Source organism: Alosa alosa, chromosome 7 (genome assembly GCF_017589495.1).
Source record: "Alosa alosa isolate M-15738 ecotype Scorff River chromosome 7, AALO_Geno_1.1, whole genome shotgun sequence".
Classification (NCBI taxonomy): domain Eukaryota; kingdom Metazoa; phylum Chordata; class Actinopteri; order Clupeiformes; family Clupeidae; genus Alosa; species Alosa alosa.
In genome coordinates this window covers 6062721-6119000 of record NC_063195.1, presented here as the reverse complement: position 1 = coordinate 6119000, position 56280 = coordinate 6062721, and the positions used below count along the sequence as shown (strand labels likewise).

At 41.2% G+C, this 56280-nt stretch overlaps 3 protein-coding genes across 5 annotated transcripts; all 3 read left to right on the top strand.

Annotated features, from left to right (window-relative positions):
* Positions 1–1467: 1467 nt before the first annotated feature.
* On the top strand, positions 1468–19358 carry LOC125297341 (zinc finger protein 664-like). 3 transcript variants are annotated; one of them, XM_048247666.1, is made up of 3 exons: positions 1468–1593; positions 1775–2082; positions 8730–10444. In XM_048247666.1, exons 2-3 carry the CDS (start codon positions 1806–1808, stop codon positions 9905–9907), a joined length of 1455 nt encoding a protein of 484 aa, XP_048103623.1. In that variant the 5' UTR covers positions 1468–1593; positions 1775–1805; the 3' UTR covers positions 9908–10444. The 3 variants fall into 3 exon arrangements, with proteins under 3 accessions (XP_048103623.1, XP_048103624.1, XP_048103622.1); XM_048247667.1 differs by lacking the exon at positions 8730–10444 and adding an exon at positions 18664–19358 and having other exon boundaries at positions 1474–2082; XM_048247665.1 differs by having other exon boundaries at positions 1474–2082.
* Positions 19359–22674: 3316 nt separating this feature from the next.
* LOC125297709 (gastrula zinc finger protein XlCGF57.1-like) lies at positions 22675–30685 on the top strand. Its single transcript, XM_048248161.1, has 4 exons — positions 22675–22811; positions 25354–25672; positions 29071–30331; positions 30673–30685. The coding sequence occupies exons 2-4, from the start codon at positions 25390–25392 to the stop codon at positions 30683–30685; spliced, it is 1557 nt and encodes a 518-aa protein (XP_048104118.1). The 5' UTR covers positions 22675–22811; positions 25354–25389.
* A 3105-nt stretch (positions 30686–33790) lies between these two features.
* LOC125297708 (gastrula zinc finger protein XlCGF57.1-like) lies at positions 33791–55936 on the top strand. Its single transcript, XM_048248160.1, has 5 exons — positions 33791–33968; positions 34173–34489; positions 45290–45835; positions 54414–54460; positions 55307–55936. The coding sequence occupies exons 2-5, from the start codon at positions 34276–34278 to the stop codon at positions 55934–55936; spliced, it is 1437 nt and encodes a 478-aa protein (XP_048104117.1). The 5' UTR covers positions 33791–33968; positions 34173–34275.
* Positions 55937–56280: the final 344 nt, after the last annotated feature.

The following is a 56280-nucleotide window of genomic DNA, read 5'->3' as shown; positions in this document are numbered from 1 at the left end:
AAGCTCAACATCCTAGCTGTTCATTCCATAATCATTGAATTGGGAACACTACACATTCAATTTCAAATCAAAATATGACCAAAATTATCAAGTTTGCTCAAAATCCTTAGAATAGCATGGGAACACTGCACATTCAATTTCAAATCAAAACATGAGTAACATTGATGAAGTTGATGAATTAAGCTGTTCAAAAAAAAAAGCAGTGTTTGCATTTTTCTTTACAAACTCAAACATTTACTGTATAAACTGAAAAATGTCACGAGATTTTGCTTTACTTTGAATCACTGCACTAATATTAAGTTGCATTATCATTATTTCTGAGAATTGCTTCACATCTGTGTTGCATGAAGTCGACCAACTGGCACCTGCAAACAGGTATTCCAGCCCAGGACGATTGAACTACATTCCACAATTCCTCGGCATTTCTGGGTTTTGCCTCAGAAACAGCATTTTTGATGTTACCCCACAGGTTTTCTATATTGAGGTCTGGGAATCGGGCTGGCCACTCCATAACGTCAATCTTGTTCGTCTAGAACCAAGACTTTGTTCGCTTACTGGTGTCTTTTGAGTAATTGTCTTGTTGAAACGCTTATCTCAAAGGCATTTCCTCTTCAGCATGAGACAACATGACCTCTTCAAATATTTTGATGGTTTGAAACTAATCCATCATCTCTGGTGTGCGATAAATAGGTCCAACACCACAGTATGAGAAACATCCCAGATAGCAAGAGGCTGGCAGACCACTGTCGGTCCATTGGGGGCATAGCTGGCGGTCCACTGGCATTTTGCTCATCGGTTCTCTGGCGGGTTGCAGACAAATTGCCCAATATTTTTCCACTATTGGTCTAAAATCTTTTTCATTTGTTCAGTTATACTCCATATATCATTGTATTAACTTTTCTTAACATTCATGACAAGTTCAATTTAAAGAGATGTTGGTCCAACGGCGGACCACAAGTGGCACGCCACCGGTGGCATACCACCAGCGGTCCGCTATCTGCCAATCTGATTTTGCTATCTGGCATGAGTTGTGCACCACCATGCTTTACTGTCTTCACAGTGTACCGTGGCTTGGATTCAGTGCATTTGAGTTGTTGGACAAACTGTCTGTACTTTAGCCTATATGTGTAGTTCATGCCATCAATGTTAATGCATTCAGTGGAACTCATAATTTATCTTATTTTCACAATTGGCTTGTGGAAATTCTGATTGACTGGTAACCAGACATCTTGGCTGGTGATCAAAAAAGTTACAAAACATTGTTTGAATCAACCTTGATGTGCATTGCAAGTGACATATAGTTCTAGTAGTCAGTGACTTCAACCAAGTTGACACAAACCTGTACCCGAGTCAAAAGGCTGAATTTCTCAATATGCAATCAAACTCCGTTCCAGGCGGTGGCAGTATGTAGTTGTCTAGTTGATTCGCCAACCACGAGTAATTTAATATACAAACATTTTCCAATGAGTTCTAGTTCTACACGGGAGTTGTTTCGTTTAGCAATGCTAAACTTTCCGGAGATAAACAGTGTTTGACAGCTTTCTAAACATAGCTTACCAAAATACATTGTGCAGAGCAGTAGACTTGCTTGAGGTAGGCCTAGGTTACGTGAATGTGACGATTTATTAATCCTAAATTAACATATTGTTGCTAACATGAATGTATCACTAGACGAGGAGATCCAAGACCCAGTTACTCATCTGAGAGTTAATGTTGCCTTCTTAAAAAACACATTGACAGCCATTCTATTTCTTGTGTTGCTCTGGCTTTGTAGGATATAGTATCGTCTTTGGTTTGTTGGGAACATGGATCTCGGACTGCCGTTGAGCTCCTCTGACGGTAACGTGACTGAAACACACCAATTTGGCCTGAAAGTGGTAGTGAAAGAAGAAGATATAAAAGAGGAGGAATATGGTCATATGATTGCATGTCCAAATGAAGAAGAAAAGCCCTTTGCAGAGCTTCACTGTAAAACTGAAACGGACATTGCAGAGCCGAACGTTACGAACACTGAATCACTACAGACAACAGTGAAGATTGAAGTGAAGAAGGAAGACGATGAGCACGATTATCTGCTGGAAAGTAAGTCCTCTCAGATCCCGCATTTAGAGAAGATCCTACAGTACATTTAGGAAACATCCTACATTGCACTCAGAAAGATCACACCCTTTCACGTTTTCCCACATTTTGTTATATTTCAGGCTCATCTTAATATGGGCTTGATACATTTTCCCCTCATCAATCTACACACAATAGCCTACTCCACACACAAAAAAAACAGGTGTTTGATAGATAGATAGATACTTTATGAAGTGTTTTTGGAGTGTTTTATAAATGTATAGAAAATAAAAGAATGAAAACTCATTTACAAGTATTTAGATGCTTCTACAACTTTATTGTTGTCCATCTGTGCCCTAAATGAATTCATCAGACATTATTAGGAGGCACACATACCAGGGGCGATTCTAAATCTAGAGCTTTGCTGGGGACAAAATGTGCGCGCAATATGAAATAAATGGCTAGCCTACGGGTAGGCTACAAGCTTCAAAATCATTATTGTCACTGTCATACTGTAGGATCAGCACTCTCTCCCTCAATTGTTGTAAGAACCACTATCCAGCAACATCCAAACATATAGGCATAGGCCTATACTCACTATTTGCATTTAATAGGCATTCCTACTAACACAAGGGAAGCTTATTTTTAGTCAAAATTGAGATATACTTTCCTCCCAGGCAAGGGTCCTATAGTCATCCTGGCAATACTGCAGTTTTTTGTAGCTTAAATAGCCTACTAAAGCCTTCATATGACTTTTGGTGATAATTTCCAAATGTAGCTTATAATAATTTACACATAATCAGAGTAGTATAGGCTACTCTGATTCTGTATAGATTATTATAGGCTACATTTGCAAATGCAGCAAACTTATTTAAGTTTGCCATTAAACCATAGATCAAATCACAGCACTGGCTACCAACATAAATGTTAATGTTACCGTTAATGTGGGCATACCTCCCTCGTCCTCCTCATCTCTCCTCACTGTTCCTCTCCCTCTGCCTCTGTTCAGGAAGAATGTTCTGATGTCCATCTCTGAATAGTTTATCAGAAGGCTATGTTTAGTTTTACAGTAGGACAGCTTCACAAACAGTATAGGCTACTTTTACAGGACTCTCTCTACAGTATACGTAAATCATTATTAATTCTCCGCATGTGTGCATGCAGCCTGCGCATGGTGTGAGTGTGTGTGTGAGGGAGAGAGCACAAGCTGGTAAACTGTTGTTAAATTTAGGCTACAATGATGCTAAGCATTGAAAAACAGATGCTAATTATGAGGGCAACATTCTCTAACAGCGATGAACTTGTCATTTTTTTCTGTCAAACAAGTTGTGAATTTGTTGTAACAATTAAAACAGGGGATGACTTACTCTGCGCTCAAAGTGATGTGATGAGCTTCAGCGGTTTCCACTGTACAACGAAACACTCGGAAGAATCATGTGACCGATTTTCATTGGTTGTTGCGTTCAATCTTACCCAGCTACAGAGGTGCTATTTCCTGATTGGCTATTATGGCCCCTTTCTTTTTTTCCTTGTTTGTTTTTTATTGGCTGGTAAGTGACAGGCTCGAGTCATGACTAAAGCAGGCAACGAAATGCGCTCTTGAATGCCGTTTCCAGCGAGAGCAGTGCTAGAATTTTACTGGGGCACTGGAGACTTTTATCAAGGCACGTGCCCCAGTGAATAAGGTCTAGTGACGCCCCTGACACATACAGTATCTATCTAGGTCTCACAGATGATGCTATATGTCAGAGTGAAAACCAGGGCACGAGGTTGAGACAATTGCCTGTCGAAGCTGCGATTGCTCAGCCAATCTGAGTAATCCCGGACAAAGGGTCTTGGTCAGACAGGTTACCAAGGACCCAATGGCCACTATGAATGAGATCCAGAGTTCCTTTGTGGAGATGGGAGCACCCTTACAAAATGACAACCATCAGTGCAGCTCAGTGCCTGGTGTCTTCCACACACACTGTTGGGAATAGTGGCCAAATAATTCAATCTTTGTTTTATCAGACCAGATGATTTTACTTCTCATGGTCTGAGGGTCGTTCAACTGCGTTTTGGCAAACACCCAGCATGGCTTCTGTCTGGCCACTCTACCTTAGAGGCTGATTGGAGGCGTGCTGCACTGATTGTTGTCTTTCTGTAAGGTTCTTCCACAAAGGAACTCTGGATCTCATGGACATACACCATTAACTGTTAGACCTTATATAGACAGATGTGTGTGCCTCTCCTAATAATGTCTAATGAACTCCTGTAGGCACAGGTGGACTCCAATCAAGTAATAGAAGCATCACAGACCACTGAGAGCAGTAGAATGCACCAGAGCTCAACTGCAAGCGTCATAACAACATATTTATAGACCCTTTCAACAATAAAAACAAAAACAATGCTTGAACATTCTATTTGGTTCCCAATCTACTTCCTCTGCATTAAGATAACATATGGAATGTTAAAACGGAAGTCTTGTGGGGCCAACTATGATGCTGATAATGGAACTCTCTTGAAAGGGTCTATAGAGTCCCGAAGTGTGACGTAGCGTTTCCATGACTCCAGAATCACTGGATCTAAACAAACGTTCAAAGTGGCTTAAATAGCATTGAATGTAGACATGTGGCATCATTTCTAGCTAATAAATTGTTTTAAATGTAGGCTATAGTCATTTAAACGTGCTTTACCTGCTAGGCAGCAGCTTACCCACATAACACGGATTCCCTGGCAGGTGTAATATAAAGAAACAACATTCTAGTGGATATTTCACGTCTTCTCAAAGACTGGCGGCTGTTAAGAGTGACGTTTTTTGCTTGAAAAATACAGTCAAAATACGTCCGTGAATTTAAGGATTTTAACCACATGCTGTGAAGTTACATGCAAATCTCTTTTACGGAGGAAACCCATGCTAAAAAAAAAACTCTGTAGTCACAAATTTGATCGTGTTGGTATGAATATATGTTGTAGTATGTGATTCCTACAGTGTAAAAAAATATACTAACATCTTAGAAACATTGGAAAATTATTGAAATAGATTAAGAAAGCTGCCGCTAATGGTGATTTCAATGGTTAGATTGGTTTGTTTAGATCCAGTGAAATTGCTGCCTTGGCAACGCAACGTCATGGCTTCGGTACTCTATTGACAGTTTCAAGAGAGTTCCATAATCAGCATCATAGTTGTTCCCACAAGGCTTCTGTTTTAAAGCAACACCAAAGAACTTTCCCTCTGTCACACGCACGCTATTTGTTTATCCAGCACCAGCTAGGCAAATAACAATGTCTACAGACAAGGTAGAATATGTTGCATGATTTATGAAAGTACGATGTATTGCGACATCAGATGCAAGTCAAATTTGTAGTTTCTTATGTCTCATTCCATCAACTTACTGATGCGCTACCCGATCTGGCAAACTTACATAGTGCGGTTATAGCCGATAGAGGGCCGCAAAGCGACTGCAGAAGTCCTGTTCACCCTGTTACAAGTTGATGAACCACTGAAACGATTTTGGAAACATTATTTTAAGGTACAAAAAACTCTTTGGTGTTGCTTTAGCATTCCGTATGTTGCGTTAGGGCAGCCGTGGCCTACTGGTTAGCTCTTCGGACTTGTAACCGGATGGTTGCCGGTTCGAATCCCGACCAGTAGCCACGGCTGAAGTGCCCTTGAGCAAGGCACCTAACCCCTCACTGCTCCCCGAGTGCCGCTGTTGTTGCAGGCAGCTCACTGCACCGGGATTAGTGTGTGTTTCACCTCACTGTGTGTTCACTGTGTGCAGTGTGTTTCACTAATTCACGGATTGGGATAAATGCAGAGACCAAATGTCCCTCACGGGATCAAAAGAGTACTAGTGGAGCAGAAGTAGCCTAGATTGAGACCAAATGTCCCTCACGGGATCAAAAGAGTACTAGTGGAGCAGAAGTAGCCTAGATTGAGACCAAATGTCCCTCACGGGATCAAAAGAGTACTAGTGGAGCAGGAGTAGCCTAGATTGAGACCAAATGTCCCTCACGGGATCAAAAGAGTACTAGTGGAGCAGAAGTAGATTGAGAACAAAATAGAATGTTCAAGCATTGTTTTTCTTTTTCTTTTTCACCAGAGCTCAACTGCAACAGTCATAACAACATTTCTTTATACTGATGGAAATAGCATATTTCAGTCTTTTATTTTGAATAACACCTGTCCAAACAGTATTGGAGTGGGCTTTTATTTTGAATAACACCTGTCCAAACAGTATTGGAGTGGGCTTTTATTTTGAATAACACCTGTCCAAACAGTATTGGAGTGAGCTTTTATTTTGAATAACACCTGTCCAAATAGTATTGTAGTGGGCTTTTATTTTGAATAACACCTGTCCAAATAGTATTGGAGTGGGCTTTTGTGTGTAGATTGATGAGGGGGACAAAAAACAAATGAATCAAATCTATGGTAATGGGGTACTGTGTAAGTAATCACCATTTAAAAACAAAATCTGCTTTCACAACGTCCACAAAACTTAAACTACACATTCTAGCTCACATTAGAAAAGATTTCTGTTCAAATTCCCTGTCAGTTCACTGATCCTCTCTGTCTTCTGTCATTACTAGTGATTACACCTATTTTTATATATACTTACGCACACGTATGCATTGTATTTGAAGTTAAATATTTGCGTATCATATTTGAATTTCTTGGGGAAACTTGAATTTCCCCTTGGGGATCAATAAAGTATCTATCTATCTATCTATCTACTGTATCTATCTATCTATCTATATATATTTAATTGCTGAATGTAGAACATCTGCCTCTCGCAATCATTCTAAGTGCATATGGTAACTCTTCCAGGTGTATCAGATCAACCACATACACATGCATTTTAATTCTATTTGAAGGTGAATATTTCTGTATTGGGTACTATTTAATTGCTGAATAGAGTACTGAAGTGTGACATTCTGTGTTCATGATGTCAGTGTCACTGGATCTAAACAAACTTTTTGGCTTCATAGCATTGAATGTAGACATGCGGGATTGTTTCAGGCAGCTCACTGCGCCGGGATTAGTGTGTGCTTCACCTCACTGTGTGTTCACTGTGTGCTGAGTGTGTTTCACTAATTCAAGGATTGGGATAATGCAATGTTGGTATGAGTATATGTTGTAGTATACAGTGTGAATATACTAACGTCTTGGAAACATTGTACAATTATTTAAGTAGATTAAGAAATCCACCATTATGATGACTACTATGGATAGATTGATTTGTTTAGATCCAGTGAAATTGCTGCCTTGACAATGCTACGTCATGGTTTGGTAAATACATTGTAAACTGTAAATCCGGTTTCTAGGCCAAGTATACTTACAAGGAATTTGGTCTCTGCATTTATCCCATCTGTGAATTAGTGAACACACAGAGCACACAGTAAACACACAGTGAGGTCAAAGTCAAAGTCTGCTTTATTGTCAATTTCTTTACATGCCCAGACATACAAAGAGATCGAAATTACGTTTCTCACTATCCCACAGTGAAGACAAGACATATTTTACCAATTAAGTCCACAGACAAACATAACATTCAAGTAAACAATAAATGAGTAAATAAGAAGGCACATACAATGAAGAAATAAGAGCAGTCAATATAATAGTGCAAAGTCAGGCCAATAAATGGCTGAGGTAGTTCTGTTTGACCTAAGTAAGCAAGTGGCATAGTGGTGCAAGTTATGTAAGAGCAGCAGAAGTGTTGTGTTTTCAGGACAACAGGACAACAACAACAAGTTGCAAAGTGTGCAAGTGTACAAGTGGAGTAGTGCAAGGCAGTCATTGTGGGTCCAAAGTCCAGGATGTTATGTAGCTGAGGGTGGAGGGGGAGTTCAGCATCCTAACAGCCTGGTGTATGAAGCTGTTGGTGAGTCTGGTGGTGCGGTAGCGCAGGCTTCTGTACCTCTTCCCAGAGGGCAGTAGATCAAACAAATTGTGAGCTGGTGACTTGCATCTCTCACAATTGTGGTCGCCTTCTTGGGGTGAGGTGGGAGGTGTAAATGTCCTTCAGGGAGGGGAGTGAAGCACCAATAATCCTTCCAGCTGTGTTCACTATGCGCTGCAGGGCTTTCCTGTTGTATTCAGTGCAGCTTCTGCCCCACACAGCGATACAGCTGGAGAGGATGCTCTCTCTGGTGCCTCGGTAGAATGTGGAGGTGAAGCACACTCCAGGCTTGTGCAAAATTCCGAATTTTAGAATGGGTCTCCATTCAATTCATGAATTGGAATTTGAATTGAATTGGAATTTAGGAATCATTCTCAATTCAATTCTGAATTGTGCACAAGCCTGGCACACACTAACACAGAGCAGTGAGCTACCTGCAACAACAGCGGCGCTCGGGGAGCAGTGAGGGGTTAGCTGCCTTGCTACAGCGGCGCTCGGGGAGCAGTGAGCTGCCTTGCTACAGCGGCGCTCGGGGAGCAGTGAGGGGTTAGCTGCCTTGCTACAGCGGCGCTCGGGGAGCAGTGAGGGGTTAGCTGCCTTGCTACAGCGGCGCTCGGGGAGCAGTGAGGGGTTAGGTGCCTTGCTCAAGGGCACAAGGGCAGCCGTTCCTACTGATCGGGATTCGAACCGGCAACGGTCACGACTGCCTCTTTGACCATCTGCCTCTCATTCTAATTCTCTATGGTAACTCTTCATTCTAATTCTAAGTCTCTATGGTAACTCTTCCAGATGTATCAGAACACCCACATGTAACACAACAGAAGATCCATGGACTGAATGATGAACTCAACCTACAACTCAAAGGAAGGCTGCACCACTGCACCGTCTGCAGGAAGAGTTTCTCAGCCCTGAGTGAACTTGAGAAACACCAGCAAACACACTCTGTTAGTGTGAATGAACAGCAGAACACTGATGACAAAAGGCGACATGAATGTGCCCAGTGTGGGAAAGCATTCTTAAAAGTTTCAAATCTTAAAACCCATATTTTAATTCACACGGGAACGAAGCCTCATAAATGCATCCAGTGCGGAAAAGCTTTTGCACAAAGTTCAAATCTTAAAACCCACATGCTCTCACATACTGGCACAAATACTCACATCTGTGTTCACTGTGGTAGAGCGTTTAAAACATACTCATATCTTAAAATCCACGTACGAATGCACACTGGAGAGTCGCCTCATAAATGTGTCCAGTGTGGAAAAGGTTTTCCACTGCCTTCTAATCTTAAAACTCATATGTTAACACATACTGGAGAGAAGCCTCATAAATGTGTCCAGTGTGGAAAAGCATTTACAGTATCCACAGGTCTTGAACGGCACATGCTAATACACACTGGAGAGAAGCCTCATGAATGTACCCAGTGTGGAAAAGCTTTTTCACAAATTTGGTGTCTTAAAAGCCACATGCTAACACACACTGGAGAGAAGCCTCATCAATGTACCCAGTGTGGAAAAGCTTTTTCAAAAAGGTCAAATCTTAATACCCACATTAAATTACACACAGGAGAGAAGCCTCATAAATGTATTCAGTGTAGAAAGGCTTTTTCAAAAATTGCAGGTCTTAAAAATCACATGGTTACACACAGTGGAGAAAAGCCTCATAAATGTGTACGGTGTGGAAAAGCTTTTTCACACATTACCAATCTTAAATGCCACATGGCAGTACATACTGGAGAGAGTCCTCATAAATGTGCCCAGTGTGGCAAAGGATATACAACATCCACAGGTCTTAAGCGCCACTTGCTCTTACACACGGGAGAGAAGCCTTACAAATGTGCCCAGTGTGGAAAAGCTTTTTCACAAAATTCAAATCTTAAAAGCCACATACTCTCGCATACTGGAAAGAAGCGTCGTAATAGTCCAGGAGTCAAAGGCCAGAATCTTGGTGAACCTGGTCTTGTCGGTTAAAGATTTTTTTCTTGTTGCCTAGAGGTTACTCAATAAGAATGGGGAGGGTGATATCCCTTGGGCAATTCGCTGTATGCATCTCTGAAGTTGACATAAATAGACCTAGATTTGTCCATAAAAACACCAATTGCATTAACCTGTTGAAAGGATAGCATGAAATGTAAACCCATTATTTTCTTTTTCTTGCAGTAGTATGCCACATTGTGGCAAACGTAAAAGTGTTAAACTTTACCTTTTTTTGAAAGTATATTTTTTTGGCCTTTAATGATAGGACAGTAGAGAATGACAGTAAGAGAGTGGGAGAGAGAGCAGGGGTGGGATCCGGAAAGGGCGGGAATCGAACCCGGGTCACCGGCCTACGGTGCAGGTGCCCCAGCCAGTTGCGCCACAGCTGGGGCCAAACTCTACCTCTGCACTTCAAATCTTCTTTTACGCTCCCCGCGGCACATGCCTGAAGTTGGAAAAATTAAAAGAAAAGTGAAGGAGCCAAAATGGTCAACTATATGTAACGATTACCGGTATAATGGTAAACCGCGATAAAAATCTTGACGATAACAATTACTGTTTTCATTTCAAATATCATAATTATCGCAGTTGATTACCACGGTGTGTTTAATCCTTCCCAGCTTCATCCGAGCCTGCTTTTGACATACAGTAGGCCTGGTACAATGAAAAAAAACTGTTACCCTACTGATTCTGTTGTCTTTTGATGGATTTAACTGCGTTACGGATTAGGTTACACCTGATTTTAAAAGGCGGAACATTTTCACCGCAAAACGTGTACTGTATTATGTAGCCAGTCTGTGTCTTTTTATACCGTGATAATACCAAAAAACGTGATAATTTTGGTCACTATAAGCGTGAGGTTAAATTTTCATACCGTTACATCCCTACGGTCAACTTTATCACTATTCTGCACAGGCAACATAGGGTGTAAACCCAATTGTTTTGTTTGTGGCAATCTTATGTCATTCTGCAGACAACTTAAAAGCATAAACACTTAATTAACTAAGTGCATGTTGAACAGATATGCCTTTAGACCCCTCTTGAAAGACCCAAAACTATCACGGGGCAACTCATTCCACCAAATAACACGGGGCAACTCATTCCACCAATATGGAACCACTGAGGTCTTGAATTTGACCTAGCGTTTCATATGTAGGGTGGGTTGGGTGGTGATCCAATCATTTGAAGTGTAGCCTATGTTGTGTTCAACTGTATGTTGATGGTGTTGTGTGTGACACCTGACAAGGAAGTGGATGATGTGAAAAAGAGAAACACATAAATAGGCAAACAAAAGTAAAAGTCTTTCAACGTGGCGAAAAAGGCAAGTTTTTCATTCATGCAACGGAATATGAAATAACTTAATGCACACTCTTACACCGAAAATGGGCACAAACATATTAGTACATCTCCTCTACTATATCCATTTTATCATGAAAGTTACAAAGCTGGATAGTAAAATATCATGTTATGTATCTGCAAAGGAAATGTAATAAATATTATTTAAATGAAGTTTAAATGCGTCTTCTATTATTTGACCTCTGAAATCCATGGCCAAAACGTTTGTTTGCAACTTTCTGTAGAACAGTAGAAGGTTGTAATGTTTAACAGTTACAAAACATTCTCAGAGTTTCATTTTAACACAGACAATGGAGGAAGAACGGGGTTACCATGGATTTCTTGAAATTTACATTACATTTGGAATTTACATTATTACATTTGGAATTTACATTACATTGCATTTGGAAATTTACATTACATTACATTTTTACATATTACATTTGGAATTTACATTACATTTGAAATTTACATTACATTAGGAATTTACATTACATTACATTTGGAATTTACATTACATTTGGTTAACACTTTTTTTTAACCAAAGCGACTTCCAACAAGGGAAGCAAGGTGCGATAAGGATAAATTAGTGCAGCGTACGGTGTTCATTTTAGGACATCCTCAGACTCAGGTGTCAGACTCAGAAAAACATCGGTCATCTTCAGACAAAACAGCCTCAGCGTCAGAAAAACCTCTGTCATCTTCAGACAAAACTGCATCAGCGTCAGAAAAACCAGACTCAGGTGTCAGATTCAGAAAAACATCTGTCATCTTCAGACAAAACTGCATCAGCGTCAGAAAAACTTCTGTCATCTTCAGACAAAACTGCCTCAGCGTAAGAAAACCCTCTGTCAGAGTCAGACGAAAAAGTCTCAAATGAAAAGTTATTGTGGGGACAGAAGAAAACGACGGATACAGAACGGTGAGTTTAATATTATGCTTAATAGGCCTACGTTATTCTGTCACTGGCAGGGTAGGAATTTCACGGCGGCCACGACGGCCGTGGTAGCCCCTTGCGTTGGCCGTGAAGCCCCTTTGAAAATCATAGGTTTATAGGCCACGGTGGCCTTGGTGCCCCCTTCTTTCAATATTCTGCTTTGTGTCCTACTAATAGCGATTTTTATTTAGCCTGCGGCCTGTCAAAATAATCTTAGCATTCACAGCGCAAATTAATTTAGTCTTTTAAGCAGTGGAGAAAGTGACATCGCAAGAAAGTGCGTCCAAATTCACCCATTCTTCTCAGTTGAACTACTCGCGAAGTAGCCTATTCATCACACAGACATCACAAGTGATGTCACATGAAAGAGCTTTTTCTCAGCTTTTAAACGATGTTAGCCGATAATTGCTGTGTTGAACGGTTCGCGAGAAAAGTAAATAATATAATTCAATTTAATCATACATTCTACTGAAGGTTTTGCGTCCATGATCTCCCTACCCATTCATCTCGGTGGAATACTTTACCAACCCTTCTTTTAACACTTGACAAACCACATATCAGAATAAACAGCAGACCCTACCGAAATAAAGGTGTAAAGCAGTCCCCTGTACAGTTAGCCGTTCCAGAGTAATCCAGTTCTGAATTTGCAGTAAATTTCGACATGCATTGATGTCTCCAAATTTGGGCTTTAAGTTTTACAATGTGTTTAAATTGTTCCACATGATTTCATAACGGGCCAAATACAAAATAAATGTTACAAATATCGCCTAGATATTGGTAAATCAGAGGACAGCTGACTAAGAGTTTGTGAAAGTAGCCTGATCACAAAATGCTAAGCATGCATCTAGGCTATTTGAGTTTCTTAAAGATGAGCTGTGCTTAAATTTAAATTGTTCAATACATGATTTCATAGCAGGCCAAATATAAAATAAATGTTATATATAGCCTAGATATCTGTTTTATTAGATGATCAGATGATTTACAGTTATATGTAATATGTCATGTTTCATGTTTTGTAATGTTTCACACAATGATGCAGGTCTACTGCAGTGAATAGGCTAAATACAACTTTGATCATTTTATAGCCTACTACTGTATAGTTAACTTTGGCCTTGGTGCCCATGTGGCCTTTGTGCCCCCACCAAATATGCCCAACTGAAGGCCAAGTGGCCTTGCCCCCAGAATGGTGAAATTCCAAGCCTGGTCACTGGCATGTTATATTTGGTGCTTGGTTAGATGTAGAAATTATAAGTAAAGGTAGAAAGTTATCCAATGGTATACACATTGTAGGAAATCCATGGATGTAACTTAGCTAACCTCACTTCACTAGTAACATTAGCAGCTGCTGTAAGGCACATACCGGAGTAAGCTTCATTACTACATACAGCAAAATAATTTGTTTTTCAGAGGGATTACGGTACATTCAATGAGCTAGGGAAAAGTGGGTTAAACATTTTTCCACCACAAAAGTCCAGAACGACACCTGGACCATTATTTCTTACTTTTGCTAACCGTTTCCCAGTTGTACACTACCCCAGTAAGAAACCTGCATCATTATCATCACATCATTATTCCCAAACCCCCATAAAGACAAATGTGCTATGTCATGATGTAATACCATATAATACCATTAGGATAATACATGAAATAGCAGGTACCAACAACAAGGCACATTTCTCTAAATAAGTTAAGATAACATCTCATATCAAATGAATTCAACAACGCTGCAGTTATTGTCCCCTGGGGATTACATTTCAAGTACCTGTCTATCTTTATGTCTGTCTATTATTGTTGTGCAATGACAATGACAACTGCTAACGTTTTATAATTGTATTATATGGTATTACATCATGGCATAGCACATTTGTCTTTATTTAATACTTAATACTTTTCTGAGACCTGATTTTCTGAGACCTGACTCCACTTTTTCTGACAGCGTTTTTTCTGAGACCTGACTCCACTTTTTCTGACAGCGTTTTTTCTGAGACCTGACTCCTTAGAGATGTTTTTCTGAGGCAGATTGGTTTGAAGCAGTTTTATCTGAGGATAACAGAGGTTTTTCTTACACTGAGGCAGTTTTGTCTGAAAATGACAGATGTTTTTCTGAGTCTGACACCTGAGTCTGAGGATGTCCTAAAATGAACACCGTAGTACGCAGCGTTAGTTAGTGCTACCAGAGACTTTCTAATGAATTTCCCCTTGGGGATCAATAAAGTATCTATCTATCTATCTATGAAGACACATGAACACATGCACGTCACATGAATTACTTGTTGGTAACAGCATCTGAAATAATTAGTATATTGTGGAAAATGTATTTTAAATGCTATGTTTATATGCTAAAATATACAATGACTGAGGAAGCCTAGAGACAAGTCCATAGCAATCCAGTTCATGTGTTGAATTTGCTGTTACCCAGTGTGCTTTGTTGAATGGTCTCAATGTTTTATTATTTCATGTGAATACTAGAGGATAACTTAGTATCTGAAGTAATGTTATGCAGGAAGTGTGCGTTTAGTTTTCATGCTTATTGTGTTTCCACAACAATGTTAGTGAGTAAATATACCTAAATGGCCACCATGTTGGTGGAGTGTGATGTGTAAGATCAGAAAGCAGAGGTTGATTTCAGAATGTTATCACAGTATGTCTTCATTGTGCAAAGCAGCGCCTTTGGCAGGGGAGGGTGTGTCTATTTTGTAAATTCTGTAGGAGGGTCATTGAAAAAAGAATTGCAGGCAAGGGAGTCTTTTTTTGAGTACTGAAGTACTCAAAATCCCTCCGGTGGCCCCTTAAATAAATAATGAACAGCACCTAAGTTCATCTAACTTGTATACACAATAAATGTACTAGAGTTAATGATGATCCATCAGTATGCTTTGGAGATATGAACCAAACATGCATGCGAGTTATTCGTGTGACCCCTTGTAACCTTGACCTTTGACCTCAAGACCTAAATTGTCTTGCCAGCTCTGACAACTTATAGTGGGTAAGTAGACCAAGTTTGATGAATATCCTTCAATTGGCTTAGGAGATATCATCTAATATCAAGATGTACTATCATATGTTTTTGGCCCAAAAATCATTGTACCATGCTCCATTCAAAGCCATATATTTTTTTCTGCGCTGTAGGCACCACAAAGTCTTAATCTACAGAAAAGTATGATTCAAATGATACCAAATATGCTTATGCTTATGCTTAATTTACTTCCACCTTTGACCCTTTTCTAGGCTAATTCGCTCAGACTAATTAAACTGCTTTGTACAATCAAATTGATTATTCAAAATAGTATGAATATTTGCTTACTTGTGTTGAAAATAGGCTTCTCTAATAACATTAATTAAATCATTTATTTGATAGCTCTGAGAAACAGTGTCATCTAGGCAACCCCTTGCACACAGAGAGACAGATATCTTGTTACGTGTGTTTAATAACCCCAGATTGGTTAAAGGAACTGTATGTAAGAAATGTATTTCAATTAATCATAAAATGGCCCTGATATGTCACTAGGCATTAAGAAATCATGTTCATTTCAAATACTTATATCACTGACAACAGTAGTACAGCCAGGATATTGTCATTTAAAAAGTGAAGTTGCAGCCCTCAACTGATGTTGATGTTGTGTTTTGTCATGTCATGTTGTGTTTTGGCCTGATGCGCCACCCTCCACCTATCTACTAATCACAAAGTCAGTAGTGTTTCGGCATCCGGGTCCACGAGGCAATTCCATAAGCCACAGTTCGATGTAGCGATGTTGGGTCAAAAATGCTCAGTTTTATGAAAATAAACACGGTTTCACGTCTTATTCTACATAACATCAGATCAACTATCTCCATGTGTGGAGCAGCGGACTTGCTTGATGTAGGCTCGTTTAATGTAGCCTACTTGGCGACATTGTTAGACGCAGTAACCGTTGTCGTTACTCGAACTGATGGATTAAAAGTAAACCAAGCCATAAGCAATACGTAACAGGCAGCTAATGTTGTTTTCCCTATTTTATTTAAAACGAAAAAATATCTATAATGGCAACCAAACAAAATGAATGGGATCATTTTTGGTCCGTTGGGAACATGGATCTCAGACTTTTGTTTACTGGCTGTAACATTACTGACACGCGGCAGCTTGACCAACTGGGTGTGATGGTGAAAGAAGAAGATATAAAAGAGGAGGAATATGGTCATATGATTTCATGTCCAGATGAAGATGAAAAGCCCTTTGCAGAACTTCACTGTAAAACTGAAACAGACGTCACAAAGTCCAACGTTACTTACAATGAAACAAAACAGACAACCGCGGAGATTGAAGTGAAGATTGAAGATGATGAACAAGAACACGGTTATCTGCTGGGAAGTAAGTCCTTTCAGATCCTCCTTCTGGATGTGAATCCCTTGTAACCATGTTTATAAAAATGTATATTAATGATAACCATAGCAACCACAGGAAGGATTGTTGTTGTGTAACCTGAATCAAAGTTTCATTTCTCAATATCAGCTCATTAGTAAAAGGCAGTCTTGGGTTCAAAGACCATAATCAATTAGTTTGCTGTTAAAGGAAAATTCCTGCTTTTTTTTTTTTTCATACCGTAAAATCCTCAAATTGGGGCTGGGGTCTTTTATTTACTTAGGTTGCGCAAAGCACAAGCAGGCCTTTTATTTGGGGCAGGCTTCAAGGCAGGCCTTTATTTTTTTTATTAGGCTTCTGTTGTAGAATTTTATTTTTAGAAATAAAGTTAAAGGCTACTCTTAAAGTGGGCCAACACTGTTCAACACTTCCTGTCACTGGCATACTGGTAGGCTATCCAAAGCAGAAGATTTTCGGTTTGGTTTGGGATTTAATTTACTTTTGTACTGTTTGATTATATCGCTAAATGTTGGGACTGATAGTTGAAAGTTTGTCAGGATTTCCACCTGCTGTTTATTGCGAGACAAGGCAGCCGCTTTCATTCATTCATTGAATGTGTGCCGTGAATGCGTCCCGTCTGAATTTCGAGGGTGCTGATTTGCTGGTTGGATAGTACAAATACCGGAGCAACAGCGTTCCTCTACCATTCCACACTGTGTGCATCACTTGCTGTTTCATAGTAGAGAGGGCTTAGCTATATTTCCATAAAGGTTATAGGCTACTAGATATAGATTATTGTTGCTGGTTTAAATAAAGACCTTTAACTGTAGTGTTAGTAGTGTTTGTATTATTCTTGTTTTGAATAAGGTTTGTTTTTTAGCTAATGTGCATGTTCGCTTTCTAAGGTGATCTAGCCAGTTAGTTTGTTAACATTGGTCATTCCTTAACTGTGTTATAAGCAGGGTGGGAATTTACGGCGGCCACGTCGTAGCCCCTTGCGTTGGCCGTGATGTCCCTTTGAAAATCGGAGCCACTTTCTGTATTCTGCTTTGCATCCGACTAGCGATTTTTATTTAGCCTGTGGCCTGTCAAATTAAGCTTAGCATTCACAACGCAAATTAATTTAGCCTATGTCTTTAACGCAGTGGAGAATGTGACGGCGCACGGCAAGAAAGAAAGTGCGTCCAAATTCACCCATTCTTTGCTGAACTAGCCTGCTCCCGATAGCCTACTCTTCACACAGATATGACATGTACTGTATCACATCACACGAAAGAGCTTTTTCTCAGCTTTTATTTTTTTTGCGTAGTGTAAATGTTGTGTGTGTGTGTGTGTGTGTGTGTGTGGGTGTGTGGGGTGGTATTCACTGTGCCCACCCCAAATTTCTATTTGCCTCCCCAAGCTGATCCTGCCTGGTGTGCTGTGCTGTAATGGAAACTTTATTGCGTAGCCAAGTAGCCTAAATTGTTTTATTTTTAAATTATGCATGATTTACTTTTTTATTAAATTCATAGGCTGGAATGCCTCACACCAACAATTGTGTTTAAATGTAGTACTGCCTCAGCCTCTGGCAAGCTCAGAAGGGGGCGTGTTGGATACCTATTATGTAGGACAATGACTTTTTATTGGCAACAGTATTAAACCAACCAACAATATAAAATATTAAGAAGAGCTCTTTTATTTCCGGCTTGTATTTTGGGGGCCAGCCCTTATTTGTCCGAATCGACCACGCTTCCGGCTATGAATAGAATCCCAGCCGTAATTTGAGGATTACGGTAGATCTCTGTTTCTCAGTCACTGAGCAGTTAGTGTTTTTTTTTTTAGTATAAATAGACTTACTTAGCACTTTCTCATAAGGTCATTTTGACTTAATTTAATAAGAGAGTTTTGAGGAGTCCTGTCAAGACAAATATCCTTGTTTTCATGATGGAAATGTCTTAAGTTTGACTCATTTTCAGTCAAATGATCTCATGAGAAAGGTAGGTCTCTTTATACTGAAAACAATACTAACTAGATTTTTTTAGATAAGCATTTTTCACAGTGTACCAGATAATTGAATTACTAGATGTAGAATATATGCCATTCTAAATCCATATTGTAACTAATTCTAATTCTCTGTCTCTATGGTAACTCTTCCAGGTGTGTCTGAATACCCAGATGCAGCGCAACAGAAGATCCATGGACAGAACGATGAACTCAACCGGCAACTCAAAGGAAGGCTGCACCACTGCACGGTCTGCAGGAAGAGTTTCACGACCCTGAGAGAACTCAAGAAACACCAGCAAACACACTCTGCATAACACTGGTAGCAAAAGGTGACATGAATGTGCCCAGTGTGGAAAAGCATTCTCAAAAGTTTCAACTCTTAAAACCCACATTTTAACTCACACAGGAAAAAAGCGTCATAAATGCATACAGTGTGAAAAATTGTATTCCCGTGCTTGGCGTCTTAAAACCCACATGCTAATACACACTGGTGACGAGCCTTATAAATGTGACCAATGTGGAAAAGCTTTTACAGCATCCACAGATCTTAGACTGCACATACTCACACACTCTGGAGAAAAGCCTCATAAATGTGACCAATGTGGAAGAACTTTTTCAAAGAGATCAAGTCTTAATGGCCATATGATGACACACTGGAGAGAAGCCTTATAAATGTGTCCAATGTGGACAAGGTTTTACAACATCCACAAATCTTACACGGCACATGCTTACGCATTCTGGAATAATGCTCACACACTCTGGAGACATGCTCATGCTCACACACTCTGGAGAAAAGCCTCATAAATGTGACCAATGTGGAAGAAGTTTTTCACTCAGATCAAATCTTAATGTCCATATGAAAACGCACACTGGAGAGAAACCCCATGTATGTGTCCAGTGTGGAAAAGCGTTTTCACAAAGTTCACAACTTAAAACCCACATGCTAATACACACTGGTGAGAAGCCTTATAAATGTGCCCAGTGTGGAAAAGCCTTTAGAACAGCCACACAACTGAAACGTCACATGCGTATACACACTGGAGAGAAACCCCATACAGTACCCTCCAGAATTAAATTTGGTAATTGACTAAAAACATGTATAAAAAATTATCTTTTGATGATTCATTGTACTCTCACAATGAAAACAATTAGGAAAAATCCACCCTTGAAGGGAAGCAAGTTTATTCTGAGAAAAAGGAGAATCTCATGAAGAAATAAATATTTTTAACAAAAACATTTTGTTTTGTTTTATTTCGGCAGAAATGCGCGTGGCTTCACAACACCAATCTTGCTCCAGCGGCGACTGGCACGATGTCTTCACAACACACCATATGATTGGCTCAATGTATTCACAACACAGCACATGATTGGCTCAATGTATTCACATGTCGACATTGCTTGCGGAAGGAATGGGATATGTGTAGACAACGGCCATGTTGGCGTTACGAACTAACCCCATGCATTTCTATGGAGGATTTTTGAGTGTGGTGTCTCCTCATTAGAAAGACTCTGTCTAAACTTCATAGAAAAACCGTGGGGTGAGTCAAAGACGAGAATGTGGACCTAGGAATCTGGACGATCTGGGGAGATTTTGTGAAGACTTTAATCTTAATATTTTAAGTGTTAAATCCCTTGCTTTGTATTTTCAAACTTTATAGGGTGTCACAGGAAAATTTACAAGCTGTTTTATTGGCAAAGGAAGGTATTACAGGAGTGCCAATAATTGAGATTACAAACAGTGCAGCATGCAAGACCCACTTTGAAATGGGTCTTACATTTTCCTTTTTTGGGGGCACTGACTCTGCCGTGACTCTCCTGTTCCTAGATACACTGAACTGATTTAGTTTGGGAGAAAAGAGATCAAAAGCCTGCCTACCCTAAAAACTGATTGGTTGATATAGCGAAACAGGCCAATCAGGATGCTCTTTGTCTTGGATGCGCTCAGACACACACGCACCACACCTCTCTCTCTCCCCTGTCGTGTGCGCGCTACACTCATATGCACACGCGATTTTAGAGGTCTCCCTCTTGCGTGCACGCTCGTGATCGCTCTAAATTCCGGGAGATTTTATCTAATTTGCGGGCGTCAGGGAGCCGCTATCAATATGCGGGAGACTCGGGATGTCTGTATACATGGCATTTAGGCAACCTTTATTGCAGCGTTGGCACGGCAAGATGTCCAGACTAGTGCAACAGTAGGCCTAATTTTCGTTTTTTGCGTCCTGCCTCGTCCGGTTGGCCGTAATGCCGCTTTTGATGTGAAGGATCACAAGAGAAGAAAACCTGGCTGCTCCCATTATCAACCGCAGCCCGTTCCTTATATTGTTGTTTTGTGTTATTTAAATTATTTTTTAAATATCTGGTCATGCCAGACGTATTTCACAAATATTTGAAACAATGCAATTACCCGTTTCCACCAGGGGGGGGCAGTGCTCCCCCTGCCCCCCCACAAACTCCGCGTATGGAAACCAGTCGTTTTGGTAAAATTTACAAAATTAAGTTATTGTGCTCACATGAATGGCCATTAACCAAGCTTTCCAACGATATATGCATATCGAGGGATATTGAAAAAAATATCGCTAAGATAACAGCATCCAAAGTTGGCATGGTTCCCCTGTCACGATACGCCAGAAGAGGAGAAAATCACCTTTTTAAGTAAATTGTCACGTGCGATAGTGTGAGGACACAGCTATTATTAGCCATACGGTAGTGTTACTTTGAAGCAGATGATTGACTATGTCCAGTTTCACTGGACATAGTCACTGGGCAATTCCATGTCACTGGGCAATGTGTCACAAGGTGTCACTGGGCAATTCCATGGAAAATTACATTTTTTGTAACATCCATAACGCCATTAAAATGTGATGGTATGATGTGAATGATTACACGAAATTTGAGCATTTGCTATTTTTGGCTGAAGAATGTACATGACAAAAAATGCACAAAAAATGAATTATCATTCACATCATACAAATGCCAAGGCATTTCACTGGCATTATGGATGTGACAAAAAGTCAATTTTCTGTGGAATTGCCCCACTATAGAATATAATTAATGTATTTCGGGGGAAGTAAGGTTAAAGAAAGGAAGTTCTGTGTACACAGAATGTGTATAGGCCTACTTTTAAAATGCGCTAGGCCTACGTCAATAGAAAACGTCTCCTGGTCCGTAAAATGACGCCAGGATATTTCTAAAAGTTCGTGCTTTTGATCGTTTGTGCCCTGAAAGGCAAGTCTTTCACATTCATATTCGGTTACATCTGCCAAGAACGATAGAGAGCTGACACATTGAGTAACGAGTAATGGGTTAATTTTAGCTCTACCGTAAAACCTTATATGTGATCCCGTGAGAGAAATTTGGTCTCTGCATTTATCCCAATCCGTGAATTAGTGAAACACACTCAGCACACACAGTGAACACACAGTGAGGTGAAGCACACACTAATTCAGGTGCAGTGAGCTGCCTGCAACTACACACACACATACACGCACACACACACACACACTTCACCTGCCAGTGACGGAGCAAAGCAGCTGAGTGCAAGAACCAGTATTGTAGTTATGTGCATTCTTTTAACAGTCTCATATGATGTTCATTTAACAGTCTTATAGGGAATGAATGAGTTGGCATAGCGGTTAGTTTTACGTATTGGCACATAGTACATATTGGTCAAGAGAAAATTCAACATTCAATCAATATTTTCTAGAGGTATAAATATATTGGGATTAATTGTATGTTATAGTTGGTTTATGGTATTAAGGATTTATTTATGATGAATTATTTCTAGTTTGCAAATTAAAATGCTTTGTACAATCACATTGATTATTCAAAATAGTATGAATATTTGCTTACTTGTGTTGAAATTAGGCTTCTCTAATAACATGAATTAACATTTATTTGATAGCTCTGAGAAACAGTGGCATCTAGGCAAATCCCTTGCACACAGAGAGAGAAAGATCTTGTTACGTGTGTTCACTAATCCCAGATTGGCCACGTGCATGAAACGATTTCCATCAAGACAAATAACAGCATCCATCCATTCATTCACCCAAACCGAAAAAGATCCAAAACAAAATGCCTGCAGTAATACTCCATTCCAGGTGGTGGAAGTATTGCATAGGTGTCTGCCAATATTTGCCAACCACGGTCCACGAGGCAGTAACATAAACCACAAATATTTTCTAAGTGTTGTTAGCGATGTTGGTTCAAGAAGTTTTGTGGAGATAAACACGGTTTCACATCTTATTCTACATAACATCAGATCAACTACCTCCGTGTGTGGAGCAGCGGACTTGTTTTAGGTTGGCTTGTTTAATGTCTAACTAACTTGGCGACATTTAGCGTGTTTCCATCCAACTTCATAATGCGCATTTAATCTATTCGAATAAGAAATCCCGTTTGGAAACACGTGAAATACGCATCACAAATCCTCATCTATATTTGATTCGCTAGGGGGTGGGGTGGATTAACTTTCGATGCGCATAATGCGAATAAAGTCGATGGAAACGGTTTATTCGCATCGTGTGACGTAACCTTCAGAGAATCTCAGCAATCTCTGGCGCTTCCCTAACATTAGGCAACTTGATGTGCTCTCTTGCTTGTTTCAGGAGAATAAAACAAACTGAATACACACATCGGGAACAGTTGTTTGGCTGACGCTAAAGTTTTCGCCAACAACTCTGTATTCGCACACTTTGCAAGTTTATACAACTAATGCAGTGCCCGTTCAAACATTTCTGTAGAAAACCTGTAGGCCAATTAAGTTACATGCCAGCAGTTATGCCTGCTTTAACAATAGGATGATGGGGAAAAACATCATTCCAGCTAAGCATTCAATACTGAATATCATAATATATTAGCCTATAATTAATGTGCTGTAAGCAGAATTTAGACATGACTGCATGTGACATTTCTACAGATCAAAATGGCATAACAAATGTTTTGAGTTAAGGCTATAGCTTATTGAATAACTTTCCTGATAGTGAAGACAAGCCATTTTGTGAGTTGACATTTGCAACCATGTGACTCAAAAGCAGTGCTTAGTAGCATAAGTGACTTTGCTCTGTCTGCCAGCTTTGTGGCACGTCTTCTGAAACGTTAAATTCGGGACGATTAGCCTATCGTTTGTTTCAATTTGGGACCTTGCAGTCGGAATTGTAGTTTGTTCAAAGTCTCACATCCAAATTTAGCCTGGGCTATTCAAAGCGTCAGTTTATTGCACATACTTTCTATGTAATTTTGAATAGCCACTACATACCCGTGTTTGTTGGCACGTTGTTGCAAAATCTGCGTAATCATTTTATGCAAGCAAACATACAGGGAGTCTTTATTGTTGAGGTCAGACATGATAATCAAACATCTTGCATTTTAACCATGATTCAGTGCTGCCAAATCTCCGCTTATCCTCTCTCTGGTCCTGCACAGTGCTGTGTGAGAGGGTGGCTATGGTAGAGCGGAGAAAGCCAACATGTGCTTCTTTTACCGATATTTAATAATATATTTTGCTTTTCTTATCCAAACAATGTCAAACTATGCACTGCACTTAGGCTACTCATGCCAGTAGCAAGACACCTGGCAAGTTTGAAATCGAACGGACGAACGACACGCAGACAGACAGACGTTCCTCCAATTTATGGATAGATAGATGCGATGGCTTGTTTGTTGGGATAGGCATCCAACAACGAGTAGGCCTACTCGGGGCAACAGCCGGGTCTATCATTCGGCATAATTCTTCAAACCCTGACTTGCTGAATCTAAAGGTCTCCACCCACTGTTGGTCAGGTAGAGCTGTAATCGGGCCTTAAAAGCCTTAAAAGCTTACAAGCCCCACAGAAATCAGCCTGAGCCCTGACCGAGCCAGAGACAGAGCCTGGAACAAAGAAATAAAATAGCCTAAGTCCTCTCAGCATTCTGAAGTTTGCGGGAACCCTCCCATACGCAGCCCCGACATTAAATAGTTCTTGCGCCAGCTTTTTAAACCCCTCGCCATTTACGATATTAAAAGGCCTAATGTCTTTACAGCGAAAGCTGACACACTTCCTCTCCGTAACCATTTGTTTCACCTTTGCAGGGTTTGATTTTGTTGCTGTAGCCTAACAAACGATGTGATCCTGATGGGCACTTGCAGCTTTGATCAACATGCCTTGACGTTGTACAGAATGTTGCATCCTTTGGATTTTACATAACCACTGGCTCATTATTCTCATTATGCACTTGATCAAAACTTTTCCACAACTCATACTTTGCTTTCTTTGCCGGTGCAACTAAAATGCCAGTCGCCAGAGGCCAGCCTCTGTTTCACCTCCTAAGCATCCATTTCCCGTCTGGTTCGGGCAAACATTTTCAGCTCTACAGTGAAGTGCCAAATTTGACCAAATGAAAGAGACCTTGGTCGTTCCCAAGTGTATGGCGGTCTCCGGCGATGGGAAGCTGCCGATTGTGCAATTTAAACATTCTCCGCCTTCTCCTTCTAATCGATATTAAACTAAATATTTTCAAAATTAAGGAATGAATTAGGCCACAGAGAGGAGGGCGTCCATTTCACTCAACGTAGGCAAAGTGTCCCCCAAATACTTAGAATCAATAGGTGTTGAAATGCTGACTAATGCACATTTTATTTATGCACATTACCACAGATGCGCATCACTAATTTGCATGAGTTGGATGGAAACACGCTAATTGTTAGACCCAATAACAGCTGTCGTTACTCGAAGTGATTGATTCTAGTAGCCTAAGCCAAGTAGCCATAAGCAATACGAAACAGGTAATGTTGTTTTTGTGTATTTTATTTAAAGCGAAACATGATCTTTAATGGCAACCTTTTTTGTGGTGTTCTGACTATAGAAAACTTTGGATGGGATCCTTTGGTCCGTTGGGAACATGGATCTCGGACTTTCGCATAGTTCTGGCTGTAACATTACTGACACGCGGCAGCTAGAGCAACTCGGCGTGATGGTGAAAGAAGAAGATATAAAAGAGGAGGAATATGGTCATATGATTTCATGTCCAGATGAAGATGAAAAGCCCTTTGCAGAAGTTCACTGTAAAACTGAAACGGACGTCACAGAGTCCAACGTTACTTACAATGAAACACAACAGACAACCGCGGAGATTGAAGTGAAGATTGAAGATGATGAACAAGAACACGATTATCTGCTGGGAAGTAAGTCCTTTCAGATCCTCCTTCTAGATGCGAATCCCTTGTAACCATTTATAAAAACAGTATATTAATGATGACCATAGCAACCACAGGAAGGATTGTTGTTGTGTAACCTGAATCAAAGATATGATATTTCTCAATATCAGCTCCGGAAATAATGTCATTCCGCAGACCAGCTGTGTCCATGTTGCGGACCGCGGCCCATAGTTTGAGAAATGCTGGCCTACGTTGCCAGATCGGGTGTTTTTTTCCACTATGAAGGCCTGTTTTAGCAGAGTTTTTGCCTGAAGTCTGGCATCCTATTGAACAAAGTTAAACTGAGAGAGCGTGCCGTTCAGACACCACAGTTCACAGTAACGTTCATCAGGCAGTAATACAGTACGTTCAGTTCGTGTTCGCCCAAAATATGAACGAGTTCATGACCTATCGTTCAATGAATGCGTTCAGGCACAACACTGGTGGCCGGGGTCTTTTATTTACTTAGGCGGCGCAAAGCACAGGCCTTTTATTTGGGGCAGGCTTCGAGGCAGGCCTTTATTTCTTATTAGGCTTCTGTTGTAGAATTTTATTTTTAGAAATAAAGTAAAAGACTACTCTTAATGTGAGCCAACACTGTTCAACACTTCCTGTAACCGGCATACTGGTAGGCTATCCAAAGCAGAAGATTTTCGTTTTGGTTTGGGATTTAATTTGCTTTTGGGTCATTCCGTGTGAAATCACCCAATATCAGCAAAATTTGGCAGGTGACCCTCTCCGAAATAATTCACAGGTTATTCACAGATGTTTGTAGACCAAATCTATGCATAGATCTTAAATAGTATATCTGCATCACTAATCGTTGCAAAACTATAGCCCTTTGAAACTTCAAGTCATTTTTTAGCATTGTGGTGAATAATCCTTTTTGTTCAACTTCCAACATTATTGGCTCTTTTGGTATTTCACACACATTAGTGAAACTATGTCAATAGAAGAACATTTTCCAGTTGAATTAAAAAATCCAATCGGATCAGACGCATCTTTTGTAATTTCCCCTCTGCAAAGCTCTGAAAATGGCTATAAATTAATTACCGTATTTTCCAGACTATAAGTCGCTCCTGAGTATAAGTTGCATCAGTCAAAAAATGCGTCATGAACAGGAAAAAAACATATATAAGTCGCACCGGACTATAAGTCGCATTTATTTAGAAATGTATTTCACAAAATCCAAAACAAAAAATAGAGACTATGTAACCAGATTATTGAGGCCAAAAAGATTAATGTTAATGAAGACGAAAGAGTGAAGGCAGCCAAGAGGAGGGCAGGAAGGTAATTGCAAAGCAAAAGATTCACTGAAAGAAAATACCATGTGGTACACCAAAATGTATCCAAAATATGTGGAGAATACAATGCTGTCAAGCATTTTGGGCGATGTGGAGTCACAAACTGGCAGCAGATTAAATGCTCACGAGAGAGAAAAATATGCAGTTTTAGACGTGACTGAAGCAAGCCAGGCGATAGGTCTATAGGCCCGACGGTAATTGTAAAGCAATTTACAAAAAATTCACTGAACAAAAATTCTGAAAATTTAGCTAAAATGTGGAGAATTCAATGCAATCAAGCATTTTGGGCGATGTGGAGTCACAAGCTGGCAGCAGATTAAATGCTCACGATACAGAAAAAGACTGTTTTAAAAGGACTTGACCGAAGCTGAGCCAAGCCAGGCAATAGGCCTATAGGCCCGACGGTAATTGTAAAGCAATTTACAAAAGATTCACTAAAACAAAAATGCTTATGTGGTACATGGAAATTTAGCTAAAAATGTGGACAATGCAATCAAGCATTTTGGACGATATATTGGCACAAGCTGGCAGCAGAACAAATTCTTGCCGAGAGAGCGAGAGAAAAAAAGATGCACATTTAAAACCAGGGCCTATATTTCGGATTGCGGGTATTACTAAGTATTGAGCATACTAATAAAAGTCCCACAACTCTAGCCATCATAATGTGAGAAATTCCCACACATATTGCAGTGCTGTCTGACATTAATCTAATAATGGAGCAGCCTGAATGCGGGACTATTGACTGGACGGACCAACTCTGACTTCAATTGAACCCCATGCAGAGACACACACACACGCGCACGCAGGACCACTTTGGGGGTGCCTCTCTCTCTCTCAGCAGGATTTGTCACCGCTAAAGTCAAATTATAGTATAGGTGCTTCTACAGCAACCGCTATCGACAGGAAAGGAAAACAAACGTTTAGCAATCAGGAACCGTCAGGAATTTTGCAAACACAGAAGCATGATAGCCTATGATATAACGGAGAACATGGATGTGTTCTCCATTTGAGGAACATTATAATCGATTGTGGACGTGAACAGATGGCTACAGACACGGAGCGCATAGTAGGCCTACTTTCACTTTCTGTACGTATTCACGTGAAAGATAATTAGTAGCAAAACAGCGATCAAATATTACATGGCAGTGAGTTTTGTTTTCAAATGTTTTCATGCATGTCTAGATAACGGGTGAGGAATGTTTAGGGGACAGACTATCGTAAATCCTCAAATTATATTTGGACCATGGCTTGTATTCGATAGATATAGGCCTTTATTTCTTGCGTTTTACTGTGAGACAGGCCTATACTTTTCTTTTGGAGCGGCATACCGGTAGGCTATCAATGGCAATGGTTCATTAAGTTTCATGTATGAAAGAGTGTCGGGATTTCCATCCGCTTATTGCGCGATAAGGCATCCGCTTTCATTCATTCATGGAACGTGTGCTGTGCTGCAAGGGAAACCTTATTCCGTATAGGCAAAGAGGTCTAAGATAGCCTAAATTTACTTATTTTTTAAATGATGCATGATTTACTTTTTTTATAAAATTCGTAGGCTGATGCCTGGCAGCAACAATTGTGTTTAAATGTAGGTTAACCTGGGGCTGCGTGTCACTGGTAGCTTGAGGGCAACATGTTGGAGACTCATGGTGTAGGACGATGACTTTTCATTGGCAACAATATTAAACCAACCAACAATATAATTTATTAAGAAAAGCTCTTTTATGAGTTAAATTGAAACAAAATTATTCTGGCTTTTATTTGTCCGAATCTGAGGCCTGGCTATGAATAGAATCCCGGCCATAATTTGAGGATTTAAGTATGCATGTGTGTTTCAGGCATAGCAAGCACTAATCTCTGACTGAAAGTGCACAGGACTTGTGCATTTGAGAGCGCTCTCAAGGCTGTAGAAAATAATGTTTCATGTAGGGTTCATGTCAGTTAATATAAATTAACATTTAAAAACATGTTCAATTATATAATTTTTTTCATATATAAGTCGCACCTGACTATAATAAAATCAGATAATTGAATCACTAGATGTAGAGCATACGGCATTCTAAATCCATATTGTATCTCTTCCAGGTGTGTCTGAAGACCCAGATGTAGCGCAACAGAAGATCCATGGACAGCACGATGAACTCGACCTGCAACTCGATGGAACGCTGCACCACTGCACCACCTGCAGGAAGAGTTTCACGACCCTGAGAGAACTTGAGAAACATCAGCAAACACACTCTGTTGGTGTGAATAAAAAGTATAACCCTGGTAGCAAAAGGCGACATGAATGTGCCCAGTGTGGAAAAGCATTCTCAAAAGTTTCAACTCTTAAAACCCACATTTTAACTCACACAGGAAAGAAGCGTCATAAATGCATCCAGTGTGAAAAATCGTATTCCTGTGCTTGGCGTCTTAAAACCCACATGCTAATACACACTGGTGAGGAGCCTCATAAATGTGACCAATGTGGAAAAGCGTTTACAACACTCACAGATCTTAGAGTGCACATGCTCACACACTCTGGAGAAAAGCCTCATAAATGTGACCAATGTGGACGAAGTTTTTCAAAGAGATCAAGTCTTAAAGCCCATATGATGACGCACACTGGAGAGACGCCTTATAAATGTGTCCAATGTGGAAAAGGTTTTACACTATCCACAAATCTTAAACAGCACATGCTCACTCACTCTGGAATAAAGTCTCATAAATGTGTCCAATGTGGAAAAAGTTTTACATTCCGATCAAATCTTAAAGCCCATATGAAGACGCACACTGAAGAGAAGCCTCATATACGTGGTCATTGTGGAAAAGGTTTTACAACATCCACAGAACGTAGACTGCACATGCTAACACACTCTGAAGAAAAGCCTCATAAATGTGACCAATGTGGAAGAAGTTTTTCAGTCAGATCAAATCTTAAAGCCCATATGATGACTCACACTGGAGAGAAGCCTCATAAATGTGACCAATGTGGAAGAAGTTTTTCAAAGAGCTCAAATCTTAATATCCATATGAAGACGCACACTGGAGAGAAGCCTCACATATGTGCCCAGTGTGGAAAAGGTTTTGCACTAATTCCATATCTCAAAACCCATATGCTAGTACACACTGGAGAGAAACCCCATGTATGTGTCCAGTGTGGAAAAGCGTTTTCACAAAATGCACATCTTAAAACCCACATGCTAAAACACACTGGTGAGAAGCCTTATAAATGTGCCCAGTGTGAAAATGCCTTTAGAACAGCCGCACAACTGAAACATCACCTGCGTATACACACTGGAGAGAGTGTCGTCATCGTCTTGCTGCCCTCCCTCAGTTCTGTGATTGGTCCCCTAACTGAGGCGAAAATTTGCTCCATGGAATCCAGGCTGCCTAGCAGCGTAAAATAAAATTGCGCGCGTAAGGCAGCATGGGAATTCTACTCTAGCATTGTACTCTCACAATGAAAACAATTAGGAAAAATCCACCCTTGAAGGGAAGCAAGTTTATTCTGAGAAAAAGGAAAATCTCATGAAGAAATAAATATTTTTAACGAAAACATGTTGCTCAAAATTATTGGCACTCCTAGAAAAATCTTATATACAAAACCATTACAAAAGCATTTTCCTATTTAATTTCAATGTATTTAAGTTAATCAGAGTGTCTGTGAACTTTCAGAAGTACTTCATGACTTTCTTGCCATCTCAGTCCCCTGATCTAAACCTTTCAGTCCTTTTAGGCAACTCCCTCCACTCGGTGGCCATATTGCAATGCTTTTTGGGCACTTATCGGGCATCTGTTTCGGCAGAAGTGCGCGTGCGTAAGGCTTCACGACACCAATCTTGCTCCAGCGGCGATTAGCACGATGTCTTCACAACACTCCACATTATAGGCTCAATGTATTCACAACACAGCACATGATTGGCTCAATGTATTCACATGTCAACATTTTGCCGCGGAAGGGGTGTGATATGTGTAGACAACTGCCATGTTGATGCTACAAACTAACCCCATGCATTTCTAAGGAGGATTTTTGAGTGCTGTGTCTCCTCATTAGAAAGACTCTGTCTAAACTTTATAGAATGTGGACCTAGGAATCTGGACTATCTGGGGAGATTTTGTGAAGACTTTAATCTTAATTTTAAGTGTTAAATCCCTTGCTTTGTATTTTCAAACTTTATAGGTTGTCACAGGAGAATTTACAAGCCGTTTTATTGGCAAAGGGAGGCTTAAGAAGGTATTACAGGTAGGAGTGCCAATAACTGTGAGTGACGTTGTATTTTTCTCAAAATAAATGTGCTTCCCTTCAAGGTTGTAGTACGGTGTTTTGTGTAATCCCACTGGATTTTCTTGTAAAAATTGTATTTTTTGTCTTCTAATTTTCACGATCCATTTTCACACTTACATGACATCATCATTTATATAATGCATAATTAAGACTGGGACAGCTATCACTTGGGGGTCAAATGTGAGAAAACACTGATAAAGAGGGTATTTTGCCTAATGTTTGGTTGCTGATTCTGAATATCATATTTACTTAGCTGATTTTTTAGTTTTAAACCTGCTAATTAGCATTTGCGGCCTAAAACTGGCTTCCATAGGCAACACAGAATGGGTGAATAGGGTAAAAAATGTAACTCCTTGATATTCTTATGAAACTTTACTAGTTGATTATTTATGTAGAGACAATATTGTTTGCATTACACGTTTTCTGAAAATATATGTTTATGGATGTAATTTAACAATATCTCATTAATTATGCACATACATTTCAACTACAGACATCTGAATATTGGATAGCTAACATTGAATGTAGTCAGGTTCAGATTTCCCTTCAGAACTTTTTCTGAATTCAGAGCCTTAAAAGAATGGCTTGTTCAAGCGTCAGTCCTAGGTTATGCCGATTTCAGTCGGATGCAAGCCATGTAGGATTAGGGGCAGTTCTGTCACAGGAGAAGGATGGGTTACAGCGACCAATAGCCTTTGATAGCTGGGGCTTGCGGCCAAGTGAGAGGAACATGTCAAATTATGAAACTCAAACTCCTTGTAGTCAAGTGGGCAATCACGGAAAAAAATGGCAAGTATCTCCTGGCAACAAGTTCATTGTGTACACTGACAACAATCCCCTCCTGCAAGTATCTCCTGGCAACAAGTTCATTGTGTACACTGACAACAATCCCCTCCTGCAGTCAGCGAAACTGGGCGCTCTGGAACGAGGGGCAATTCGGTTTACAGCCTACCCATCCATGAAAGAGTTAAAAGTGAAAAAGTGCATTAGCATACACTATATAAAATGTATCCAATGTTAAGAATAATAAATAAACAAATAGATAAGTAAGTACTACAGCAGTCATACATCACCTGTCTGCGTGCAAGAACCAGTATTGTTGTAGTTATGTGCATTCTTATATGATGTTCATTTAACAGTCTTATAGGGAATGAATGAGTTGGCATAGCGGTTAGTTTTACGTATTGGTACATAGTACCGCTGACCTGACTGCATGATAACCAATTCATTACTGAGTACATTATTAGGTTGGTACGATACTCTCTCTGCTTTCTTAACCACCCATGTTTTCCAGAGAGAACAGAGATCTGCTAACTAGTTCCTGTTCCTGGCTCTTCCCATCTTTCCTCAGCCATTAGTCTACTGAGCACATCCTGGTCTGTGTGTGCGTGTGTGTGTGTATACAAGTGTGTCCAGGCCTTGTAGGCCATTTAAGTTCTATTCCGGGAGGTGGAAGTATTGCATAGTTGTCTGCCAATATTTGCCAACCACGGTGCACGAGGCAGACAGTTTCACAAGCCACATATATTTTCTGATATATAAGTGTTGTTAGCGATGTTGGTTCAAGAATGTGTGTGTGACCAGGCCTTGTAGTCCATTTAAGTCGGTGCCTTAGTAGCAGAAGTTCTGACTGTCTGGAGAGAACCAACTCCATGTACGTTTTTAATGAATGTAAATAAAGAGAGAGTTTATTTTTGGAACCACGCCTCTGGTTTTCTGTGACTACAAACCTGTGTTGCCTGGTTGAGCTTCACGTAACATTAAATAGTCCAATTGATTGAATATTCTGAGGGGCAGGGCCTCAGATGGCGTAGTCGGCCTGGTTACAATATAGAGCTAACCTCCCACTTGCCACACATATTTTTATTTATTAGTCTCCAATTTTCATTAGAAAGTGACAAATCTGCAAGCGGCCACATCTGTCAAAGCATAATCTGATGACATGTCATCAACGCAGCCAGTTGCCATTTAACACCATGCATCAGATCAGGCACATGGAAATGTGCCGATTGTGTTGTCAGTATCCTTCTCATACACAAAAATATATTGGTGAAGAGAAGATTCAACATTCAATCAATATTTTCTAGGGGTATAACTGTAAGACTTATTGGAATTAACTATTTTATAGTTGGTTTAAGGTATTAAGGATTTATCTATGATGAATTATTTCTAGTTTGCAAATTTAAATGCTTTGGACAATCAAATAGATAATTAAAAATAATATGAATATTTGCTTACTTGTGTTGAAATTAGGCTTCTCTAAAAACATGAATTAAATAATTTATTTGATAGCTCTGAGAAACAGTATCATCTAGCGAAACCCTTGCACACAGAGAGACAGAGAGAGATCTTGTGACGTGTGTTCACTAACCCCAGATTGGTCACGTTCATGAAACGATTTTCATCAAGACAAATAACAGCATCCATCCATTCATTCATCCAAACCGAAAAAGATCCTAATCAAAATGCCTGCAGTAACACTCCATTCCAGGTGGTGGTAGTATTGCATAGTTGTCTGCCAATATTTGCCAACCACGGTGCACGAGGCAGAAAGTTCCATAAGCCACAGATATTTTCTGATATCTAAGTGTTCTCACATCTAAGTGCTAAGGGTTCAAGAATGCTCAGTTTTGTGAAGATAAACACGGTTTCACATCTTATTCAACATAAAATCAGATCACCTACCTCCGTGTTTGGAGCAGCGGACTTGCTTTAGGTAGGCTCGTTTAATGTCTAACTAACTTGGCGACATTGTTAGACCCAATAACAGTTGTTGTTAGTCAAAGTGATTGATTCAAGTAGCCTAAGCCAAGTAGCCATAAGCAATACGAAGCAGGTAATGTTGTTTTCGTGTATTTTATGTAAAGCGAAACATGATCTTTAATGGAAACCTTTTGTTTTTGTGGTGTTCTGACTATAGAAAACTTTGGATGGGATCCTGGTCCGTTGGGAACATGGATCTCGGACTTTAGTTTAGTTCTGGCTGTAACGTTACTGACACGCGGCAGCTTGACCAACTGAGCATGATGGTGAAAGAAGAAGATATAAAAGAGGATGAATATGGTCATATGATTTCATGTCCAGATGAAGATGAAAAGCCCTTTGCAGAGCTTCACTGTAAAACTGAAACAGACGTCACAGAGTCCAAGGTTACTTACAATGAAACACAACAGACAACCGCGGAGATTGAAGTGAAGATTGAAGATGATAAACAAGAACACGATTATCTGCTGGGAAGTAAGTCCTTTCAGATCCTCCTTCTGGATGTGAATCCCTTGTAACCATGTTTATAAAAACAGTATATTAATGATGACCATAGCAACCACAGGAAAGATTGTTGTTGTGTAACCTGAATCAAAGTTTCATTTCTCAATATCAGCTCATTAGTAAAAGGCAGTCTTGGGTTTAAAGACCACAACCAATTAGTAGGCTATGCTGTTAAAGGAAAATTCCTGCTCTTTTCCCTTCACACCGTAAAATCCTCAAATTATGGCTTCATTTACTTAGGCTGCGCAAAGCACAGGCCTTTTATTTGGGGCAGGCTTCGAGGCAGGCCATTATTTTTTATTAGGCTTCTGCTGTAGAATTTTATTCTTAGAAATAAAGTAAAAGACTACTCTTAATGTGAGCCAACACTGTTCAACACTTCCTGTATCCGGCATACCGTTAGACTATCAAAAGCAGAAGATTTTCGGTTTGGGATTTAATTTATTTTTGGGTCATTCTGTGTGAAATCACCCAATTTCAGCAAAATGTGGCAGGTGACCCTCTCCGAAAAAATTCACAGGTGTTTGTAGGCCAAATCTATGCATAGATCTTAAATAGTATATCTGCATCACTAATCGTTGAAAAACTATAGCCCTTTGAAACTTCAAGTCATTTTAAGCATTGTGGTGAACAATCCTTTTTGTTCAACTTCCAACATTATTGGCTCTTTTGGCATTTCACACACATTAGTGAAACTATGTGAATAGAAGAACATTTTCCTGTTGAATTAAAAAAAACGTCTCAGATCAGACGTATCTTGTGTAATTTCCCCTCTGCAAAGCTCTGAAAATGGTTATAAATTAATTATGTGAATAGACATCACCTTTGAGGGCTTCTCATTCAAAAAGTATGTGAGACAAATTCATCAGATTTCCCCCCCCCACTTATATATGGATCATAAGGTCATGTCCATGCATTAAATTTGGTTGTTATCATTATCATATTGTCAAAGCATTTTTGTTTTTAATTGGGCTTGCTGAGTTTCTTTATTGAGAAGATTTTTTAAAAATATTGTCTATAAGGGATTCGGTATTTATGGACGACCGGAGGAAAATAGGGGTCATGTCTTTTTATTCTTTGTTGGAGGGAGGGTCACCCAACTTTTTTTTAGTCTAGGAGGGAGGGTCACCCAACTTTTGTATTCATGAAAACAGCCAAATTTGGGCCAGGGCCATGGCCTCGCGTCTGATTGACCTCGGACCTGGCCAAAGATGACAATAAGCGTGTATTCTTCATTAACGCCTATATCCTAAGCAAAAAGCTTAACATAGCTTAATGTCCTAAAACAACGATCAGTGATCACCCAATTTCTCTCATATTGTTCCTCATAATCACTAAGCACCTTTAAAAAATTTAGCATGAAATCATATTAGGCCTATGAACTTTCTAGCTGACATGACGGCATGTTTCTTCAATCTCACTCACTCATTCACGGACGCCAATAGAAAAGGCTTAACGTCCCAAAACAACGATCAATGATCAAATTTCTCTCTCATTGCTCCTCATAACCATCTATAAAAATATAGAAATCTAGCAAGTTTTTTTTCTTTTTGAGCACGTCCGAAAACATAGCCTACGCACTGGACCTCATAATAATTCCAAAGGAGATGGGCTACTGCACTTAAATAACTTTCAGTGTCCCGCCGGCGGAACGGTTACCCCCCTCCCCCACCTCCCCCCAACATTCTAAATCAATTGTATGCACCATATTGCTATGTAGCATAGTAATGTTATACACCATTTCAAAGCTTTGACTCTTGGGAATCCAAAAATGACAACTTTTTTCATGTACAATCTGTATAGTGCTTTACATTCTCAGATTAATCTTATTAATAATAACCAATAATAAACCAAGATGGCGGCGCCATACACGCATAGCGACCTCTCTCTGTCCCAACCGTCACGGTGTTTTGTTCGCTTTAAAAGTGTTTGTCCTAAAAGTTTTACGTGTTAGTCTTGTCTTACTACGTCGTACTACAAGTACAGCAGGCAGTTTTAATTGACATCTGCAAAAGCAAGTTTTGCAGCGTTCTGGACTTTGCAACAGAGGCGCTAAAGGAACTCGGACTACTCCGCCTGCAACAACACCGGACTCCGCCTGCTACTCCTCCCGAAAGAAAGCGTCCGGAAGCGGTGTGCGAGGAAGCAGAAGAGGGGCAAGCGAGGAGGCGTCCGGCCAGGCTAGCGGCCAGCCCAACTTCGCCCAGCCATACCATCCATTCTCCTGGCAAATGTACGATCACTGGACAACAAAATGGATCACATCGACTGCTGAGATCAACGAACCGGACAGTAAGTAACTGCTGTGTGCTCGCGTCTTCACTGAGACTTGGTTAAATGACAACATTCGGACTCTGCTGTACAACTGGAGCAGCTAGCATGCTATCGAGCAGACAGGGCCATTGTAAAGGGAGGTAAATCACGAGGAGGAGGAATCTGTGTTTACATCCGTGACGAATGGTGCCGGACACTGTAGTAGTATGCAAACACTGCTCACCACTGGCAGAGTTTATTATCATAAAGTGCCGTCCTTTTTTTACCTGCCAAGGGAAATTACTGCGATTCTGCTAGTCGCAGTATACATCCCGCCTACCAACAACAACAGCGATAAGAACGCTGCTCTTAGTGAACTGTACCAGGCTGTCAGTGAACAACAGGCGGCACACCCAGACGGTTTCACCATCTTCACTGGAGATTTTAACCATGCTGATCTAAAAACTGTACTTCCAAAGCTACACCAGCATGTTGATTTTCCAACAAGAGGAGATAACATCCTGGACCTGGTCTACACTACACACAAAGGAGCATACAAAGCCACCCCCTCCCCACATTGGACTTTCAGACCATATCACTGTTATGCTAATGCCCGCATACAGACAAAGGGTAAAAGCGAACAAACCGGTTAAGTAAGCAGGTAAAAGTGTGGCCTGAGGGAGCCTCCGATGCTCTTCAAGACTGCTTTGACACAACAGACTGGGAAATGTTTAAGTAGGCAGCCACTTACAACAACCGGACAGACATAGAGGAGTATACAGACACTGTAACCTCTTACATCACCAAGTGCATCGATGATGTGACCCACACAAAAGACATCATCACTGGGCTAACTGGAAGCCATGGCTGACAGGGGATGTCCTCAGGCTGCTGAGGGCCAGAGACAAAGCCTACAGAGCTGGGGATGAAGCTGGCATGAAAACAGCGAGCCAACCTGTCCCGTGGGCATCAAGGAAGCAAAAAGGAATACACTCACAAGATAACCACCCACTTCAAAGACAGCAGGAACTCACAAAGCCTATGGCAGGGCATTCAGGCCCTCACGGACTACAAGCCCGCGCCACAGAGCTGTGAGAGCAACATCCCTCTGCTCAACAACCTGAACCGCTTCTTTGCTCGCTTTGAAGCACAAAACAGCACCTGCCCACAGAAGACCCATCCCCCTCTACATGAGCAGCCCCTGTGCCTCTCTGCCGACAGCGTGAAGAGGACACTTGCTGCTATCAACACCCGTAAGGCAACAGGTCCAGACAACATCCCAGGTCGGCGGCTGAAGGACTGCGCGGGGGCTTAAGGATGTCTTCACAGACATCTTTAACACTTCCCTGAAGCAAGCCATCGTCCCATCATGTTTCAAAGCTGCCACCATCATACCTGTGCCGAAGAAAACTGCTCCATCCTGCTTCAATGACTACCGCCCTGTGGCACTGACACCCATCATCATGAAGTGCTTTGAGCGGCTTGTCATGTCACATATCAAAGCCATTCTCCCCCCCACCCTGGACCCCTTCCAGTTTGCATACCGAGCCAAGCGGTCTACAGAGGATGCAATCTGCTCTGCCCTCCACCCAGCCCTCACCCACCTGGAAAAAAAGACTCATATGTGAGATTGCTGTTTATAGACTTCAGTTCTGCATTCAACACCATAATACCACAACAACTCATCTGCAAACTTGACAAACTGGGACTCAGTACCTACCTCTGCAACTGGCTACTGGACTTCCTCTGTCAGAGGCCCCAAGTAGTAATGTGTTGGCAACAATACCTCAAGCAGCATCACACTGAGCACAGGGGCCCCCCCAGGCTGCGTGCTCAGTCCGCTGCTCTTCACCCTGCTGGACGATGACTGCACTGCAACCTACAGCAACAATCACATAGTGAAATTTGCTGGCGACACAACTCTGGTGGGTCTCATCACCAAGGGCTTAAGACTCAATACAGGTTGGAGGTCGACCATCTGACCACGGGTGCAGGAACAACAACCTCCTGCTGAGCGTCAGCAAGACCAAAGAGATTGTTGTTGACTTCCGGAGGTCACACCCAACACCTGCCACTGACCATCGACGGTGCTGTGGTGGAGAGAGCGAGCAGCACCAAATTCCTGGGGGTGCACATCAGTGAAGACCTCTCCTGGACCACCAACAATGCATCACTGGTGAAGAGAGCTCAGCGCCGCCTGTACTTCCTGCGGAAACTCAGGCGAGCAAGTGCTCCACCAGCCATCATGACCACATTCTACCGAGGCACCATTGAGAGCATCCTCTCCAGCTGTATCGCTGTGTGGGGCGGAAGCTGCACTGAATACAACAGGAAAGCCCTGCAGCGCATAGTGAACACAGCTGGAAGGATCATTGGTGCTTCACTCCCCTCCCTGAAGGACATTTACACCACCCACCTCACCCGCAAGGCGACCAAAATTGTGAGTGATGCAAGTCACCCCGCTCACAATCTGTTTGATCTACTGCCCTCTGGGAAGAGGTACAGAAGCCTGCGCCTCCCAAGACTACCAGACTCACCAACAGCTTCATACACCAAGCTGTAAGGATGCTGAACTCTCTCCCTCCTCTCCCCCCCTCCACCCTCAGCTACATAACATCCTGGACATTGGACCCACAATGGCCGCCTGCACTACTCCACTTGCACACTTGAACACTTGCACACTTGTACACTTTACAACTTGGTGTTGTTGTCCTGAAAACACAACACTTCTGCTGCTCTTACATAACTTGCACCACTATGCCACTTTCTTTATTACTTAGGTCAAACAGAACTACCCAAGCCTCTTATTGGCCTGACTTTGCACTAGTATTTTATTGACTGTCTATGCACAATTTCAACAAAATTTTGCTGCTCTTATTTTTTCATTATTATATGTGCCCTCTTATTTACTTATTTACTTACTTTTTTGTTTACTTGAATGTTATGTTTGTCGGTGGACTTAAAATTGGTAAAATATGTCTTGTCTTCACCGTGGGATAGTGAGAAACGTAATTTCGATCTCTTTGTATGTCTGGAACATGTGAAGAAATTGACAATAAAGCTGACTTTGACTTTGACTTTATGTCTCAATTAAATTTGATCCAAAATGCCCCCCCCCTTCCGCTTTTGGTGCTACCCTGACTTCTGGCTGCAGTGTAGCTGTAGCACAATAAGTAGATGCAACATATTGGGTACTGAAATATTCACAAGAATCCATAGAAATGGAATCTTCATGTTGTGTTATCCAATATTAGTTGTACAGATGTATAGTCTATCTTATACACACTCATTGAACCAACAAAGTAAATGCAAAAATAGAGACATTTTTGTAATCATTCCATATTTAGTGTAGACATTCCATACCAGAACCCCTGAAGTATAATCCAAATACAAGCATGAAACCTCAGTGTTACCTTTCATTTAAGACCAGGATTATGCTTCTACACAAAGGGGTTCATGTGCAGTAAGCATTTGATTGTCAGTATGCATTTTGGATAACAAAAAGTCCTATGGGGGGTATCCATAGGCATTTTACAAAACGCATGGGCATACTTTGGCAAATAATAGTCTAAAGCACTCATATTTTCATTCTATATTGATCTACTTTTGCGCACAACTTCACAAGACCTGGTGCTAGGGCTCAGTTGTGTTTCTAAGGGATATCAAGAGACCTAGAGGGCTGAAATGTCGGTTTAGAGATGCTTGTAATCCGGCAGAAAGAAAAAACTATATTCTAGCCTCTGTAACTCTTAGTGAGTACATAACATATTTATTTTGACTGTTTCCTACGAAAACTAGAGGGGTCATTCCACGTCAATTCAACCAGGGCCCATGCACTTAGGTCTCAAAAAATTCTAAAAAAAATTACCAGGTGTACCTATGTTACCCAGGAGACACACTGTAAAATTACTCTTATGTAAGATCAATACTTTCTAAGATACAGCCAGTTTTACAGGGGGAGGGGGGTGTCGTTTTTGTTCGGTCTCTTTTTTTTGTCAAAGTTCACAAGCCCACAGCGCAAGAACTAAACCATGTAGGAGGCTCACATTTTGCATGCTGGTACATAAATATGAATAGTATGTAGCAAAATCGTCACGTTTGGTCTGGATAATCCTGCATGGCCATAGCTGTCCCTCAAAGTTGATACAAATTTTATTGGAGTTTTTGGCTGGGCTCTGTTTAAGCCTTCAGAAGACATATTTGTACTCAACATAGGCTCTTGATTTATTTTCCTTACTGAGATAAGTAGAAACACTCTCACAAAAAACAATGAACAGAAAATAAATTCCTTCAGGGTCTGAAGACCAGACTTTACAAGTCTAAAAAATCATTTTGGTTCTCATTTTCAGAGCACCCAAACACCTTGTGGGAATATACAAAGATTTATTTCATATTGTTTTCTTTATTCTCCACGATCTTTTCTTTTTTAAAACACCAATTTGACTTATGCAAATCTTTCTTTTTCACTTTCCACCCTGAACATGGGCAAAATGCACCATTGACATCAATATGTTTTGTATAGAGCTACCACAGGTTACTCTATACAACCACAGGTGGCAGTGTGGTGACTCTATATAAAACATATTGATGTCAATGGGGCATTTTGCCCATGTTCAGGGTGGAAAATAAAAAAGAAAGATTTGCATAAGACAAGTCAAATTTAAGAAAGAAAAGTAGGCTACCTGCAAGCTGGCCTATGATTTCATTGCTGAGTTTGCGGTCTGAGTCAGGATATGGCGAGTCAATGTCATTTATTTGTCCAATGTTAGCCTACAGACCAGTTTCCATAGTGCACATCTTATCAATAGTTTGAATGTCGTGTGTGTTTCTGCTCATTGACAAGTAGCGTTCAGCACAATTATTCATGCCCAATTAATTCCCCCTGTTAAAGTGTTCGCCTTTGTTACACTAGTTTGGTTTTGTGATGTAGCCTGTGATAAACGGCTTATAACCAAATGACTCAGCTAATGTTATAAGCTATACAATTTCCCCTCTTAAAGACAAGCTGGTGTAGCCTTTAGCCTACTGTTAAAATGCACCGTCAGTAGGCTACATGTAAAGTAGGCTATCGCATGATTTCATGCAAGTAAGTGAAAAGGGCCTCGCACCTGTCACGTTTGCACAGGGCCTCGCACCCCCTTGCAACGGCCCTGCAGCTCCTCCTAAGATGGGGAAAAAAGTTAAAATACAGTATGTGAAAAAGTTGACAGGTAGGCTATGTTTCGGTCCCGTTGATTATTTATGAAATTGTGCAAACGAAGGCATTTTAAGGAAAGAGTGGAAGCATGCAAGCTCCCAAATTGACCCATTGACCCAAGGCATCAATAAATTGAAGGGGAGTTTTTTCTCAATCACTTTGGAGGGTCATAGAAAAAATTCTTGCTGGTGAGGGAGGATCACGTCTTTTTTGACTAATGCTCCCAAAACTCCTCCGGTAGCCCCTTAAATAAATAACGAACAGTCCCTAAATCCACTGAATTTGTACTGGACTAGTGATAGGCCCTAATAACTTGAGGAGTTCGATGTGGAAGTACTTCGGATTTTTGGTATATCAACCTATGAAGAACAAAGCGGTAGGCTATGCAAACTGTGCAATCGACATGTCTAATCGTAAACACAGCTACGTTGAAGCCTGCAGTAATGTTTGTCACTAATGTAATGGCAGTATACTCTGCTTATTGTTTTTCGAGAATGTTGCACTCCTGTTTGTCATTGTGCACGAAACTTCACGCCAATAAATCATCTGAAATATTGCTGGCTTGCATCTACAAGCGCCCTCTTTACATTCGTCCTAATGCCTGTTATTTTTTTGTGGATATTTGGCGTTGAAAATGGAAACGTCTTTAGACATGAAAAATCGATTTTACAATCGATTCAATGAACACTTATGTCTCAAAAATCGAACAGGATTTTTTCACAAAAGTGACAGACCTAGTAAGAGTAAGAGAGTCACTTGTTTGCTGCACATATCCAAGTAAACGCCAGCCGGCTATAATCCGAGGCCCGGCTATGAATAAAATCCTTGAGAGCGACGTGTTGGATACCTATGGTGTAGGACAATGACTTTTTATTGGCAACAATATTAAACCAACCAACAATATAAAATATTAAGAAGAGCTCTTTTATTTCCGGCTTGTATTTTTGGGACCAGCCCTTATTTGTCCGAATCGACCACGCTTCCGGCTATGAATAGAATCCCAGCCAATTTGAGGATTTACGGTAGATCTCTATTTCTCAGTCACTGAGCAGTTAGTGTTTTTTTAAAAAAAAAAAAAATAGTATAAATAGACTTACTTAGCACTCTCTCGTAAGATCATTTTGACATAATTTAATAAGAGAGTTTTGAGGAGCCCTGTCAAGACTAATTTGCTCAATGTGCTGGCAGACAAATTTCCTTATGTTCATGATGAAATGTCTGAAGTTTGACTCATTTTAAGTCAAATGATTTCATGAGAAAGTTAAGTCTCTTTATACTGAAAACAATACTAACTAGATTTTTTTAGATACGCAGTTTTCACAGTGTGTACCAGATAATTGAATCACTAGGTGTAGAGCATATTAGGGCTGCACGATATATCTAAAATCTATCGTTATCGCGAAATATTTTGGTTTTATGAAGGATGACGTGTTACAAAAACAACGCCAAATGAGTCCTCCTCCACCGTGTTAAAATAAACAATTTCTTTCGTTATCGTTATAGGATCAGAATATATCTGTCCTTCACTGTAAGGCTTGTATTTCATGATTTGCATTTAGCAAAAGCCCCAGACAGCAGCAGAGAGCTAATCAGGATTCGTTATTTGTAAAAGTTGTTTAACCTATTTCGTTGGACTGTGTGATCGCAGCCCCTTACTTTCACTTCCCGCTGCTGCCCTCGTAGTCGGCATGCCGGTAGCCTAATAACGTGGGATGCACAGCGTATGAGGTTACAGGCTGAGCTACTTAAGATTTTAGATGAGTGACCGCCGCGATATAGGTTAAGTAGCTTTTTTGCTAGGCCCAGCGAAGGCTGGCAATGTGGAATATTCCGCTGGTTGGTGCATAAGTGTTCAGATTGGCTGTCTATCCGTCTTTTAGGAGGATTTTCTTGGAGCAGATCTTCCACACAACTTCGATAGCCTAGTCAGTAGGTCTCTTAGCTGTCCACTTTCATCAGGCCATATATAGCCCAGGCTACATAATATTTAATATTTTTTATGTAGAAAATTATACATTTATTTCTGGTTTCCCGTTTACCAACACGATTAGATGCGCGCGCAGCCATGGGGCAGAAGACGCTTGGTGGCCGTCCACAACGTTATAAACTTAACCTAAATAGTCGTAATTTTTTGTATACCCCTGTTGTCTCAATGATAATAACATCTCATTTCAGGCTATATTTCAGAGTTTGCCGTTCATTTGCATTATTAAAAGGACACCAGGCAACGTTTTCGTGTTAATAAATCATCTTTGTAAGTCGGTATATGGTTAAATGACTCATTACGGGCTTAATGAAGGCTCTCTCCCGCCCTACTGCCTGTAGGAAGAATATCCCACTTGCAAGTTCGGTGTATCCTACCCGCCCGACCCGAAGCAGGATCAGTTTACAGCACAGAGGCAGGCTAACTAAACGCTAGAGATTGTTGCAAACATGTGTATAATGGCAGAGCCGGGCGAAGAAGCAGCTTAAAACCCTTGACGGAAGACGCAAAGAAAAGGAAAAGAGCTTCAGACTGAGCGAGGGGGAGTTTCATAGAGAAAAAGCATCAGGCTTGCCTGGTGTCCCTTTAATATAACATCGTATTTTGTCATTTTTGGCGAAGACATGCATTCGTTAGGGATATTGAACATTCTCTAACCATCGTGATTTCGAATTGGTGCAGTTTTCAGCATAAAAACTTTCTTTTCAAGGAGAGCACTGCTCTATGCTGTTCTATGGTGCGTTCTGCCTCTTAGTTGTGCAGGCATGTTTTCGTGACGTTGCATAGAAATTCATGTATACATTTACCCCCAACCCTACAGTCTATGCTAGCAGCAAGTAGAATAGAGAAAAACATTAAAGGAACCATATGTAAGAAATGTATTTCAATTAATCATAAAATGGCCCTGATATTTCACAAGATATTAAGAAATCATGTTCATTTCAAATAATTATATCACTGACAACAGTAGTCCAGCCAGGATATTGGCATTTAAAAAGTGAAGTTGCAGCCCTCAACTGATGTTGATGTTGTGTTTTGTCATGTTGTGTTTTGGCCTGATGCGCCACCCTCTACCTATCTACTAATCACATAGTCTGTAGTGTTTTGGCATCCGGGTTGGCAACCTTGGAGGGGGAGGGGATACACCGCTCTACAGTAATTTGAAAGTGATTGCAGTACCAGTTTTGGCCACAATTTTACATATGGTTCCTTTAAATATTTAAATATCGCTAGTTATATCGTTATCGCAGTACTCAATTATGTTATCGCATGTTTTCCTAATATCGTGCAGCCCTAGAGCATATGCCATTCTAAATCCATATTGTATCTCTTCCAGGTGTGTCTGAACACCCAGATGCAGCGCAACAGAAGATCCAGGGACAGAACGATGAACTCAACCTGCAACTCAAAGGAAGGCTGCACCAATGCATGGTCTGCAGGAAGAGTTTCACGACCCTGAGAGAACTCAAGAAACACCAGCAAACACACTCTGTTAGTGTGAATAAAAAAAATCAGAACACTGGTAGCAAAAGGCGACATGAATGTGGCCAGTGTGGGAAAGCATTCTTAAAGGATTCAACTCTTAAAACCCATATTTTAACACACACGGGACAGAAGCCTCATCAATGCATCCAGTGTGGAAAATCTTATTCACGCGTTTGGTGTCTTAAAACCCACATGCTAAAACACACTGGTGAGAAGCCTTATAAATGTGACCAATGTGGAAAAGCTTTTACATCATCCAGAAATCTTAGACTGCACATGCTCACACACTCTGGAGAAAAGCCTCATAAATGTGACCAATGTGGAAGAAGTTTTTCAAAGAGATCAAGTCTTAATTCCCATATGAAGACGCACACTGGAGAGAAGCCTCACATATGTGGTAATTGTGGAAAAGGTTTTGCACTAATTCCATATCTCAAATCCCATATCTTAGTACACACTAGAGAGAAACCCCATGTATGTGTCCAGTGTGGAAAAGCGTTTTCACAAATTACACATCTTAAAACCCACATGCTAAAACACACTGGTGAGGAGCCTTATAAATGTGCCCAATGTGGAAAAGCTTTTACATCATCCAGAAATCTTAGACTGCACGTGATCACACACTCTGGAGAAAAGCCTCATAAATGTGACCAATGTGGAAAAAGTTTTTCACTCAGATCAAATCTTAATATCCATATGACGACTCACACTGGAGAGAAGCCTCATAAATGTGACCAATGTGGAAGAACGTTTTCAAAGAGATCAAATCTTAATATCCATATGAAGACGCACACTGGAGAGAAGCCTCACATATGTGCCCAGTGTGGAAAAGGTTTTGCACTAATTCATCATCTCAAAACCCATATGTTATTACACACTGGAGAGAAACCCCATGTCTGTGTCCAGTGTGGAAAAGCGTTTTCACAAATTGCACATCTTATAACCCACATGCTAAAACACACTGGTGAGAAGCCTTATAAATGTGTCCAGTGTGGAAAAGCGTTTCCACAAAGTTCACATCTTAAAACCCACATGCTAATACACACTAGAGAGAAGCGTTATAAATGTTCCCAGTGTGGAAAAGCATTTACAACAGCCACACACCTGAAACGTCACATGCGTATACACACTAGAGAGAAAACCCATACAGTACCCTCCAGAATTACATTTGGTAAAGTTGACTAAAAACATGTATAAAAAAAAATATCTTTTGATGATTCATTGTACTCTCACAATGAAAACAATAAGGAAAAATTCACCCTTGAAGGGAAGCAAGTTTATTCTAAGAAAAAGGAAAATCTCATGAAGAAATAAATATTTTTAACGAAAACATGTTGCTCACAATTATTGGCACCCCTAGAAAAAATCTTACATACAAAAACATAACAAAAGCATTTTCATATTTAATTTAAATGTATTTAAGTTAATCAGTCTGTGAACTTTCAGAAGTACTTCATGACTTTCTTGCCATCTCAGTCCTCTGATCTAAACTTCATAGAAAAACCGTTAAAGAAACACCGTGGGGTGAGTCACAAGAGGACAATGTGGACCTAGGAATCTGGACAATCTGGGGAGATTTTGTAAGGACTTTAATCTTAATCTTATCCCTTGCTTTGTATTCTCCGACTTTATAGGATGTTACAGGAGAATTTACAAGCTGTTTTATTGGCAAAAGGGAGGCTTAAGAAGGTATTACAGGTAGGGGTAGTGAGAACAGGCGCGCTCAACTTCAAATCTCACAACAATTTCAGGTGGGATTTATAAAGTGACAACTTGGAGTAGAAAAAACGTACTCCCAAGTATTTTCTCTTTACTTATTACACGGCTCTTCATAGTGCTGCAGAATGCTCCATTCACTTGAATGGGCCTTCCCAACGTTCGGCGGTCTGCTAATTCTGAATAACAGACCGTTGCTAAGTATAACAGACCGCTGTCAAGGAAAATGGACTTTGTGCTTCTAAGTCAATTCAATCATATCACTACGCAAGGATTGGAACTTCATTCAAAAGTGAAAGCAGACGGTTGATCAGCTGTGTTCTAAAGAATGTTTGATTTATTTATTAATGCCATGCCCACAGACGCGTTTCGGCCTAAGCCATCAGTCCGAAACGCCATGTCTGTGGGCATGGCATTAATTCGTGCCGCCTAGCTCCACTCATCCATCTGGGATCGATCCATTGGAGTGGTGCTTCAGAAGGCTGGGCCTTATTAAAAAATCCTTGTATAAGATTGGATAAGCCACTTGTCCGTCATCTATTGACGTGCTACTTCAACCACTCACATCGAAACCAACCCATGACGCTGATAACAGTCTCACAGCCGCTTCTACGCTATGTCACATCTATGAAACTCCCGCCCTGCTTCCTGATTGGCTCTACCATACAATCTGGTGCAGAAAAGACATTGCCTGGATGGCAGTATATGTTGCTCAAAACCTGTATACATCATTCAGAATTGATTGTGCTTTGCCAAATGTGCAAGATGCCCATAATGCTCCTCCACACCGTCATAGATGTTGGGTTTTGAACTGAGCACTAAAACAAGTTGGATAGGTTGGATACTTGGATAGGCCCTCTCCTCTTTAGCCTAGATGATTTCCAAAAAGAATGGCAAACTTTGATTGGTCTAACCACAGTGTTGTACTTTGCGATGACTGCAGACGGGGTGCAGCTGGTGAGTTTCTCCATCTCAACGTACCTGCTGTAGTAGTCTACAATGATGATGGAGTCTTGCGAATTCCATGTGAACAGGTTAGTTCCCACAATCTGCCTTGGTCTTTCTGGTATCTGTGCGATAGGAGTGGCTCTTTGGCGTCGGAGCTGCGTCGTTCCTGGCATATATCACACCTTGCCACAGATGCTTCTATTTGTTTTCCCTATGCCGGGCCAGAAGAGGATGTCACGAGCACGACTCCTGCTTTTCTCTGTGCCCATATGCCCGGTGTGTATCAAGTCAAGTCGGCTTTTATTGTCAATTTCTTTACATGCACTGGTCATACAAAGAATTGAAATTTCGTTTCTTACTTTCCCATGCAGACATAGACATGCTTTAAATACAGACATAGACATACTATAGACATAGCCATAGACAATAAACATTAAATTAAAGTGCAAGACTGAAATATAGAACATGTATGTATCAAAATAGAAATATAGGACATATATATATAAAAAAAAAAATAAAGGTAGTTGTGTTGTATATTTATATAGTCTTAACAGTTACATGAAGTTTAAACTTGTGCTTGTGTGACCTGTATATTTTACATTGATATGCAGTATGCAGTAATTTCAAGTATATCAGGCTTGATGTGAAGCAGCAACACGTTAGGGCTGCTTTGTCAGTCACAGTGCAGTTCCACAGGGCGTGTTGGGGGGGGGGGGTTAGGGTAGACAGGATCCTAGTTTCCCCTGGTTCCTGGCAGGCTGGTGGGGGGGGGGCTGTCAGTGATGGGAGAGTGGGTAGAGTGTTCAGCATCCTGATTGCTTGGTGGATGAAGCTACTTGCCAGTCTGGTGGTGCGGGAGCGGAGGCTCCTGTACCGCTTTCCAGAGGGCAGGAGGCTGAACAGTTTGTGTGCAGGGTGGGTTGTATCCTTGACAATCATTAGTGCTTTAAGGGTGAGGCGGGTGGTGTAAATGTCCTGCAGGGAGGGGAGTGGTGCTCCAATGATCCTCTTAGCTGTGTTAACAGTGCGCTGGAGGGTCTTCCTGTTCTGATCTGTGCAGCTTCCGCCCCACACTGTGATGCTGCTGGAGACGATGCTCTCAATGGTCCCTCTGTAGAATGTAGTCATGACAGGAGTCGTGGCACTTGCCTTCTTCAATTTGCGCAAGAAGTAGAGGCGCTGCTGGGCTTTCTTCGCCAGTGATGCTGTGTTGGTGGTCCAGGAGAGGTCGTCGCTGATGTGTACCCCCAGAAATTTTGTGCTGCTCACTCTCTCCACAGCATCTCCGTCGATGGACAGTGGTGGCAGTTGTTTGTGGCCTCTCTGAAAGTTGACAACAATCTCCTTGGTCTTGCTGACATTTAGCAGGAGGTTGTTGTCTTTGCACCATTTAGCCAGCAGGTCTACTTCTTCTCTGTAGTTAGCCTCATCGCCCTTAGTGATGAGGCCCACCAGTGTTGTGTCATCCGCAAACTTCACCAGATGGTTGGAGCTGTGAGTGGTTGTACAGTCATGTGTTAGCAGTGTGAAGAGCAGGGGGCTGAGCACACACCCTTGAGGGGCCCCCGTGCTCAGGGTCAGAGTGCTTGAAGGTGTTGTCCCCGACACGCACTGCTTGTGGTCTCTGCAACAGGAAGTCCAGCAGCCAGTTGCAGAGGGGGGTACTGAATCCTAGCTTGTCCAGTTTGCTGATGAGTTGTTGTGGTATTATGGTATTGAATGCTGAACTGAAGTCTATGAACAGCATTCTCACATATGAGTCTTTATTGTCTAAGTGGGTGAGGGCTGGATGGAGGGCAGAGCAGATTGCATCCTCCGTGGATCGCTTGGCTCGGTATGCAAACTGGAAGGGGTCCAGGGTGGGGGTAGGATGGCTTTGATGTGTGACATGACTAGCCGCTCAAGCACTTCATGATTATGGGCGGAGTGCTACAGGACGGTAGTCATTGAAGCATGATGGTGATGATTTCTTTGGCACGGGTATGATGGTGGCAGTTTTGAAAAGTGATGGGATGACTGCTTGCTCCAGAGAGGTGTTGAAAATGTCTGTAAAACATCCTTCAGCTCTTCTGCACAGTCCTTCAACACTGGCCCTGGTATGTTGTCTGGGCCTGCTGCTTTATGCGGGTTAATGGTGGCTAGTGTCCTCTTCACTCTGGCAGAGGACAGGTACAGGGGTTGGTCGTGGGGGGGAGGTGGGGTTTTCTGTGGGTGAGTGTCATTTTGTGCTTCAAAACGGGCGAAAAAACTGTTCAGGTCATTTAGCAGAGAGGTGTTGTTCTCACAGCTCCGTGGCGCAGGCTTGTAGTCAGTGATGGCCTGTATGCCCTGCCATAGGCTCTGTGCATCTCTGCTGTCTTTGAAGTGTGTTGTTATTTTGTCTGTGTAATCCTTTTTTTGCCTTCCTGATGCCCTGGGACAGGTTAGCCCCTCGCTGTTCTTAGGCCAGCTACATCTCCAGCTCTGAAGGCTTTGTCTCTGGCCCTCAGCAGTCTGTGGATCGCCTCCTGTCAGCCATGGCTTCTGGTTGGCCCGAGTGGTGATGTGTTTTATTTCTGTAACATCATCGATGCATTTGGTGATGTAGGAGGTCACAGTGTCTGTGTATTCCTCAATGTCAATGTGGTTGTTGTGGGTGGCAGCTGTTTTGAAGATATCCCAGTCTGTTGTTTCAAAGCAGTCCTGAAGTTGTGAGACGGCCCCCTCCGGCCACATTCTCACCTCCTTCAGAACCGGTTTGGTGACTTTTTGCTCTTTGTCTGTATCGGGCAGCAGCAGGATGCTAATGTGGTCTGATTGCCCGATGTGGGGAGGGGTTTGGCTTTGTAGGCTTCTTTCTGTGGGGTGTAAACAAGGTCCAGGGTGTTTTGTCCTCTTGTTGGGAAGTTTACATGTTGGTGAAATTTGGGTAGTACAGTTTTGAGATTGGCGTGATTGAAGTCTCCAGCGATGATTGTGAAGGCATCCGGGTGTTCACTTTGTTGTTCACTGACGGCCCGATACAGCTCATTCAGTGCCATGCTCCTGTCACTGTTTTTGTTGCTGGGGGGGGATGTACACCGCGACCAGCAGAATCGCGGTGAATTCCCTGGGGAGGTAGAAGGGTCGGCACTTAATTATCATAAACTCCGCCAGTGGAGAGCAGTGTCTGTGTACTACCGTAGCGTCTCGGCACCAAGCATCATGTGTGTAGACACAAACTCCTCCACCACGTCTTTTGTCTGCTAGGGCTCGGTCAGCTCGATAGCACGTTAGCTGCTCCAGGTGTATAGCAGAGTCGGGGATGTTATCGTTGAGCCATGATTCAGTGATAACAGTCATGCAGCAGTTACTCACTGTCTTGTTTGCTGATCTTAGCAACCTAATGTCGCCCATCTTATTGTCCAGTGATCTTACGCTTGCCAGGAATATGGATGGTATTGCTTGGCGAAGTTGGGTTGGCTGCTAGCCTTGTTCCGGACGCCAGCTCGCTTTGCCTCTCTTCCTTGTCCTGGCACACCGCTTATGTGACGCCGCCAGGTGAAGCAGACGGGTCCGATGTTGTGGTAGGCAGGCTAAGTATTCCCAGTTCAGCCAGCGTCTCTGTTTTTATGTCCAAAACATCGATACTGTTGTTTTTCCTCCCGTGATCTGCAACAGTTGCTGTCGGCTGTACATGCGTTCCGGCGAAGTTTCATGCGATAAACATTCCGAAAAACACATTTTAACAACAAAAAAACACTGCACGTTCAGGAGAAGCAAGGAGTCGCTGCATCTACATGCGCCACTCAACCCTCAACATATATATACGGATGATCATATCAGCTCTGAGGGTGTGAGGGATGATGATTGTCTCACCTTTAAACAGTATGCCGTCCACATCAGCGATTTCGTCCCTGTGGTTCCAATATTCTTAGATGTTGAGTGGACACTTCCTCCTTTCGTCGGGCCAACCTGATCTTGCGATGTTCCTGAGTGCGGTAAGCTGGGCATCTTGGGCTGTTGCCTCTCTGACTGACTTCATGCAGCTTGGTCTTACTGGGACGTTGCCAGTGCTTAATTTGTAAAGTGGGAGGTGCCGGAGCGCAAAGGCGGGGTGGATCCGGCGACTCAAAACGGGGATTTGAGGTTACGGACCAACAACAAAAAAACTGCGTACATAGCTCTGACTAAAAAAAAATAAACAATGCGGTGTGTACACCAGGGCAATGTTTATTAACTTCAGAACTTCCAACACACTGACAAAAAACAAAAAAAACAGCAATTATCCATTATCAAATTATTGAAAAAAAACTAGACAAACACTCGCATAGGCCGAAATAAAAACATATAGACTATAGTATGCTATGCTATATGCGTACACCTCCCCCCAATCAAAACACATCGGAACTGACACATAATATGACACAAAGAGGGAGCGGGAGACACAAACACTCACGCGCGCACACACACACACACACACACTCACACACACACACACACACACACTCACGCGCACACACACACACACACACACACACACACACACACACACAAACACACACACCACACACACACACACACACACACACTCACGCACACACACACACACACACTCACGCGCGCGCACACACACACACACAAGGCGCACACACACACACACACACAAGCACACACACAAACACTCACGCGCACACACACACACACACACACACACACACACAAAACACTCACGCGCGCACACACACACACACACACACGCACACACACACACACACAAGCGCGCACACACTCAAAGCCCTGCAGCGCATAGTGAACACAGCTGGAAGGATCATTGGTGCTTCACTCCCCTCCCTGAAGGACATTTACACCACCCACCTCACCCGCAGAAGGCTTACCAAAATTGTGAGTGATGCAAGTCACCCCCCTCACAATCTGTTTGATCTACTGCCCTCTGGGAAGAGGTACAGAAGCCTCGCGCCCCCTTTTTACCAGACTCACTAACAGCTTCATACACCAAGCTGTAAGGATGCTGAACTCTCTCCCTCCTCTCCCCCCCTCCACCCTCAGCTACATAACATCCTGGACATTGGACCCACAATGGCCAGCCTGCACTACTCCACCTGCACACTTGAACACTTGCACACTTGTACACTTTACAACTTGGTGTTGTTGTCCTGAAAACACAACACTTCTGCTGCTCTTACATAACTTGCACCACTATGCCACTTTCTTTATTACTTAGGTCAAACAGTATTTTATAGTATTTTACAGTATTTGCACTAGTATTTTATTGACTGTCTATGCACAATTTCAACAAAAATTTGCTGCTCTTATTTTTTCATTATTATTATATGTGCCCTCTTATTTACTTATTTACTTACTTTTTTTGTTTACTTGAATGTTATGTTTGTCTGTGGACTTAAAATTGGTCAAATATGTCTTGTCTTCACCGTGGGATAGTGAGAAACGTAATTTCGATCTCTTTGTATGTCTGGAACATGTGAAGAAATTGACAATAAAGCTGACTTTGACTTTGACTTTGATTATTTACAGTATGTTTTGTGCTTGAGGTAGCTAGCTAGCTGTCATGATCTAATATAAGCCATCACCAGAGCTAAATCCTCGCCATCAACAGAGAAATGTCTCCCATTAATATATATTTATCTAGGTGTATTTCAGATGTCAAGGATATTGGGATTGTTTTGGATGTTCAATCAAGCATGTACCCTAGCCATAGGTGGGCTTATGTTGTAAATTAAAGTTAGCTAGCTGACTGAAGTGGACATTAGCACTACAGTAGCTACATGAAAACGTAGCTGAAGGCAAATTTACCACAGAGGGATTGTTTCTGATTTCGCACCTGAAAGTGTTGATAGTTTATTACTGTTCTATAATATGTGACATAGTGGTAAGTCTGATAGCAACAGCAGGCTAAGCCCAGGCTCCCAGTCCCAACCCACTGACTAGCGCGACTCTGGGCATCGGTAACGTTCCATCTTCATAGGCAAAGATGGAACAGTACGTGCGCTCTGCTCTAAGATCTTTGGAGAGAGATGGTAGTGTTTGAGAAAATATACCATGTTGGGTGGGGAGACTTCTGTGATGGAAATAAACTTACATTTGATTTAAGATAGTGGCAAGTGATGTAGCGGTGCTACCCTAATATTTAGGCTGCAGTAGATCACCATGTTAAACGTTCACCACTGCAATTAAGTATACTTTTGATTATGCCAACAGAATATGAATTGTTACATGTGGAATTGCTTGTTGATGAGTGTAAGTAATGATAGCAAAATAAACTCATTCTGCTCGATCAACTATGCACTTATGCAATATATATTTTTTTTCAGAGACACTGTTGAAGTACTTTGGAGCACATCTCTACAACTACCTAACTCTACCTCATCAAGTGTCTGCCTCCATGGCTGATATGACACAGAAGGTGAGGTTTTCTTGATGCCAAATGGTTACATAGCCTGTTAATATGACATGACACATTTAACATAGTTTTTGTTTTATTTATTTATGTATTTATTTAATCATTGCAGGTTCATCCACTGCAGAGTTGCAGATACCTGAAAGCCAGGAACGAAGTAGGAATAAGTATCTATTTTTTTGGGACATTTTATTTTTGATTATTAATGTTTGTCTATTTTGTTTTTATTTTGTAGTTGAAGATTGCTCATTTAATGCACATTTGCGGATTTGTTCTGCAAATCTGTTGAAAAAACAGGTCATTAAACGGATGTACTTGTTTACAACAAATACAAATGCTGTTGTATTTTGTTATTTGTCAATTCAACTTCAGTAAACCACCCTTAGTGCTTCACTTTGAATATGAATGTTTCAAATAAATCTGTGATTTTAGTACCCTCTAAGATTAAAAGGTGACAGGGTTGGTGTAAATAACAACTAATACATTGGTTTACCAAGCACATGAGGCCAGAAGTCTAGAGCGGAGCCCCAAAACATTTTTGGCATGTGAGCAAGGATGGATTACTGAATGAGCCTACCTTAGTCTGTGTCCAGGGGGACAGTAGTTCATAATCAGTCACTGTATTAATACATAACCTCACTGTATTAATTTATAATATGACATTATAGTGTGAAGTTGTCAATTATCGCCAAGCACAGGTGACTCCGCGTTGTGGGAGGGGGCCCCCAAATCAAATTCTGCTTAGGGCCCCCAAAAGGCTCGGGCCGGCACTGTGTGCCTCTAACCCTTCTGGTCATTGTGGAAAAGCTTTATAACCATGGTAGCAAAAGGCGACATGAATGTGCCCAGTGTGGAAAAGCATTCTCAAAAGTTTCAACTCTTAAAACCCACATTTTAACTCACACAGGAAAGAAGCGTCATAAATGCATCCAGTGTGAAAAATCGTATTCCTGTACTTGGCGTCTTAAAACCCACATGCTAATACACACTGGTGAGGAGCCTTATAAATGTGACCAATGTGGAAAAGCGTTTACAACATCCACAGATCTTAGACTGCACATGCTCACACACTCTGGAGAAAAGCCTCATAAATGTGACCAATGTGGGAGAACATTTTCACACCGATCAAATCTTAATATCCATATGATGACGCAAACTGGAGAAAAGCCTCATAAATGTGACCAATGTGGAAGAACCTTTTCAAAGAGATCAAATCTTAATATCCATATGATGACGCACACTGGAGAGAAGCCTCACATATGTGCCCAGTGTGGAAAAGGTTTTGCACTAATTCCATATCTTAAAACCCATATGCTAGTACACACTGGAGAGAAACCCCATGTATGTGTCCAGTGTGGAAAAGCGTTTTCACAAATTGCACATCTTAAAACCCACATGCTAATACACACTAGAGCAGTGGTTCTCAACCTTTTTTGAGCAAACGCCCCCCCTGACCTTACTTTGATCCTCTAACCACCACCCCCACCCCCACACACACACACAATTAAAAAAAAAAGAAAACACCCCTGGGTAGGCTATAGACCACTCACACTTGCTTAAATAAAAAAACGAGCCCATTGCTGTGCTGTATTGGTTTCTTCTGGAATTATAAGAAAATGTCCCTATGAGCCTATTTTATTATGAGGCAGATTTAGCCCACTGTTAGAAGCAATAGGAGACTGCATTGTACTGTCGGCACTTTTTCTTACTATCCGCCATGTTCGTTTGTGTTGTTTTATTAAAGATGAAGACGTCACAGTGAATTGTGTACATTTTTATTG

Excerpts from the sequence above, each read along its gene's own strand:
- LOC125297708 (XM_048248160.1), top strand. The coding sequence starts at position 34,276 with ATGATGGTGAAAGAAGAAGATATAAAAGAGGATGAATATGGTCATATG. Across the intron at positions 34,490-45,289 it reads ACACGATTATCTGCTGGGAA|GTGTGTCTGAACACCCAGAT; the intron begins GTAAGTCCTTTC and ends TATCTCTTCCAG. Across the intron at positions 54,461-55,306 it reads ATCTCTACAACTACCTAACT|CTTTATAACCATGGTAGCAA; the intron begins CTACCTCATCAA and ends ATTGTGGAAAAG.
- LOC125297341 (XM_048247666.1), top strand. The coding sequence starts at position 1,806 with ATGGATCTCGGACTGCCGTTGAGCTCCTCTGACGGTAACGTGACTGAA. Across the intron at positions 2,083-8,729 it reads GCACGATTATCTGCTGGAAA|ATGTATCAGAACACCCACAT; the intron begins GTAAGTCCTCTC and ends TAACTCTTCCAG.
- LOC125297709 (XM_048248161.1), top strand. The coding sequence starts at position 25,390 with ATGGATCTCGGACTTTCGCATAGTTCTGGCTGTAACATTACTGACACG. Across the intron at positions 25,673-29,070 it reads ACACGATTATCTGCTGGGAA|GTGTGTCTGAAGACCCAGAT; the intron begins GTAAGTCCTTTC and ends TATCTCTTCCAG.